Consider the following 65,356-nt stretch of genomic DNA (forward strand, 5'->3'; position numbering starts at 1 on the left):
CTGCCTTTGCACCTTCCTTATTAACTGTTGCAATTCCTGGATGTCTTCTGCTAATATTATGGTGTCGTCTGCATATCTTACGTTGTTAATGTTGCTTCCTCCTATCTTCACTCCTCCTTTTTCTGATTCTAATTCTTCTTTTCTTATAATGTTTTCATCATATAAGAGATCTCTTCATGAATGGTGATGGGTTATCATACATAGATATGTGAATATTTGAATTAATCTGCCTAGATTATTTATGAGAAGATCAGACAAATGCAGTGTGTAGTAAAGGATATAAAAAGCCCTAAATAATTTTTAGACAGGTTATTTAAAAGACTACCTTCCGCTTTACAGGCCTCCAAGTTCATCTGAGGAAATATTAAATTTATGGCACCATATCCAGTTAACCATTTAGCCTTTTTAATTTGATTTTCTTTCTTCATCTGCCATTAGACCCAAATATATTGAGCAACAACTATACAGTACTCTCAGACTTTTAAGAATATGTAAAATGAAGCTATCTGCTAATTTACTATGTATTTCACAATTAGATAACAAATTAAATGCTTTACCTGGATATATTCAAACTGTTATCTGCCTTTACTTGATTTTATTCACATATCTATATATGATAACCCAACACCGTTTATGAAGAGATCTCTTATGCAACCCATTTCCTCGCACAATGCATATTTTGAATTATAGGGCCCATTTGCACTACATAATTATAGTCCTATATTCCACTTTAAGTGCACTGGAGCTCTCTGACTAAGCATTCTAAATACCAGTACCTAAACTACAAAGTCCAGGATTCCGAGGGATGGAACTATGCCAGTAAAGTGCTATAATTGTGTTATTTGAAAAGGACCATAGAGTCAACATCTACCAATTAGTTAATATGAATTTTGTTTTTATTTCATTGTTTAATTATGCTTATTTGCAAACATAAGACTATTGATATCACCCTCTTGTGTGTGGGTAGTGCTGTTATTACTCATATAAATACTGGCCTTCATGAAATGGAACAGGTGAAATGGTGCATCCATTTTATGCCATTATTCAGCTTTTGTTATGCATAAATGATATTTACATGCAAGAAGTTTTTGTGAACTCATCCACGGAAAGCAAGATGGTGGGGGTAGATAGGTCTGCATTGGGTTGCACATCCAAATGTGTTTTTGATTACACCTCACAGTTTATGATCTGTCAGAGGATACACCCATTGAAGCCTTGCTCATGTATAGTTCTTCTTTGGTGAGGGCAGCTGAAATACTTTGATATGTTTGATTCTCTAATTTAAACTGGGGGAGGGGTCAATGAAATGGAAAGATACAAAGAACACCTGCCTGTCAAACCTCACTGAGCTTATAGAATAACATTACGTTGTTGTTCTGTGCCTTCAAGTCAACTCCAACTTATGGCAATGATGTCATAGAGTTTTTGTGGCAAACTTTATCCAGAGGAGCTTGGCCTTTGCCTTCCCTTCTTTGACTGAGAGAGTGTGGCTTGCCCCTGGGCACTCAATCAGTTTTTACGGGTAAACAGGGATTCAAACCCTGGTTTCTAGTTCTCCTGCAACACTCAAACCATTATCCCATGTTGGTTCACATCTGTGTTAGAGTTTATTTTAAGTACAATCTTTCAGTTTTAAAGACACAAATAAATCAAATTGTGTACTATTAATAAATAATGGCATAAATAGCATGGTTTTAAAAATGTATGAGCAAACTGGGTGTGGGAGACAGGATATCAAAGTTTAACATGGAACATTGGCTTTACTGTCTGGAGTTCATGGGTTCTGCAGTTCAAAAAGAGAGCCATCATACTGATTAAAATCAAAAATGTTCAGGAACACCTTTGGCAAACTTTGTCTGGAATGCTAGCATGGGTTTGTAACCGATCATTCTTTATAGGCACTAAATGGAAAAGATCATGTGACATTGTTACAAACTTGTTTTAAAAAATTACGACACAACAAAATTGCCACTGACTATAAACAAGGCGAATAATCATGCCAATCATCACTATCCAAAATAACAGCTTGGTATGCTTAATGTATACACCAGGCCTAAAGATAAGTTTCATTTGGTGGCATTGTCTTTATGGGAATTTGGGCCTGTGCTTGAAAAATCTCTTTTAAAAGCATTTAATTCTTGACTATGGTTTGCATTGTGGAAGTGGCCCCTGAGTCAACGACCCCATTTTCAGAAACACTGCTGACATTTACAGGGCCTTCAATTAACTAATCAAATCATTTCTTACCTCCTTTTTCCTCCCTTATTATATTGCAGTGAAAAAAATTATATACTTTACTGCTTCAGAGTTGGGCTTGTTCTTTTTTCAGCTTACTGCCTATAGAGAACAAAAACTTTTAGGTATGGGGTGAAGGTAATACTTGAATCTATAGTTTCTAGTTGTATATAATTACCTTCGGTGGAGCAAAATCATAATGAGAATAGCTTTATTGTCATATTTTTCACTAGTGGGTGTGAAGAATGATTTAACTTACAGGTACTGATTATGTAATTGTATTGATATAGGGCACACAGCCTACTCTCCCTTATGAATCATGTAGACTGACAAGAGGAGGTGTAGAACACCCCACATACTTTTGGCTTCACAAAAGGAGAGAGGTGCTCTCACAGGGAGCCATTAAAGTTCTCAATCACAGATATACATAAAATAAAAGAGGACATGGCAGTGCCATGTGGTGCCATTTAGAAACTAATTGGACAAAGCAAACCCCAGCACAATGCAGCTGCCTATCAGAGGTTGCCAGTGGTCTGAAAATAAAGTTGTAAACTTACCTAAATGGGGTTGATAGGTGATCCACAGGTTGACCACAGTGTGCCTGTTTATTCATACTTTGCTTATGGAACACCAAAATACATCCTTGTAAATAAGACTATGAAAATTAGTGGCCAGCAATTATTAACTGGCCTTGCTGAAGGATGATTGGGATGTATATCTATGCTAGCCACAGAAGAGATGGAGTCACAACCTCCTTCTCTCTAGTATAGAACTGCTGTCCAGTAAAATAAAAAATCCTTCTGTCGAACAAGAGAGAGGGATTACTCTTCAGACAGCCCACCTAGTGTCTATGCTGACCAGAGAAGAAATATGAAACAATCTGACATTTCTCTGCTGGCCTACTTGTTCATTTGGTCACTCGTGGTTACCCAACAAGTTTTTAAATACAAATCTGCCAAAATTTAAAAAAGGAAACTCCAGTTTTTATATAAGGGGGGGGGGGGGGATAGTTAAGATTGCATAAAATTGCCATGTCAGTTTTCTTCCGGCAGAAACAGCAGATTCCATGATCCTAGCAATTGTATACAAGCTTTTGTCCTAGATACTGTACTTTGCTGAGTTGCATTTTTCCTCCATTTATTTCTATGTTTCTATACCTGTTCCACAAAATGACTGCAAGTAGCTCTGCAAATCATACCCCAATGGTTATTAAATATGCTATGTCTTTCCTCATAACGATGAGTAAATCCCCATTATGTAACTAGGGAACTGTAGAATGTGGGTCACCTTATCATTTTAAATCTCTAAGGCACTAAAAAGATAAACATAGCAGTAAGACTTTACTCATCATTTAAACACAGAAAAAGGCTGTTGAGCTAAACAACTTGAAAAAAGAGCGACTGCATGCTTTTGCTCCTTTCCTTGACTTCAGAAAGGGCTAGAAACTTACTTTTTAAAGAAAACTGGGATGTCCACTTGCACATAATGTAAACATTACATCATTACCAATATAATGATATAATGCAATTTCTGTAATATAGACTCCAACCATACATAGAGAGCGAAATCCCAGAGGTCCAAGTAGGGTTCTGGAAAGGAAGAGGCACCACAGGGTTCAGGAAAGGAAGGGGAACCGCATTGCAAACATATGATGGCTAATGGAGCACACCAGAAAATTCCAAAAGGAAATCAATATGTGCTTTATAGACTATATAGCAAAGCCTTTAACTGCATAGATCATGAAAGGCTATGGAATGTGCTTAAAGACATGGGAGTGCCAACACATCTGATAATCCTGAGGAGGAATCTGTACTCAGAACAAGAAGCTAATGTTAGAACAGAACATGCCGAAACAAGATGGTTCCCAATTGGCAAAGGGGTCAGGCAAGGCTGCATCTTATCATCCTACCAGTTCAACTTATATGCAGAGCATATTGAAAGAAAAGCAGGAGTGAAAATAGGAGGAAGGAATATCAACAATCTCAGATATGCAGATGACACCATAATACTAGCAGAAAACTTCCTAGACCTAGAACAACTACTAAGAAAGATCAAGGAAGAAAGTGCAAAGGCAGGTCTACTGTTGAACATAAAGAAAACAAAAATAATGCCAACAGAAAATAACTGACAAATTCAACCTAGACAATGAAGAAATAGAAGTAGTAAAAGAATTCTCAATCCTGGGATCAAATATTGATAGGTATGGGGACTGCTGCCAGGAAATCAGATGAAGATTAAGAATGGGGTGAATGGCTATGAAAGAACTAGAAAGGATTTTAAAATGCAAAGATATACAACTCAGCACAAAAGTTAGAATCATACAAGCCATTTTATTCCCTGTTATCGTGTATGGATGTGAGAGATGGACAGTGAAGAAAGAATATAGGAAGAAAATCAATGCATTCGAGAGATGGTGCTGGAAAAGAGTGCTGAGGATCCTGTGGATGGCCAAAAAGATAAACAAATGGGTCTTAGAGCAGATGAAGCCAGAGATCTCCCTGGAAGCCAAAATGACAAGACTGAGGCTGTCATACTTCAGGCACATCATGAAAAAAACAATAATCTGTACATGTTTTGTTTATCCAGAATATTTCCTGTCAGCTCTCGGTATGATCAGAAACATCTTATGCCAGCTCCTTAGGTTGGTTTATTTTAACCCAGTATGAAACATGGCTCTAATATTGTTTGATTGGTCCAACAAAATTCATTTGATGTGAGCAAAAGGAATACTGAATAAAAGAAAATATGTTTCTATAAATATCCCCAAGCATCAGCTATGATTTAACCTCATGGTAAATGACAATTTATCATAGCTTAAAACAGTCTGTCTCTTCGATCTCCAGCCTCTACCCCAGACCTGTCAGGAACAAACAGTAGTTTTATGTGAAACAACTCCAGTTCAATAAAAATTAAAACACTGTTCATATACTATCGGCAGAACAATCCTACCCATACTCTTGCATCACAGGCTGCATCCACGCTGCAGAAATAATCTGGTTTGGCACTACTTTAACTGCCATGGCTCAAGGCTATGAAATTCTGGGAATTGTACTTTGTTGTGGCACCAGAGCTCTCTGACAGAGAAGGCTAAATGTCTCAAAAATTGCAGTACCCAGAATTACATAGCCTTGAGCCATGGCCATTAAAGTGATATCAAATTGAATTATTTCTACAGTGCTGATGCAGCCACAGTCTCAGATGGGTTAAAATGGAGCAGACGCCTTTCTGTGCCAAAAAAAACCTCCCTAAGGTGTTATACAGAACAAAACTATTTTAATAACAGAAACCAGATGAAAAACAATACAATAACACTAAAACAATAAATACACAACAGAAAAATTCAATTAGAAACCAATATTTTATTGTATTGCATGGTGTATGTTGCCTGTTTCTCTGATGAAAAGCAGCTTGTAAGACTGCAGTTGTGTGCACATTTATCTTTTTAAAAGGGTCACTGAACTCAATCAAATGTAATTATGATTATCTATGTATGGGTTGCCCTGTAAATTGCGCAGAAAAATAATGCATAAATAAAATATTATACAGTGGAACCTCGCCATACACGGGGGATCCGTTCCGGATCCCGCCGCGTATGGCGATTTCCGCCTATGATCGAGCCCCATTGTAAACAATGGGGCTCATGCACGGCGGTGCGGAGGTGCGCGGGGCGCAACGGGCGCGCGCGCCCATTCAACTGAATGGGACACGCCGCCCTTTCCGCCCCGCGCACGCCCAGCGGCTTGAGCGCGTACGCTCAAAGCCGCTTATAAAAAGTCCACGTATGCGGAGGCACCCCTGTATTAAGTTGCAACGCAATAAAATCAAGAGGAGAAAAGAATGAATTCAACAGTGTAATATTAGAAGAAACAGAAGGTAGATTGAAATGTAAGAAGAATGACAGTACAACAGCATTTCAGAATTAGCTATGGGACTTACTTGTAGGAGGAAATGCCAAATTCTCAAAAATGACATACACAATGTATGCACTTCTCACTCTCACAGTTGAATTATGGTTTGAAAAATCATTACCTCTGCTTAAATTAGAAGATTCCACCCAAAGAATACAGAACTGATATTTTTAAAAAAGCAAACCACTCATTTTAGTAATTCATAAATTTTTAGCAACTCCTCCATCTTCACAGATAACTACAAAAATCTTTGACCCCCCTCTAGTGGTGACAGTTTATAATCTGCAGCAATTTTATCAAAATACGGTACTGTACTAAGATTATGGTTCTACTAAGGAAAGTTTCATGCACAGCATATTCTTCTTACAGTATCATTACTGCATAAAAAGTTTGATGTATCCTACATGTACACAGTCACCTATAATTAAAGGTAATTTTATTCACATAGTAAATTTAATCATATGACTATCATACATTATGATAATTTGAATGCAGGGAAATTATGTGTAAAGATTTCCAGGCTAGGAATGATATTAAGGGACAGCCTGTGTGGTGTAATGGTTTAAGCACTGGTCTACAGCTTTGGAGACCAAGGTCTGACTCCCCACTCAACCATAGAAACCCACGGCATGATCTTGAGTGAGTTACACTTTCTCAGCTTCAAAGGACAGCAAAGCCAAGCTCCATCTGAACAAATCTTACTTAAGCCTGTTACAGACTGCCAAAATAAAGCTGCTTCGGGTCTCTTTGGAGGTATGCTATTTAAATGATGCATGCATCCGAAGAATCCGGAAGCTGCACCAAAGCTGCACTCCAGTGCTTAGGAATGGAGTGTGGCTTTGGCGCGACCTCCGGACTCTTAGGACCCATGCATCATTTAAATAGCATACCTCCAAAGAGACCCAAAGCAGCTTTATTTTGGCAGTCTGTAACAGGCCTTAATATTTTTATTCATTTCATTTCTGTGCTGCCTTTCTCCCAGAAAGAGACCCAAAGCAGCTCACAGATAAAAAAAATCTTGCCAAGAAAACCCTCTGATAAGGTTGCCTTAGGTTCACCATAATTCAGAAATGACTTGATGACACACAATAACAATACACACGTTCATATACAGATATAAAGATGTGCTTATAAGGTAATGTGGTTCCAACATTTTCTCCTCAGACTTTATAGCCTTATTTAAAAAATAGTTCATTTCTATTTGGACAAATTTGCCTCCTCCTTATAAGTCTCATTAATAGTGTATCTACATTGCACAGCTATACTAGTCATTGTATGTCATCCTTTACTCTATTTTATTGTATCCCTCTTCCTTCATTCCAACAATTTCATTGGTTTCTGATGTCTTTGCACAAATTTCTGCCAAATACATTTCAACTAGACTTTATTCCCAAAACTAGACTTTCCTGGTGAGTTGTAACATTAATCCAGGGAAAAGAAAATTGGAATTGAGAGGGAATGGTTCACAAATTTCAGTTATGGGTGTGAACATCCTCAAAGGCATGGAGGACTGAGTTGTTTCTCAGAAACAGTTGTTTCTTGGAATATGCAGGAATAAGAAGATTTATGTAGCCTCCCAACTCTCACTAGTTCTCCCTTGATTCAAGTCTTCCATGGCTTCTTTTAAATATAACAGGAAAAAACAAGTCAGAAAATAAACTGCCCTTCAACGTTTGGCTCTCTGTTTATGTTACTTGCAGGCTGGGAAATGTGAATGAATTCATTCTTCTCTTCTTCAATGGCTTATTAATGCCCTTAAAGATGATGTAACCACAGAGATTTCGTTTGATTAGGGATGTATTCTGGGCAGGTTGCTACTATTTAAATGTAAGTGTAGTGAACTTCAACAAGAAAGATCTTAAAGAAGTTTCAATGGCTCTGTGTCCTTTGAAGCTGATATTATAGCAGCCAGACAACTCTGCAACTAAAACTTAACAGATGATCATCATATTCTGGTTCATCCCAACCACAATGACTGCAGAAGGTAGATCAGAGGTTGCCAACCTTTGTGGAGTTGAGAGCAGAGCCTGGAAAAAACTGGGCAGAGCTAACATTCAAACAGGAGGTATATTGAGCTCTCTCTCTCTCTCTCTCTCTCTCTAATACACACACACACACAGGGGGGAGAGAGAGAGAGAGAGAGAGAGAGAGAGAGCACTACAGTTTTTCCATCATCTCAAAGAGCTCTGTCACCCTTGTGCAAATCTGCCAAACAGCCTCACTCCCTTTGAATTCTCCAGCCCGCACATATCTGCAACCAGCCTAACACCAGGCTCCTTTGTTCCAGAAAAATTCAAGTTCAACTAAACCTAAATATATCTCTGTTGCAAAGCTGGGCAACCTCTAGGTTGCATGCAGACCAGTCTCCTCTCCTTCCAATGTACATTTCTTCTACTTCTGTCTGAAAATAAGAACAACCATCCCAGAGTGAGAATTTAGTCAGGTCCCCATATAACTTTGGAGGCTGCACTACAGAATGTGGTGCCTAGAGGATTATTCCAAATCATCCAAGCTGCTGTATTCTTCAGTCAAGCTGCACAGGTACCCTTGCAGCTTTCTGACAGTCTGGTGTCCATACATTTGCTTTTCTATGCAGCAGTATTCTCTCTGGTGATGGTTGCAGAAGACCAAGAAAGTGCAGACATTGTGACATACAAAACAGAGAAGGAAGGGAAGGCTGAGTACCCAGCTTGCTGGGGGCAATTAGCTTACACTTTGTAAACTGCTTAGTACCTTGGTAAGTGGTATAGAAATGTACTTGCTAATGCTATTGCTGCAGGCAACCTATTAATGATGCAGCCCTTGGGACATAGGAACATCCAAATCTGATTGAATTGAGGAGCTTTTCCTTTCTTTCATAGCTGTCCTCTCTATTCTTAGTCTTCTTCTGAAATCTTGACTGCAGTCCCCATTCTGATCAATGTTTGACTCAAGGTATAGGAAGCACAATACACTTCATTAATAATAATTCATTAAATTATCTACAGAATTAAGAACAATTTAAAAGTTATCCATTAAAAAGACAATGACAATAAGCTGTCCAACACACTATTAAAAGCCCCTTTTAACAAAACAAAACAAAATCCCAAAAGAATAAAAAGCTCTTTACCTGCCAATGAAAGTATAACAGGATGGAGCCAGTCTAATCTCCCTAGAAAGAGATTTCCAGAGACGGGGAGCAGCCAGTAGGAATGCCTTCATCCAACACTGGACTACATTCTGCTCAAAGCAGTGCAACTCAAGTTACCATTTATAAAGGAAACAATGCTTATTATCCTCTCAAATCAAAGCTAGTTATTACACACTGGCCACAGATTAGCAGTCATAGCTGATATGGAGCTAAATTCATCAGAGAAGATCTGGTAGCCTTAGCTATCAGTTGTATATCAAAACTGGTTGACTGAAAGTTGAAGGGAGAGTGCTCTGAAATTTGCAACATGAAGTTCGTTTATCCATGTTATAGTTACCAAGGGGAAACAACTTGACTTGAATCTTATAATTGACCTGCTGAAATTAATTAATAGAATAACATGAAATTATTCTATTTTTAAACTAATGGGGTTTAATACCACTTTTATCTCAAAACGTACGTATTTTGACATGCATTAGATTGCATCAATGTTCATCCTTTTCATTTATAGGAAAACCTCACAATGAATTCTACTTATATTAAAATCCTATGCATGCTTAATCAGAAGGAAGTCTCCCCAAGTTCTTTATATATTACACTCTCATAGGTCTGTATAGACTTGCAGCCTCGAGTGGCTATGTTCAAAGCATAGGTGCAAAAAAAAAGTTGGGTTTTTAGCTGGAACCAAAAGCAGCCCAATTTGTTCACTCATTTCCCATTTAATTGGGTCCCTGACAAGTCTGAATACTCACATCCAGATGCATCAGAAAAGATGCACCATTAAAAATGTGAACCAGAAAAAAGAAAATGAAGAACAACTGAACCTACATGTGTTTTGAAGACCAAGGAATGCAGCAGAATGATGTTGCATTCATATAAACACATTATACTTGTGACCCACATTAGAAAAAAGTAACGCAAACCTACAAGCAACATCTGAGCTCTCCCTGGTGAAGCCACATGGTCACACAGCAGGGGGAATATCATTCCTAGGCACTGCAGCTCACGTAGCTGCTTATTATCTGAGCAGCCCTGTAACAAGAGACCTGAAATTGCTGTTTTGCGGAAAAAAAGTCCTGCTGCTAAGAAGGTGGCATGTTTGAATTTAAAAGGCACCCAGCACAGCCAGAGGTTATTTCAGGATCAAAACACTCACATAAGGATGTAAGAATGTAATAGAAGAGGTTTTTTTTCAAAGTTATGTTCTGTAGTAAACAACAGATTGATATGCCTAGGAAGTGGTAAGTTGGAAGTTAGGAACAGTCTAAAGTCAACAAGCATAAAGTCACACGATGAGCTGGCTGAACATTTATTTCTTCTATAAAATAGTACAGACCAGAAAGTAATTGTCTATTACTCCTGGTTGTAGTCTTCTCCTTGTCTACTTATTTAGGAGTCATCCTGTTGGATATGGATTGACATTATCATGCTACAAAAAACTTTTTTTGTGTTTTTTGGTAACAAGGACAAAATGAAATTACATTTCAAAAGTAATGGCTTTCTGGTGTAATGAGAAACATTTTCTAGTTATTTTTGAATTTATCCCTTAAGGGCATTTTAAAGACATATTGAGAGATGCTCTGAGTTGAATTTTTCAAGTTTAATACTATCCCCATATCAATCCTTAAGGTTTTGTGTTGTGGAAGGGACAGAAGTTAATATCAGTACATTAGTTGGAAGGCTTTGTAATATTTAAGGCAATTGTTTATTTTAAAAAATTAAAAACCAATTATTTTTTTAAAAAAATAATGTTCAAAACTCAGACTGGAACTTACTTAGAACTTTGTCTGAAGCAGAACTGCAAAGGTACCATTTCACCTGGATTTTGTGCTTGCTGTTTTAAAGAGAGGTTATGCATGAATTCCCATGTACTAAAGGTTATGTTAGGTTTTCATTCTGTTGACAATAAAAAAATAATGTGAAACTTACTTTGAATATAGGAAGTCTGTAAACATTTTCATGATATGAAGATGACTTCCAGCAACGCTAATAATAAAATCCTGTACAGCTGTTGCACTAGCAAGCTATAACCACAGTGGACTTTCTCACTGGTGGCTTCCATAACATTGAGGCAGTTAATCTGTTCTAGATTTTAGTATGAACTTTAAAGAAGATTTCCAAGGAGATGGACCTATCTTTGAGGACAGACAGACCTCAGGACGTAGATCCATCGCACTGTACCACTAACACTAGCATCAGCAATTGCCACGGGCATTATATCTGTGTTAACTAACCATGGTTCAGTTTTTAAACCACCGTTGGCAGTTGAATTCAAGCTGCTTTATGAGCATTAATTACGTTAGCCCTGAGACAAGAATAACTCCAGTTATTGTCCATGCTGGCTGGGGAATTCTTAAAGCTGCAGTCTACAAAAATAAGTTTTCCAAGCTCTGGCCATAGTTAATGATTAATAAGTAAAGAAAGATAGAATTTATATAAGGTGAGAGGAGAAGCAAGTACAGTTGGCCTTCTGTGATGATGGATTCTTTATCCATGGATTCAATCATCCGTGGCTTAAAAATATTCAACAGAATATAAATTCCCTAAAGCAAACCTTGATTTGCCAATTTATATAAGGGACACTGTTTTACTATGTCATTGTATTTAATGGGACTTGAACATCCACGGATTTTGGTATCCACAGGGATCTTGGAACCAAATCCCAACAGGGCCCACTGTAACAAGAAACTCCTCACTGACACAATATGTATGCTGGCTTAAACTCCTCAGGTATCAGGGTAAAAATCAGTGAACTGTCATTAAAATGATTAAATCCTTAAACAGTTCCTTTTCAAAACACCTCTGTTTAAAAGGGTCTTTGGACTGAGGATGCTTGTTTTGGAACTAAACCAGTATCTATACACACCTATGCATCCATCCTTAACGCTAACGCATCTTCCATGGTCAAACTATGTGCTATGGAATGGAACTATTGGGGACTTGAAGTATGGTTAGACTACAACTCCCATTATCCCTCACCATAGGCTCTGTAGGCATTGGCTGGTTGGAGTTGCAGTTGCTATAAGTTGCAGTGTGGGACAGGGGCTTAACTATTTCTTTGCTGTAGTGTTTTCCTGATTTTAAACATGTTCACAGCAATCCAGTATGAACTCCACTGGAAAGGAAAAGGTGTTGTACTTATATCAGGGTTTTTCAAACAGAGTTCCTCATAACCTTACAGTTTTTCAAGGATTGCTAGGACTTCCACAAGAGATCATGATTGTAAAACAACAACAACAACATTTGTTTTAAACTGTAGATATAATGATTTTTATGCAAGAGTTCCCTGAGACCTGAAAAGTCCTCCAGGGTAAAAATAAGGTTGAGAAAGACTAACCTATATTGTTAAAGTTATATATTCATATTATTCATGCTCATGCCACCCAGTAAGGCTAATAGCAATTTCAGAGCGACGGAGTAATGTTTAACCTCTTCTCCTATCTCCATTAATTGGATATAAATCATAGTACATGGAGATAGAGAGGGTGATAGGACTAAACAGGCAGGAACAAATATGAGAAGATCACTGGGTATTTTGTTATCTACAACTTAAATATCCTGCAGGAAAACTCCAAGGCCCATAAGAGAACAACTGATGAGATTCTAAACAGGTATGTTGGTAGTATCCAAGTTAAATTATTAGACAACAGACATTGAATGTCATGAGAGCATAAATATCTGGCAGAGTTCAGATCTGGATCATGCTCCTAGATCCTGAGTAGGCAAGATCATCTTCATTTTCTTCAGCCACTGAGGGAGAAATATTCTAGCCACAATAGGCAGGAGATGTCATTACAGGCTTCCTCTCCAAGTTCTAAATATGCCCCCCCCCCCAATTTCCTAAGTCATGTGCTGCTTTGATTATGTGCTTAAGTATTTATTACTACTCAGCAAGTAAAGGTAAAGGTTTTCCCTTGACAAGATTGTCAAATCATGTCCAACTGCAGGGGGTGGTGTTACTAAGCCAAAGAGCCAGTCTCTGTTACTAAGCTGAAGAGCCAGGATTGCCAAAGACTACTCTGTGATCATGTGGCCAGCATGACAGCACAGAATACTGTTACCTTCCCAACGAAGTGCTACTTATTTATCCACTTGAACTTTTACATGGTTTCAAACTGCTATCTTGGCAGAAGCTGGAACTAGTGATGGGAGCTCACTCCTTGTAGCACTTAGGCCTCAAACTGCTGACCTTCTGATTTTGCAATCATCAGAGTCAGTGTCTTAACCACTGAGCCACCATATCAGTAAGTACAGTGGTACCCCGGGATACGAATGCGCCGCCTTACGAAATTTCCGGGTTACGAAAAAAATCCATTTAAAAACATTGTTCCGGGTTACGAAGGTTATTTCGGGTTACGAAGAAAATTTTGGTGCTTTTCGGCGCGATTTCACACAGAATCGCGGCTTTCGCTATTAGCGCCTATGGGCTTTTCGGCTAGCGAAAGTTTCCGGGTTACGAAAGCGGCGGCGGAACGAATTAATTTCGTAACCCGGGGTACCACTGTACATATTACAAAATTTCATCCTACCATTAATATGTTAGACAATAAATTTTACCCTTAGAAACCACCATCCACATCTACATTATTACTAATAGGTTACTTGCAGTGACGGCTGGTGACTTTGATGTCAGTAGGGCAGTAAATCTGCTGTTTTAATAAGCTTTGCACTTTGAGTTATCCAAATGCTGAAGTCTGTTCCTAAAATGGCTCAGCACACTGGATAGCTCCCTTAAAGGGCAGACTAAGAACAATTCCACTGCGCCAACAACATCAAAACCACTAGACTCCACTGAGTATTTATCTTCCTACAATGATCCTCCCCAAACAAATGGGGGAATACATGATTCTTCACTGGAACATTCCCTGTCTTCAAAGAGAGAAAGGTCTGTGAAATGGGCTGCAGGTGTGGGGGGACCTCTTTGCTGACAGACAGGCACCTAGCAGGTGGAACGAGATAGCCACTACATGCCAAATTATATAAGTAGGCTGGAATAAGGACCTGGATACCTAGTGACCTCTATTCTGAGAGTGAGGCTCAGCCTTTAAATGTTTTTTTTAAAAAAACAGTAAAACAAAAACAAACACAAACAAGCTTCATTTATATACCACTTCATACTGCCTAAGCAGTGTCTAAGTGGTTTACAACTGTAAGCTAATTTGCCCCCCACAATCTGGGTACTTATTTTAGCAACCTGGGAAGGATGAAAGCCTGAGTCAAGCTTGAGCCCTTTTGCTGGTCTTGAACTCGCAACTTTGTGGTTTTGAGTGAGTGGCTGCAGTACAGGCATTTAACCACTGCGCCACCAGGGCTCACACACCTGTCATCAAATCCCACTTGTTTCTGGTTCACCATTAAAAATCCAGTGGCTTAAATTCAATATAAAGGCAAGAAACTGATGGAATATAAACCAGAAAAATCAGCCAAACAGGACAGAACCCCAAGCACCATTTTGAGGAAAATAAACACGAAGAACTGAAGGCATTTCCAGATGGAGTCCTCTAGGAAGGTCTTTCACTTATTTCTCCTGAACAATTTTTGCCCCCAAAAGGAAGAAGGTAGAAGTGATTTTAAAAAATAAGGTGAAAATACAATGGGGGAGGGGGTGTTTCATGTGTGGTCCCTGTAAAATTCAGTGCACAGAGCAGGGTGATAGTATAAGAAAAGCACTTTATGCAAATATGCGCCTTATGCCCACCTGGACATACACATAAGGTACTATCTAGCAGGTACCAGGACTAGAAAAGTAGTTCAAGTGGATTAATGAGATCTATTGAAGCTGCAATCCAATGAAGCTGTATGATAAAATTCTGCATTTCCCCCCATTCCCTACCAGGAATTTCTACTGTCCAATGGAAAGAGAACCTGAAACTGTCCCATGACTTAAGCACTCTTGTCCCCCAACTCCAAACTTGGGAAACTAAAACTGGAATAGCAATGAGGGCCCCAATGTAAACCCTAATTTTGTACATTTGGATTGTGTCCAGCTGAAAGACAAGAAGCAAAGAGCCTTTACAGAGCACACTGGAGTGGTTTAAAAGATGTTATTTAATTGCTCAGTAGGGGTGCTAACTCAGCAAAAGCACTAATTGCTCTATAAATTTGATAAGATGAAGATATCTAACCATTAGAGGAGCAAAGTTCTGGAAAGTAATAATCTCCCAAGAGCATCAGTAAATGAAAGAGTGAATAAAATGAGGTGTTTACATCTCTGGAAATTACTAGGTGATGAATCTGCATAGAACGTCTCAAATCAGTTTCTCAGATTACACACACACGGAATTCTCTGATAATTTTCTCCTCTGTTTTACAGACCTACAAGGAAAAAGTTAATGTTTATAAATGTTATGTTTATTAATGTTAATGTTTATTACTCTATTAAGTCTTTAAAATTCTAGGGAAAAATGCACACCAACATCACTTAGGCAGTATAGTCCTATATTTGCTTATTCCAAAATTCCACTAAGTTTGATGAAGCTTACTACCATGTAAATCTGCATAGTATGGCCCAAGCCTTAAGAGGTCAAGGATGTTAAGTAGATGCCAGCCACAGCTGCTGGTGAAACATCAGGAATAAACTCTTCTAGAACATGGCCTCATAGCCCGAAAAAACCACAAAAAACAATGTTAAGTAGGATAATCTATTTTGAAGGAGTAAATATTTTAATTCATGCTATATAAAACCTGAATATAATAGCGATTAAAAGCAGGAGTCAGTAGGGCAGCAGTAAGATTGGTCATGATCACAATCACTCAGAACCATGTTCTGTTAAAATGTTTTACTGAAAATAATGAAACCCATGGAACTTAATCTGGTTGACTTCCAAGTGAACATGTTTTATATGGCCCCAGTTAAGATGAAAGATTGCAGTTCTCTGCCCACATCCCTGGGAATAAAACTTGCTAAAAGCAAGGAGATTTAAAAAAAACAAACATAAGAAGCTTTGGACCAAAAATGAAGAAATGAAGAAATGTTACAACCGGTACTCAGGACAAGAGACTACTGTTAAGACAGAACACAGAGAAATGGAAGAGTTTTCATTTGGCATTGGGGTCAGGCAAGGCTGGATTTTATCATCCTATCTGTTTAACCTGTATGCTAAACATTTCATATATAAAGAAGGATTGGATTCAAAGGAAGGAGGCATGAAAATTGAAGGAAAGAATATCAACAATTTAAGATTTGCAGATGACACCATACTACTAGCAGAAAATAGCAAAGGCTTGGAACAATTACTGAACAAAGTCAAGGAAAAATGTGCAACGGTTACAGTTGAACATTAAACAAACAGATGATTTACACAATTTTAAAGTAGATGTTTAAGACACTGAAATAGTGCAAGATTTTCCATACTTTGGCTCAGTCATTAAATCAGAGGAAGACTAGGACTTGGAAAGGCAACTATGAAGAAACTAAACAAGATCCTGAAGTATAAAAATATATCATTTAATACTAAATTTAGGATTGCCCATGCCATCATATTTCCCAATTCTACATATAGGCCTGTTACAGACTGCCAAAATAAAGCTGCTTCAGGTCTCTTTGGAGGTATGCTGTTTAAATGATGCATGGGTCCTAAGAGTCCGGAGGTCGCGCCAAAGCCACACTCCAGTCCTAAGCACCGGAGTGCAGCTTTTGGTGCAGCTTCCGGACTCTTAGGATGCATGCATCCTTTAAACAGCATACCTCCAAAGAGACCCAAAGCAGCTTTATTTTGGCAGTCTGTAACAGGCCATAGTTGTGAAAGTTGGACTGTGAAGAAAGGAGATAGAGAAGGTTAAGAGAGGATATGATAGCCCTATTTAAATATTTGCAGAGATGTCATATTGAGGAGGGAGCAAGCTTGTTTTCTGCTGCTCCAGAGATGGATGCAAACTGCAGGAAAAGAGATTGCACCTCAACATTAGGAGGAACCTTCTGACAGTAAGGGCTGTTTGACAGTGGAACACACTCTCTCGGTGTGTAGTGGAGTCTCCTTCCTTAAACAGAGGCTTAATGCCATCTGTCGGGGATGCTTTGATTGAGAGTTCCTGCATGGCAGGGGGTTGGAGTTCTACAGATACCATGGACTGCTAAAAAGACAAATCAATGAGTCCTAGATCAAACGAAGCCTGAACTCTCCTTAGAAGCAAAGATTACAAAACTGAGACTGTCATACTTTGTTCATACCACGACAAGACATGACTCACTAAAAAAAAGGTAATATTGCCTTTGAAAGGTAGAAGACCATAGGAAAAGATGAAAACCACATTTCAGATGGATAGACTCAACCAAGGGAGCCCCAGCTCTAAGCCGACAAGACCTGAGCAGGCCTGGAGAGTTGAAAGTTTCTCATTCATAGTGTTGAAGTCAACTTGACAGCAGTTAACAACAGGATCTATCCCTTCTGTGAGCTGAGACAGAAAGCAATCGGTAGAGTCCCATTGTTTTGCTGGAAATGAGACTTCAACTGCCTTTGGGTCTTTTAGCTAATAAACACTATTAAAATCTCATTGAGATGTAAAGTAACTCTCTCCTGTGTAAAAACTGTTTGTTTGTTTTTGAGGGGGGCAGGAAGCCTACTCTGTTTGCAGAGATCAGTGTGGAGCCTTGCCTTGTCCTTCCAAGTAGAATTAAAGGTGCTGGAGCAAGTTTGTCCCGCTTCAACAACCTGTGTGACTCCAATATGCAAAGAGGGGCTTTCCTTGTAGGGATTCTCTTTGAATTATAGCACCCCAGAGCTCCCTCTAAATTTCTCTAAGGTTGAAAACACACTGCAGGAATAATCCAGTTTGAGACCACTTTAATTGCCCTGGCTCAAGGCTAAGGAATTGTTGGAGCAGTAGTTTTGTGAGACATTCAGCCTTCTCTGTCAGGGAGCTCTGGTCTCTGGTGGCACGATAGACTACAGTTCCCAGCATTCCCTAGCACTGAGCCAAGGCAGTTAAAGCAGTCTCAAACTGGATTATTTCTGCAGTGTGTTGGGCATGGTTGAGAGGAGGAGAGGCACAGCAATAGCGCAGATTTGATGACTGTGCGAGATCAGAGGTGGCCAATTGTTGGAAGCATGGGAATTTGTCTATCGAAGGTTGGTGGGAAAGATTACGGAACGTGTGGTTAATGGAAAAACTTTCTAACACAATGAGACTTTGTAATGGTCATTCAAAGCACGACACGTTTTATGAGGACTGGATGCTTTTCACTATATAAGCAATAATAATAATAATAATAATAATAATAATAATAATAATAATAATAATAATTGATTGTGTACATGACGGTTCACTCCAACTTCCGGACTTCCACAACAACTTCTGGAAGGACACTTTACAACTTTACACATTCGATCGTGAAACCCTACAGACCAATGATCATTGGGCAACATCACATCCTGTGGCTATTGTTTTATCTGTTCTTGTATCTTCTCTTTTCCTTTTATCACTTTCTTAATTGCACTGTATTATTTGACTGTTTTATAAAGATGTGAAAATTAATAAAATTATTTTTTAAAAAAGTGGAGCTAAAGCCTGGAAAATGTTGGAAGTGATCCCTCTGTGTGTGTGTGTGTGTGTGTGTGTGTGTGTGTGTGTTTACAGATGTGTGCGAATGAGAGACATGGAAGAAGAGTCCCAGCACTCTTTTCAACTGAAAGTACCTGGATACTTTCAGTTGAAAAGAGTGCTGGGACTCTTCTTCCATGTCTCTCGTTTCACACAGTAGTAAATATATGAAATAGAAAGCTGCGGTGTCTCCATCATCATCATCGGCTTACGGATTATAAACTCAAACAAAAACCCACCAAACAGTGATACCTTTATCGGCCAACCGAAACGGACAATATACTTGTTGCAAGCTTTTGGAGCTCCACGGACTTCTTCATCAGGCAAGATGGTACAAACCGAACAGGAGGAAAGAACTGGAGATGTTAGTCAGATGCCTGCATTTTGTTGTTTCTGTGCTAAGTTAAGATGGAAAGGAGAGGGTCAATTTTAGATTGTGAACCTCTTTAGAGCCTGCAGAGTTCACTATGAAGCAGCACAGAAATGTAAATACTATTGCTAATGCTCTCATAATTATTATTATTTATTGTGTTTATACCCGGCTTTTCAGAAATACTCTCAGAGCAACTGGAGCCGGTGCCACTTCCCAATGGACCACCTCCCAAACCAACCCTACAGAATCCACAGTCATGTTTGGGTTTTGGTTTGGTTTTTTGTACTTTTGTTTTTAAATAAAAAATTTATTAATACATTCTAAAACAAAACACGACAACAAACAATACACCAAATCAACAATAAATACAGGCAATAACCCAGGTAAGGCCCTGAAAGTTAAAAGGTGTGTTCAGGGATCCTGAAAGACATCTTTCCATAAAAATTTAGCTAAAATCGTGGGGTGTCTAGAGACTAAATCTTGCTGGACGTGTTCAATAAATGGATGCCAAACCTTATGAGAGGTCAATCCAGAGTGTAAGCCTCTCGCTCTCTTGCTGTTATCTGCCACCTTCTCCATTAACCACAAGTCCCACACCATCCTGCAATATTCAACGTCCCAGTTTTCCAGTTCTTGGCTATTATCTCAAGCCTGGCAACAACCAGAAGCAATGTAAAGTCGAAGGTTTTCATGGGTGGCATCCATAGTTTTGTATGGGTTTTTTCGGGCTATGTGGCCATGTTTTAGCAGAGTTTCCTTGTGACGTTTCGCCAGCATCTGTGGCTGGCATCTTCAGAGAAGCAAACTAATAAGTTCTTTATGCTTCGGGGCTTTATCTCCATTCATAAAAATGGAGAACAGGAGCAGGAGTGGGGATAATTGTATACTTTGTTTAGCGATCTTGGAGACCGGTTGTGAAATTTGCATCCAATACTCATGCGCTAAGAAGGGACGATCCAGCCACACGGGTACAAAGGTTCCCTTACCTTCACAACCCCTTTGTACTAATGATCTCCTAGAATTGTAATTTCGTGGAACTCGATGCAGACAATCGTAACATGAAACAGACTGTCAGCATTAAAATTATGTCTTGAAACGATAATGATCAAAATGCATTCAAATGTAATAACAATAATAAGATTTTATTTATATCCTGCCTTTCCAGAAGGATCGATAGAATATATAAATACATAAGTAACTGAAAATAGTAACTGAAGTAACTGAGAATACATAATACATAAGTAACTGAAAATTACATATCCCCTTATCTCTTAGCTTAAAACTAAAATAACAACACTATAAGTAATAATAATAATAATAATAACAATAATAATGTGGTTGAAGGGAACAATTGGTAAGATGTCTGATTTTTAAAAATGATAGCCTTTTGGCTGAAGAGTGGGGTGTAAATACTCTAAATAAATAAATAAAATAAGTAATAATAATAATACATTTGGGGAAAATAATATTATTTTATTTTATTAAAAACATAATAATTTAAGAAGAAGGAGGAAAAACTGGGGCATTTCCTTCCTCTCCCATGTCTCTCGTTTCAACACTGTTAGTAAATAAATGAAATAGAGCCAGCAGTGACATAAAGCGGTTTGAAACCGGATTATTTCCGCAGTGCGGACGCAGCCTCAGCGCGCTACAAAGAGAGAGCTGTCTCAGAACAGCAGCAACTGCGCCTAGTCTCTAGTCCTTGTCTGTCTGTCTGTGTCTTTTATATGAAGACACTCTGCAGCCAATGGCTGAGCCCTGACCCGAAGGGGGCGGGGCTTCCTTCCTAGCGTCCTTTGTGACGCAAGCGGATGTTGGGGTTTGAATGCTCCGGCGGTTATTCGGGAGCATTGTGGCAAAGGCTCCAGGACTCGGAGGTGAGTGGAAGGCTCTGCGCTGGAGGGAAGAGAGGGACGGAGGGTCGCTTTTCCTCACCTTTTCCAAACGCGGGAGGCTGCATGGTTCTCTGTCTGTCTGTCTGAGCTGGTTTGGTTTGCAAATATGTGTTGCTGCTGCTGCTGCTGCTGCTGCATGCTTTTACGGTTTTTTGTCCCCAACCCTTTCCTTCCTAGGCAAGATTTGTTCAGAGGGAGTGTTTGCCATGGACACCCCCTGAGGCTGAGAGAGTATCACTTGCTCAAGGTTGCCTTGTTGTTGTGTTGTTGTTGTTGTTTGCCTTCAAGTCCTTTCCCTCTTCTGGCCTCCCTATCATGTGGTTGTTGTTGTTGTTGGCAACGCTTGTTCAGAGGGGGTGTATGCCATGGCCATCCTATGAGGCTGAGAGAGTGTGACTTGCTCAGAGTTACCTTGTTGTTGTTGTTGTTGTTGTGTGCCTTCAAGTCCTTTCTTTCTTCTGGCCTCCCTCTCCAGGGGTTTGTTTGTTTGTTTTGCAAGATTTGTTCAGAGGGGAGTTTTTGCTATGGACACCCCCTGAGGCTGAGAGAGTGTGACTTGCCCAAGGTTGCCTTGTTGTTGTGTTGTTGTGGTGGTGGTGGTGTGCCTTCAAGTCCTTTCCCTCTTCTGGCCTCCCTATCCTGGTGTTGTGGGCATCAATTGTTCAGAGGGGGTGTATGCCATGGCCATCCTCTGAGGCTGAGAGAGTGTGACTGGCCCAAGCTCATCCCAGTGGGTTTCCATGCCCTAGTTGGGATTCAAACCCTGGTCTCCAGAATCAAGGCCCAACGCTCAAACCACTACTGTTTTCTCTTTGGTTTTTGTTAATGCAAAGGGTTCTTGCAGCACCTTGGAGACTTAGGTCCAAAACACACTGCAGAAATAACCCAGTCTGAGACCGCTTTAACTGCCCTGGCTCAGTGCTGGGGAATCCTGGAACTGCTACAGTTCCCAGGATTCCATAGCATTGGCAGTTAAAATGATGTCAAACCGGACTATTTCTGCACTGTGGATGCAGCCTTAAGAGAGAGATTTTGTGGCAAGGAGAAAGCAGATGAATTAGAGTAGCTAGGGATGAATCTACATTGCAGAAATAATGCAGTTTCAACCCTACTTTAACTGCCATAGCTCCATCCTACAGTACCCTGGGATTTGTAGTTTCACTAGGTCTTTAGCTTTCTCTGCCAAAGAGGACTGGTGCCTCACAAATCTAGAAATCCCAGGGATTGTGTAGGATGAAACCGTGGCAGTTAAAGTGGGGCCGAACTGCATTATTTTCACAGTGTAGATGCACCCTAGTGAATCTTTACTGAAAGGTCTTTACTTAAAAGAGACAGTTTCTTCAGGTTTTGTTGTGCACCCTTTTTCTTGTTGGCGGCCCATCCATCTTCTAAAGCAATTGCTTGAAATCTCCAGGGAGAAAAATTTCCACTTCATTATTGTTAGGAGAGGACTACATTTTCTGTTTCTAACTGTCATCACTGCTGGTGATGGTGATGGTGGTGCTGGAGGTTTATGTTATGTTGTCAGCAGGTATTGCCAAAGAAATTAGCAGACTAAAGAAAACACAGCCATTCCACGTGAGTTGAAGGCCAGAAAAGACCCGTTGGCCAAATGTCTGCCGTAACACCGAGTACCTTTGGATTATGTTCTACAAAGAATTGCTCTTGAAATGCGAGCGTGGTAATTATCACAGGAAAAACTGGTTAGCAGGATGCTGGTCATACTTTTGATTTTAGAGAAAAGGGTGGGATTGCAGGGAGAGTATTTTATTTGCCCTGGCAAGTATCTCTCCTTTATGGTTCTGCTAGCATTGGAAGCCAGATGGAGTTATTATGGAATTTAGTACAGTATTTCAAAATACAGGAAAATCAGCCTGTTAGGTATTGGTTTCCTCTCAGAAATCATGAGGTGCTCTGAAACCTCCATGACTACTAATAGAGCCAAATGTCTCTTAGATCTTTAACTCCCTCTATTCAGTTTTCAGGTTTGTAACGTGTAAATTTCATGACTTCCAACATCAGGTTAGCTTTATTCCCTTATTCCTTTTTCTCCAAAGTATGCCCGCTCTTTTTGTTACGGTAGTAAATATTTAATAATAAAGATTTTACCTGATCATGGATTTTGGCCTTTTTATTATGAACTAGCATTAGCATGGCTTTCTGAATTTCAAAGGAAATAGCTGGAGAATTCTCTGGAACATCGGGTGCTGTTTTTGCAGAAGGGCATGCCTTTCTGTTTTCCTATGCTTTACCTTAGGTAAATGTAGAAGTGTGTGTGTGTGTGTGTGTGTGTGTGTGTGTGTAAAAAGAATAGACAGCATATAAAAAGAGATTTTAGTGTGGAGAAAGATAGAGAGAACTCAGTTTTGGGGATCTATAAGCTAACAACCTTTTGAATTGCTGTACATATCCAATGGAAGCACTAGGTTTTAGGTGCCTGTCAGAGTTTTTAAGACATTATTATTATTATTATTATTATTATTATTATTATTAACCTTTATTTATGAAGCGCTGTAAATTTACACATTGGTCTATCTATATTCAATGTGTGTATTTGCAAATAATCTACGGTAACAAAAGGCAATACGTTTTTCAACCGACCTTCCAAAGGAAAGCATACTTCTTCATAAATACTGTCATCTTCAGTTATCTTACCACACTAGAGAAATGAGGATGTGTCACAGTAATCTTGACACAAGGCAAGGCAGAGTATTGCTTACAGTTGTGGGGAGTTATTTCCCTTAAGTCATTCTCATGAGCTCCTATGAGCATTTGGTTAGGTAGTGTAGGATCAAATGTATATACAGTGAGCCCTTGGTATCTACTGGCATTTGTTTTAAGGACTCTCCCCCCCCCCCCCCTTTATGGATACCAAAATCAAATCCCATTAAATGCAATGGCATGGTGATATATATAAACTGGTAAAACCAAGGTTTGGGGTTTTTTTGTTTTGTTTTGTTTTGTTTTTTTGCAATTTAATATATTTTTGCAACATTTTCAATCAGTGGATGTTTGAATCTGTGGATAATGAATCTGTGGATACAGAGGACCAACTCCTTATAGTACGACCCCCTGTATCTGCTGGACCAGTTCCCACTGTTTCACTTTCCCACATCTGGAGAAAAAATACATTCTCTCTAGGCATTTTTAGGTCATTCAGTTCAATTCTGTGCTGTGCTTCTGGTGGAAGCTGACCATAGAATCATTCTGGAGTACCAAGAAATGTCTGGAGAGGTGTTCTCTGTAGGAATCACTAGGTCCCCCAGCACGACTCTATGGCCAACTTTCTCAAAGCCATTCAGTAGGGTTCACTGTTCTCAGTGGTTTCACGTTTGCATGGAAAGTCTGAGGATATGTCCACTGTGAATGCAGAGGTTGTACTATACGTTGTAATAGGCCATATGACAGTGTACTACAGTAAATGATATAAGTTGAAATATGCATTAGCAGCACAACACAAACACACCATATGATAGAAGTACAATTGAGTACTCTGACAGTAGCTCTATGAAATGTTTATCCATTGCCGCTCAGCATATAAATCCCTTTCAAATCCTGGTAGTTATAGGATTTGAATTTTCTGTACTGTCTGTCCTGCCTGTGATTGCTGGCTTATTACAGGAGTGGGAAAATTGCAGCCCATAAAACACATGCAGATTCCAAATCCCCCTGGCAGTCTCCCAAAGCCACCCTTTGCAGCTGAAGCCTTTGAAGGTTGGCCACAACTGGATAAAAAGGCAAACTAGAAGTAACATGACATCATTTTCATTGTGGCACATTAGGAAGTGAAAACTGGCCCCCATCCTGGCTTACTTCAACAAGATATAAACTCGGAACCAGGGTTTATAGTGCGGGAGTAAAAATGATACATCTGGAACGACGTGATTTGAAAAGGATTTATATGCACTAAAAGTTTCAGTGCACACTAACACCTGAAGAAGACTTTATGGGAAATGGTTTATTTCCAGAATTCCTGTTGTGTTTCTGTTGCACTACTATTTTGGAATATGTTTGTATTAGAATTATAGAGTTGGAAGGGCCATCCAGTCCATCCCCCTGCCATGCAGGAATACGCAGTCAGAGCACTCCTGACAGATGGCCATCCAGCTTCTCTTTTCAAAACCTCCAAAGAAGGAGACTCCACAGTTTTTTGTGGGTTTTTCGGGCTATGTGGCCCTGTTGTTGAAGAGTTTCTTCCTGATGTTTCGCCAACATCTTTGTCTGGCATCTTCAGACTCCACCACACTCCTACGCATTGTGTTTCACTGTCAAACAGCTCTTACTGTGAGAAAATGCTTCCCAATGTTCTTTCTGTTGTGTTATATATAGTGTATCAACTCTTACACTGTTTAATCTATTATATTGTGTGTCAAACATTCCATACTTACAACGTCAAATGGTCCCTTACAGTATATGCATTTTATACTATTGTGTGTGGTGGTGAGTGCTTTGCCACTGTCGCTAGTGTTATCTTTTCTTATTTTGTTTCATCATAGCCACTGTAGGAAACAGAATGCTTGACAAGAGTTGTTTTTTATCTGATCTACCAGAACTCTTAGGTTTAATTTGCCTCTCACAAAGGCATTTTCTGCTAGAAACAGAGAGGCAGCAGCGCTGTCCAGGAGGGAAGTTGTTCTTGGAATATCCTTCTTTGCTACTCATGCCATTGTTTGTGTGAAGGTAGTAAATGGCATATATCCACTGTTCCAACTGTTTTATCTCTCTTATTTCTTCCAGTTAATGAAATTATGCTTTTGGCTGTTCATTGCCTAAAACATATACAGTCAGCCCTTCGTATCCATGGCTTCTGCATCCATGGATTTTCAAGACTTCTGCTTGAACTCCTCCCCCCCCCCAAGTTAATATAAAAAGCAAACCTTGCTTTTGCCATTTTACTACTCATTATATATAATGGGACTTGAGCATCTACGGTTTTGGGTTGCACTGGGGGGGGGGGAGGAGTTCTGCAACCAAACCCCAGGAGGTAGCAAGGACCCTGTGTATGATGAACATTTACTTTTTAGCTGCTCATATACTTCATTCATAGCTGGAAGCAGGTATTGAGGTCCTACTGGCACTGACATTAGCTTTCAGCACCAACTTAAAACATGGCTTTTTGCTAAAGCCTTTAGGGGTCTCATGCTTTTACTGTTTTGTATTTACAAGTGGCTTTTACTGTTTTAACAGTTCAGCTTGATTTAACTGTAAGCCAGCCCTAATGTCTTTGACTATAGAGTGGAATATAAATACTTGGCAGTATAGTAGATTGCTTTGAATGCTAGACTAGGATACTGGGAGACCAGGGTTTGAATCACCGCTCAGCCACAGAAATCCACTGGGTGACCTTCAGCAAATCACACTTTCAGAGGAAGGCAAGGGCAGAGTTTGAACAAATTATGGTAAGAAAACCTTGTGATATGTTCACCTTAGACTGAATCTCCATAAGTTGGAAATGACTTGAAGGCACAGGATAGCAACGTACTTTAATAAATAAAGATTGTGTTAATAGAGCCAAGGATATTTTCAGACGTTTTAAATTGAACAACTTTTATGTCTCTACGTGAGTTCTCAAATGAGTGAATGACCTAATTTAGTCAGCTTAAGCCAGTATTCATATACTACATACATGTGTGCATGTTGAACTCCATAAGATGAACTTCACCATTATTATAAACTGTATCACAATTGTAGGTTCAAATATGCCCCTTTTCCTGGCAAGGCTTAAGTTACTATTTTGTGTCTCCTCTGTGTGTTGCCAAAGCCATGAGTCCAAAGCAAACATGCTAAGGGGGGGGGGGGGGACCATTGCACTCAGTGAGACTGCTTAAACATGTTTATTTTGAATTATTGGGCTAAAATACTTTCAAGATGCTTCCTAAATTCAGGAAGTTTATATCTTTTTCAGACTTGCTGAGCATAATATGCTTGGTTTTATTGTTATCACTGGGAGCTGCCGTTCATCTCAGTGAGCATTTCGACTGAAAACAGAATATGATTTGCTAAGCAAATAGCCCAGTGGTTTTCTTTCAAGTGGTGGCATTAGGCTGTCACAAACCACAATGTGAACCTAGGACCTTTTCATATTTAAATTCAAAGCACATAGTGAGAACTGAAATGGCATCTGTGAAAGCCTCTGAAATGCAGGCTGTCTTTGTTGCTGTTTAATGGAAGAGAAAACATGTATCTGAAATTTTGCCACCTTCTACTGTTTTGTATGTTTGGAACATCTTATTTAAATCAGACTACTTTGAACGCTCTTTTGTTTATAGAAGTGATGTCTTTAAAGTCAGACTTATGTATTGAGAGAGTGTATTTTGCCTCTCATTTCCTGTATATCTTTTCCAGAAGTATTTTAGTAAAATATATGTTGCACAGCTTTCTTTTCACTGATTTCAATAGCAACTATAAATTTCAGGTCTTATATTGTTTTGCCTGAAGCTATGACAGCATCTCATTTAAGGTCTTATAAAAGAGAGAGTACTATCTGGTAAAAACTTAGCTTGTTTTATTTGACTAATTAATAAGATTTTTTAAAAAGAAAAAAACTTGATTTCTTTCCAAGATGCGGAGGACTCCATTTTACAAAAAAAAAAAAAAATCCTAGAAGTACTTGTTTTTCAAACATTGTATATGCACATGTATAAGTCTAGAAATTTTAGTGAAAAAGTGTCCCCAAAAACCTGGGTCGACATATCCACAGGTCAATGTGAGTATTATACTTTAACACTTATCCAGAATGGAATCATCCCCTTCTCTGAGTGAAGTGGTGAAAGGTGAGAACTTAGTCCATTTTGGGAGAACACGGTCCTAAAAGAAGCACTGACCTTTTCTACTCTCTCCGCTGCAGCATTGCTTCTGGTCTTCTTGAGTGCCTGACTGGGAAAATGGCAGCAGAGGAAGCTTTTTGGCGCATACCTTCAAAGAAATACCAAGAGGAATTGGACTTTGAAAGATTTGAATAATACATTTTTGGATGTTTGTCAGCTTCTCTCAATTAAAATTGGGCACAATACTTATCCCATTAAAGTTAAAGGCTCTATTCACTGATAACATAGTTTTCATTTGCTTTGCTTTGCCTTTTCATCCTTTTTTGACATGTGTGTTTTCTTAGCGCAGCCCTTACCTGGTTGGCTTCCTCACACATTGCACAACTGCCATTTACTGTAGTTCCCTGCTTCTCATCCATCCATCTTTTAAGGTCCCTGTGAGAATTCTGCAAGTTCTTTGATATCATTTCCCTTTGCTTCATCCTTTACAGCCTGTGTTACGTGTCCTTACATTTTACCTTTGACTTCTCCACAGAGTATATAAAAATCCATAATTTTATCCCAAGATCTGGGTCAATTTATAGTTAAGTATATACTTTAATCAAGTTATTTTGTATTTTATTCTAAAATAAATGTGCAAATTCACATTTTTAACTTACCAATACTGTTGCTCAGGTCATTCTTGGGGGGGGGGGGGGGGCGGGGGCGTATAGCTCATATAATTTGGTCTCTACGGATTGGCAGTTACCTAGAGTGGTGGTAGGATCTCTTTCTCTAGACCAGTAGTCCCTACCCTGTGATCCGTGGACCTCTGGGGGACTGTGTTGCCCAACAGAGTGTTCCATGAAGGCTTGAAGAAATGTTATGAGCTTTCTCCCCTCTCCTGTCACGTTCTGTGTGATGTACCCCTCCTCTCAGAAAACTCACTCCTTTTAAATTTCCTCCCATTCCTGTCCACTTTGGTGAGAACAGTTTTTGTGCAACTCTTTCCCCATAAGACCCACACCTAGGTTTCCACTTACTGTTGGAGGGTTCTAGACTGATACAAGGTTGGAGGGCAGGTGAGACTCCATGGGGTTTCCTTTATACCTATCATCTCAGATCCAGCAGTCGCTACAGCATTAAAATGCGGTGTTCTAGTAGGTGTGGGTACTTAGAAGTGAATTGTGGTGATTTGCCCTCCCACGGTGCTGGTGTCCTTGCAAGAGGAGGTAACATAGGCCTCATACAGACAGGCCAAAATAAAGCTGCTTCGGGTCACTTTGGAAGTATGCTGTTTAAATGATGTTTGCGTCCTGAAAGTCTGGAAGTCACACCAAAGCCACGCTCCAGTCCTAAGGATTTAAACAGCATACCTCCAAAGTGACCGAAGCAGCTTTATTTTGACCTCTCTGTATGGGCCAAATATATGAATTTTTATTGGAAGAAATATAGAGACCACACACATGCAGATAACTCATCCAGACTACTGACATACAGAGCTAGCCAAATGGAGGGCCGAAATGCAATAGCAGACTTAAAGAATCGGAAATCAAAAAAGTAGAAGTGGCATGGTCCACGAAGCTTTTGCCCTTTTTGATAGCAGTAGATGATACAGTCTAAAACTGCTTCCTATATCTTGCAATAATTGTTGGAAGGTATAGTGAAAATTGATAGTTTATATATTAAGCTCAGCAGCAGCATGTGATGCAACAGTATATTCATTGGAGCTTCTGGTAATTAAACAGGATACATTGGTAAGATAAAATATGACTTACTTTATTGTTACAGGTGATTCATCTAGCTTCTAGGAAAGTAAACAGTCAGAAAAACTATACTGTGGTAAAGGGGTCTCTATAGTAATAAGAAAACCTTCCTCAGAGGAACAGCCTCATAGCTACGTCTGTCTTGGACCAAGGTAGGAAGAAGAGAGAGTGTTTAGTAGAGAGTGGGGGGAGATGGGAAGTGACCTCTTTACATTCGCACTGACCAAATGACCATAGAGATGTAAACAATACAGACAATAAGGAAGTCACCCTTCCTTGCCTTCTTAATTCCATAGAAACAAGCATAGATACAAGCATTGATGCAATACTCCAACAATAATAACATGATTGATTCTGGACATAAATAAAAGTGATCCTCAGATTTTTCTCGGTGAGACATTTAATAATGCGAAAAGGATCCTCTTTATAGGAGAGCTCTGTTTATGCAAAGTTTTTTCTAGGGGTGCTTGCTTGGCACCCGTGTTCAATGACATCCAAACACCAACCTTTTTTCATGCCTTGGTTTACAGTAATTTGTATCTGCTGTTTGTCTTGACTAGTGCATATGTTTGATTGTAAGCATTTTATTATAAATTGTGAATCTATTTGGAAATAAGTGCATAAAAAGGATAAAAACAACTCACTTTCTTTTTCTTACTGTGACCAAGGGGCTATATGCATGGACCAAAAGGTCTGTTTTGCCCCTGGCCTGGTGACGACAGAGGATAACAATCCCAGGCTGGAAACAGCTAGACCAAATGCCATTTCTGTGGATCTAGCCCAGCCAGCCCTTAAGCCAGGTTTAAATAACTGGCTATTTGTTTCTCACAAACCCCACTGTGACAACCAGTAGTTTAGATAGCAGCACTCCCTCTTACCTGCCACTACTGCTCTCTTTGCAGGCCTAAGTTGTAGCCTGTGATGTCATGGGGAAGTACCTAGGCGCATATGTAAAGCCGGGTGCACCATTTCCTCCTTTCCTCCTATTCTGTAAAGGTAGGTCTTAGCATGCCAGGAGAAGGCCAACAAGAAGGGAGCCATTCTGGCCTTCCTGGGAAGGGAGTCTAGGGGCAACCATAGAAAAGGCCCTCTTTCGCGTCCCCACTACCCGTGCTTGTGATGGTAGTAGGATGGAGAGAAGGACCTCTCCAGAGGATCTCAGAGCCCAGGCTGGTTCATACTGGGAGATATGGTCTTCCAAATAAGGTGGACCTGAGCCATATAGGGCTTTATAGGTCATAACCAGCAATTTGAATTGTGCCCAGAAACAAACTGTCAGCCAATGTTTTAAATTACTTTGATGGTGAAAGGCTGATGAGTGCTGTCAAACATGATGGAGGACACTGGAACAGTCATATTTAATCCCTCTTTTGGCCAAATTAGCTTTAGGTTTTGATTGTTTTGAAATTATTTGAACTTATAACTATTGTTGCAGCATATGTTGTTTCTGGATCACTCAGTGACAAACCAGATCATGTTGCTGCACATTCTGTCAGTCACCTGGAACTAACATTGTCAGTCTACAGTTGGATGTTTAAAGAGAAAGTTACTTGTTTTGTGGCAAATATCAATTTATAAAGACATTTCTATGGTTACAAAGTTACTAAATTGAAATTTGCAAGACTGTCAGCCCTTCAAAGTTTTCCAGACTAAATACAAATTGCCCAATAATCACTTAGCTCAGCTGAAGTCATTTCTGAGATCTCTGTGTTCATAATGTGTAAGCATCTGCTTACAGAATGCTCTGGATCTAATGTGCTTCTCCAGAGTAGGAATCTTGCTTAAGGCTCAGCCAGATTCCGTGTATGTTTTAGGATCTAGGTTCTCAAACTGTGGGGCATGGTCCCCCACAAGGAAGTGTAACATTTTCTCAAGGGGGGTGCCATCTTCAGGTGCTCCAGAGACGGGAAGTGCTTGGAACACTTTTTCAGCATCCTCTTTGAGTCAGACTGCATGACAGGTGGTCAGAGAGGAGGAGAAGGAAGTGAGTATCAGGGTGTAGTGGGGAGGCTGGGGCTTCTGTGTGTATGGCAATGGGTTGGGAATGGGTTGGAGCAGAGATCACCCCACCACCACCATTCCTCCTGACGAATGAACTTGGGGGGAACAGTGATCCTGACAACTATGGTAGGAAGGTAAAAAAATAGTTAGCTTAAAATTTAGTTTCCCCCAGCAAGTTCAATGGGGAAATCTCAGAGCTTGAGGAAGGTTGAAGGAAAGCCTCCTTCATAGGAAATGCAGAATTGTGTTGGGGCAGTGGGAGAAAAGGGGTAGAAAATAGAGGTGGCTTAAAACCCAGTTTTCCCAACAAAATCAAGAGGCTGCTTCCACACTGCAGAAATAATCCAGATTTATCACCACTTTAACTGCCATGACAGTGCTGTGGAATTTTGAGAATTGTAGTTTTGTGGGATATTTAACCACCCCCATTGCAACAACAAGAGAACTCTGGTGCCACAGCAAACTACAGTTCCCAGGATGCCATAGCATTGTGCCATGGCAGTTAAAGTGGCATTGACCTGGATTATGTCTGTAGTGTACAGTACATGTAGTCTGAGAAATCTGGATTTTAAGGGGGAAACTGGATTTTAAGACACCTCTATTTTTAACCCCTTTTCCTTATGAAGAATTGGTGGCCGGCATTTGCCAACACCCAACTGCAGCCTGCCTCTCTGTCCCACGCCCCCAGTATGCTTGTCTCCTCTCCTCTAAGTATCTCCATTGGTACTCCCATTGAAAATAGTGAGATTTGCTATTACCTGTGGCTTCACGTTTACATGGTACTTCCAGGAACGTATCTCATGCAGATCATAGAATCGTAGAGTTGGAAGAGACCACTAGGGCCATCCAGTCCAACCCCCTGCCATGCAGGAAATCCAAATCAAAGCATCCCTGACAGATGGCCATCCAGCCTCTGTTTAAAGACCTCCAAGGAAGGAGACTCTATCACCTTCCGAGGAAGTGCATTCCACTGCCGAACAGCCCTTACTGTCAGGAAGTTCCTCCTAATGTTCAGGTGGAATCTCTTTTTCCTGTAGCTTGCATCCATTGTTCCGGGTCCTGTTCTCTGGAGCAGCAGAATACAAGCTTGCTCCCTCCTCAATATGACATCCTTTCAAATATTTAAACACGGCTATCATATCACCTCTTAACCTTCTTTTCTCCAGGCTAAACATCCCCAGCTCCCTAAGTCGTTCCTCATAGGGCATGGTCTCCAGACCCTTCACCATTTTTGTCGCCCTCCTTTGGACACGCTCCAGTTTCTCAATGTCCTTTTTGAATTGTGGCGCCCAGAACTGGACACAATATTCTAGGTGGGGCCTGACCAAAGCAGAATACAGTGGCACTATTACTTCTCTTGATCTAGACACTATACTTCTATTGATGCAGCCTAAAATAGCATTGGCCTTTTTAGCTGCCGCATCACACTGTTCACTCATGTTCAACTTGTGGTCTACTTGGACTCCTAGATCCCTTTCGCACGTAGTTTCATTCAGCCAGGTGTCACCCATCCTATATCTGTGCATTTTATTTTTCCGCCCTAAGTGCAATACCTTACATTTCTCTGTGTTGAATTTCATTTTGTTAGCTTTGGCCCAGCTTTCTAGTCTATTCAGGTCATTTTGAATCTTGATCCTGTCCTCTGGGGTATAAGCTATTCCCCCTAATTTGGTGTCATCTGCAAATTTGATAAGTATGCTCCCAATTCTGTCATCCAGGTCATTGATAAAGATGTTGAATAGCACTGGGCCCAGGACAGAGCCCTGTGGGACCCCACTGGTCACTTCTCTCCAGGATGAAAAGGAGCCATTGTTGAGCACCCTTTGGGTTCGGCCGGTCAACCAATTACAGATCCATTTAACAGTTCCTTTGTCTAGCCCACATTTTACAAGCTTGTTTGCAAGAATGTCATGGGAAACCTTGTCAAAGGCCTTACTGAAATCAAGATATACTATATCCACAGCATTCCCTTCATCTACCAAGCTGGTAATTTTGTCAAAGAAAGAGATTAGATTTGTCTGGCATGACTTGTTTCTCTGAAACCCATGTTGACTTTTTGTGATTATGGCATTGCCTTCTAGATGTTCACAGACTCTCTGTTTAATGATCTGCTCCAGAATCTTTCCTAGAACTGATGTCAGACTAACTGGACGATAATTGTTGGGATCCTCTTTTTTCCCCTTTTTGAAGATGGGGACAACGTTTGCCCTCCTCCAGTCTGCTGGGATCTCTCCTGTTCTCCAGGAGTTTTCAAATATGATTGCCAATGGCTCCGATATTACTTTTGCCAGTTCTTTTAATACCCTTGGATGGAGTTCATCTGGTCCCGGAGACTTAAATTCATTTAGATTAACAAGGTGTTCCTCTACTATCTCTTTACTTATTCTGTGCTGAAATTCCCCTATTCTGTCCTCTGCTCCATTATCCTCAGGTTGAGCACCCTTTGCCTTTTCTGAGAAGACTGAGGCAAAGAAGGTGTTGAGTAATTCTGCCTTTTCTCTATCTCCTGTTAGCATTTTGCTATCTTCTCCACGCAGTGGCCCTACTGTTTCCTTCTTCTTCCTCTTGCTGCGGACATATCCAAAAAAGCCCTTTTTATTGTTCTTAACCTCTCTAGCAAGCCTGAGTTCATTCTGCGCTTTAGCTTTTCTGACTTTACCCCTACACATGCCTGCTATTTCTTTGAATTCCTTTTTCGTGATTTCCCCCTTTTTCCATTTCTTATACATGTTCCGTTTCAAACTTAGCTCGGTTGAAAGTTCCTTAGTCATCCATCCTGGTTTCTTGAGACACCTCCCGTTTTTCTTTCTCACTGGAACTGTTTGAAATTGTGCCTTCAGTATCTCCCTTTTGAGAAAGTCCCATCCGTCCTGAACTCCTTTATCTTTTAGTATTTCTGACCATGGAATCGCCCTCAGTACTTCACTAAGTTTACTGAAATCCGCTCTCCTAAAGTCTAGGATGCGTGTCTGACTCTGCCTGGCTTCTCCTCTCCATTGTATAACAAACTCCAGGAGAACATGGTCGCTTCCACCTAAGGATCCCACCACTTGCACCCCAATAACCAAGTCATCCTTGTTGGTTAGGATCAGATCTAAAATAGCTGACCCCCTTGTTGCCTCTTCCACCTTTTGGACCATGAAATTGTCTTCCAGGCAAGTGAGGAATTTGCTAGACCTTGAGGATTTTGCTGAGTTTGACTTCCAGCAAATATCAGGATAGTTGAAGTCGCCCATCACTACTACATCTCTCTTTTCTGACTGTGTGGTCATCTGTTCTAGAAAGATATCATCCAATTCCTCAGTCTGACTTGGGGGTCTGTAGTAGACTCCCACCGTAACACCCTTGTTGTTTCCCTCCCCTTTGATTCTTATCCAGATGCTCTCCACCTGGCTTCCATGATTGATGTTCAGGATCTCCTCACTGGTGTAAATATCTCTGACATATAGTGCTATTCCTCCTCCTTTCCTGTTTGGCCTATTTCTCTTAATAAGGTTATACCCCTCTATTTCCACATTCCAATCATGAGACTCATCCCACCAGGTTTCAGTGATGCCTATTATATCATATTTGCTTTGTTGTACTAGGAGTTCGAGTTCATCTTGCTTATTTCCCATGCTCTGTGCATTAGTGTAGAGACATCACAGACCATGGTTCCCTTTTACTTGCTGCCTGTGCAAGTTTTTTTGCCTCCCACTGCTGGGTCCTTGCACTGTTTGCCTTGTTTCCTCTGTGTCAGTTTGACTATTTTCGCCATCCCTTTCGCCTTCCTTAATATTGTCTCCCTTCCCCTCGGAACTCAGTTTAAAGCTCTCCTGATCAAGTTCTTGAGACTGTTGGCAAAAACATTTCTTCCAACTGGCGTGAGATGCAACCCGTCTGTTGCAAGAAGTCCCTCCTCATGGAACCGCAGCCCATGATCGAAGAATCCAAATAATTCTCGGCGGCACCATCTGCGAAGCCAGTTGTTCACATCTGCTATTTTCCTCTCCCTTCCTGGACCATGCCCTTCAACTGGCAGAAGAGACGAGATGACAACCTGTACATCCATTCCTTTCAGCTTCCTACCAAGCGCCTCGTAATCCCTTTTGATGTTCTGAATGCTGTGTCTTGCAGTATCATTAGTTCCCACGTGGACCAAAAGGAAGGGGTATTGGTCAGTAGGCTTGACCAGTCTTGTCAGCCTCTCTGTCACATCACGGATCTTTGCACCTGGAAGACAACACACCTCTCGAGACATCTTGTCAGGCCTACAAATCACTGCTTCTGTACTCCTCAGCAAGATACAAATATAGTGGAGGCGTGCCACCTGTATTCTAAAATTTTAGTATGTACTCTGTAATGAAGAAGAGATGCTATCTAAATGAGGGAACATTAGAAGCCAAATATCTTTAAATGAGAAACATAACAGGAAAATTTAAACTTCACATTTGAACTGTTAATTTTTTTTTTTTTTTTTTTTTTTTTTTTTTTTTTTTTTTTTTTTTGCTGCTGTATGCCTTCAGGTTGCCTGAGACTTAATGGCAATATTAGAATTGGGTTTTCTTGGTAAGAGTTATTCAGAGGGGGATTGGCATTGCCTTTCTCTAGCTGGGAAGGTATGACTTGCCCAAGGTCACCCAGTGGCTTTCCATGACTGAGCATGGATATGAATCTGGTTTTGTGTGAAAATATGGGTTCAGAGCACACTGTATTACTTTTTCACTCTGAAGACCAATGGTGGTCCAGAGGCAAGGTGTTGAACAGTAATTTTGAGCTGAAATATGAGGTATTCCACTTTTTGCTTGCGCAAAATAATCCAATAACGGAGTTTTACTCTAACACAAATTTTCTTTTGAAAGTGATATATCTTCTAGATATATTTGAAAAAAATAAAGGTTGTGAACAAATCTGTTCAGAAAAAATGAAGCAACCATACTTCACTGGAATGATAAAGTTCAGATATTTTTTTCTAAAAAAACAACCTACAGCTTTGGAGAAATGGTTTGAAAAGTAACATTTTGGAAATGGATTTTACTCTTGTCAACATGCTTAAAGAAACAGACTTTCAAGTACTTCCCTCACAGCTGGAAAGTTATTTGCCTGTTATTTCTAGTCATGTTCAGAGAACATTTTAAAAGGTATTTTTATGAAAACTTTGAAGTACTGGACTGGATAAAAAATCAATTTGAAAATTCACTACAGCCAATATCATTAAACATGACTGATCAAGAACATTTTACTGATCTACAGACTGATTCTTTTTTTAAAAAAAAAATAAAATTTAAAGAGAGCTCCTTGTTGGAGTTTTGGCTTAGTGTTCAACAATATCCAGCATTAAGTAAAAAGACTATAAAAGTGCTTGTAGTGTTTGCAACTACCTGTACTTGTGATACTAGATTGTCAGCTTTGGTAGCTATTAATGGTAAATACTGTGGAAGACTTCACATCACCAAAGAACTAAGAGTAGCTCTTTCTAATATTACTGCTTATTTTGGTAAACTTTGTGCTTAGAAAGAAGCACATGCATCGCCTCAAGTAGAAACATTGTGTTGTGTTTGGTATTGAATTTATTAAAATAAAAATCTTCTAATTTGAACAATGTTATTTTCCTATAAAATTTTAAAGTATGACCATATATAAATGTGTGAATGAAAATATGCAAACTAAAAACAAAATATTTCTATTCATATACTATATTGAGAAAGGGTGATGATATGCACATCTAGATGGAGAGGCTGGAGAGAATGTCTGAGAACCACTGTTTTAGGGTACTTAGAACTGGTGGATAATCATGAGTGTCTTTTCTGTGAGGGAGTGCTAAAAATTTCTCAGCCCAACCAAGAAGGAAATTACTTAGAACCATGAAATATACCTGCTATTCCACCTATTCGGCGATTCTGTTTATGCCCTGACTGGTATCTGGAATACCGGTCTCTCGAGGGCTATACACAGTATCGCTCCCAAGCGCCCTCTCAGACCCGCTTCCAAACGTAAGCCCTGGTATACGGAAGATCTCCGGGCAAGGAAGCGGGAGCTGCGACGGCTAGAGTACCGTTGGCGGAAACACCTTCGCTTAGACGACAAGACTCTCCTAGCCCAACGGTTAGAGGACTATGGAGAGGCGATACGAGCAGCAAAGAATTCGTTCTATGGTGCTCGCATCGGGTCCGCGGAGTCGCGGCCAGCAGAGTTGTTCAGGGTAGTCAAAGAGCTAACTCAGCTCCCTCCTGCCCTGAACCAGATCCTTGAACCTTCTAAGGCCTGCTGTGACCAATTTAACAATTTCTTCGCGGATAAAACTTCTCAGATACGCGAAGGTCTTAACGCTGACATTCAGGCAGAACCTAGGGTAGAGGCATCCAGAGCCTCCGTGGACTTTGTTAAACTGGATTGGTTTGAGTTGGTAAGTACCGATGATGTGGACAAGATCCTCGGAAGTGTTCGGAAAACGACCTGCTCTCTCGATCCCTGTCCCTCGTGGCTAGCGGCCCAGGGGGGACCGGCTGTGACTTTATTGTTACGCCGGATTATTAATACATCCTTGAGGGAAGGGCAATTTCCATCTGATCTTAAATTGGCCATTGTAAAACCTTTATTAAAAAAGCCCTCCCTCGACCCCCTGGTACATAATAATTATCGGCCAGTTTCACTACTGCCATTCTTGGGGAAGGTGATCGAGAGGGCGGTTGCAATCCAGCTTCAGGCGGTCTTGGATGAAATGGATTATCTGGATCCATTTCAAACTGGCTTTCGGGCGGGTTACGGGGTTGAGACGGCCACGGTCGCCTTGGACGATGATCTCCGTCTGGGCATCGACAGGGGAAGCGTGTCCCTGTTGGTGCTCTTGGACATCTCAGCGGCTTTCGATACCATAGACCATGGTATCCTTCTGGGGCGCCTGGCAGAGGTGGGAATCGGGGGCACTGCGCTCCAGTGCTTCCGGTCCTACCTCTCCGGGAGGTCCCAGATGGTGCAGCTGGGAGACGTGTGCTCCGATGAGAGGGCTCTTAAAACTGGGGTCCCTCAAGGAGCCATTCTGTCTCCCATGCTATTTAACATTTACATGAAACCGCTGGGAGAGATCATCCGGAGACATGGGGCGCGGGGTTATCAGTACGCTGATGACACCCAAATAATCTTCTCTATGTCTCCGACTGATGCAGTGACTGAGGATGGCGTCTCTCCTCTCGTGGCCTGTCTGGAGTCAGTAATGGGCTGGATGAGGGAAAACCGACTCAAGCTGAATCCAGAGAAAACGGAGGTACTCGTGATAGGTTCCCCTGGTCCAGGAATGGCGGTGGTTCCACCTGTCCTGAACGGGGTCACGCTCCCTGTGAAGGACTCCGTGCGCAGTCTGGGGGTGCTTCTTGACTCGTCCCTTCGCCTGACTACTCAGGTGAATGCGACGGTCAAGAGCACCTGTCATCAGCTTCGGCTTATTCGCCAGCTGCACCCATACCTGGCCCAGAGGGACCTTGAAACTGTGGTACATGCTCTGGTAACCTCGAGACTGGACTTCTGCAATGTACTCTACATGGGGCAACCCTTATACCAAACCCGGAAGCTACAAATGGTGCAGAACATGGCAGCCAGGCTGGTCACTGGTACTTCCAGGGCCAGCCATATAACACCGGTGCTAAAAGATCTCAATTGGCTGCCCATTCGCTTCCGGGCGCAATATAAGGCGTTGGTGATGACCTATAAAGCCCTAAATGGCTTGGGCCCAGGATACCTGAAGGACCGCCTCTCCCCATACATTCCGCCCCGCACCCTCAGAACATCTGGGCAGCAACTACTTAGGGTTCCCGGGGCGAGGTTTGTCTCCACTACTAGGAGGACATTTTCCATCGCCGCCCCGGCCCTTTGGAACACGCTGCCCATAGAGCTCCGCTCAGCTACCTCCCTGGCCCAATTCAGACGGGACCTAAAGACCTTCCTGTTTGGGATTGCATTCCCTGATTAAAGTCCCTTAGGCCTCCTTCCTCTGCACTGGCAAAGGGACTGGCTAACCCGGGGCTTTTTTTGTCTTTGTTTTTGATGAAATTGTTGTATGGTTTTATTGTTTCTTCTACTGTTTTTAACCTGTTGTAAACCGCCCTGATCTGTTGGAAGGGTGGTATATAAATAAAAATTTTTATTATTTTTTATTTTATTTTATTTATTCACCTCAAGAATTTCGATGCACTTGGCACATTATTTCTCCAGTTTCTTTAACCCCCCCCCCAAAAAAAAATGCTGATATCTGGTCACCAAAATACTGCTCTGTTGTTGCTATCACCTCTGAATCGTTAGAAAATATCTTCATTTTCAAATACTTTTTAAGTTTTGGAAATAGGACATAGTCATATGGTGTAATATCTAGTGAGTACAGTGGATGATCCACTCAGACCTCCAGTTCTTCAAAATATCCATCATCTTGCCAACCTTGTGAGCAGGTCATTGTCCTGCAAAAGAATATCTTTCCCCTGCTTCCCTTGCTGTTTCTCCTTCAATGCCTCCTTGAATCAAAACAGCAAGTTAGAGTTAACTGTTTGGTCCTTCTGATGATAGTAATCAAAATACTTTCCTTATCCCAAAAAACTGGCCACGACCTTACCTGCTGATCTTTGAGTCTTGGATTCTTTTGCTCATGGAAAACCCAAGTGCCACCGCTGAAGGGACTGTTTGAGCTCTGGATCATATAACCATGTTTCATTAACAGTGACAAGTTGATCCACAAAATTATCACTAGCTTGCTCAAAATGCTGCAAAATCAATTTAAAGGTACCCTTTCAATTTTGTTTCTAGTCAGCATTCAAACATTTCAGCACCCACTTGGCTGACACCTACTACATAGCCAATGGTTCATGAATTATAAACCCAATGCATTGCCGGGATATCTCTAGTATCTCAGCAATTGTTTTAGCTGAGATTCATTATTATTATTATTATTATTATTATTATGCATTATTTATATAGCACTGTAGATTTACACTGCACTGTACATATAAATAAAATCGATAAAAATGAAACCTGCCAATGGTGTACATTCTACAAAATACATATATAACAACAGATAGTAATTCAAGATAGAATTAGATAAAATAAAGAGGCAACAGATTGAGAACATCTGAGATCAAATAAATAAAATATCAGATAACAATCAAATACAGTCACACAATGCTTGGGAACACTTCCCTGAACAATATAGTTTTCAACTCAGTTTTGAAACTGGTTAAAGAAGTGATGACCCTTGCTTGTGGGGGAAGGCGGTTCCAGGAGTGAGGGGCAGCAAGTGAAAAGGGACGAATTTGGGACAAGGCAGTGGAGAGCCTGGGCTGAGACAGCAGACCTTGACTGCCAAAATGGAGGGTACAAGTGGGAATGTAGGGAGAAAGAAATTCAGGTAAATAAGGAGGGGCCAGAAGCTTATACTGAATACAGAAGGGGAAGGGGAGCCAGTTAAGGGATGATAATAGAGGAGAAACATGGTCAGAGTAGCGAGCGGATGTAATGATGTGTGCCGCTGAATGCTGGACTGAAATTAAACGATGGAGGTGAGAGAGAGGAAGCCTTGCCAGAAGGAGTTAACAATAATTAGTTGCAAGACAACCAGAACGTGGACCAAAGTCTTGGCGGTGGAGGACAAGAGAAATGAATGGATTTTAGCAATATTGTAAAGAAAGGATCTACAAGCCCTGGCTGTGGCCTGGATCTGGGGATTCACCACTCTGCCAAAATCCAGTCATGAACACACTCAACAATTTCAGTAGCTGGCACTGTTGAAGGCCTCCCAGACTTTCTTCTTCATTCTCAAAATCTCCATGCTGAAATTTGGCACACCATTTCTTCACAGTTGAATATGATGGGCACTTGTCACTCAGTGTTTGCTTCATACACTTATGGATTTCAGTTGGAATTTTCTTCTGCAGGAATAAACTTCATGATGGCCCAGAATTCAGCACTTGAGAATTCCACACTTTGTTAACATGGTTCAATCAGTGATCTGAAACAATTCAGAAATTAGAGCTACAATCTTTCAAATTGGCAGTTTACAATACAAAAGAATGCTCTTTCAAGGTGCAGTAGCAAAATTAAGCTCAGCTTTTGGGAAATAGATCAGGCCAAAAACTTTTCAGCACCTCCTCGCAGCTGATCATATCAAACTTTTATTTGTTTTTTAAAGACTTACTGTTGGACTTATTACATTTGAGTCAAAAATTTTAAGCAAAGTAATTTGAATTTAATGCTAGGCATGTTTTCTGAATTTATCTGTGTTCTGGATTATATTCTGGTTCCATCATACAATAGGATATATGTGAGGTGCTAAGCGATTCATTTTATCATTTTGGAAATCTCTGACTTCCACTTAAGATTCATGTCTGGGTGATAAAGAGTTTGAACTGGAACCATACAGGAGTGAGACAGTAGCTTATATTAACTTATTGGCATATGAAAACTGTATTGCTCTAGACAGCAACAGTCTTTGTGATCTAATGATTCTGATGTAACAGCCTTTGTGACGTACTTTTATCTAACTGCTTTGCCTGTTCAGTTGGCACAATAAAGTTAGCTCCCTTCTCATCCCCTCCCCTACCCCTCCTTCCCTTTCTCTCTTTCTTTCTTTCTTTTTTTTTTGTTTTCTTCTCTTGTCTGTTATCATCTTACTTACCTGGATGAAGGCTGGAAGCAGAACTCTTACCTACTAATTCACAGAGACAAAATTGCTAACAGCAAGGACTATTTTCTTCTGGATAATTTTGTACCATCAAAAAGATAATGTATTTACTTTTATGAATTTTACTTTTATTCTAAAACTTTTCGTTATGTCTATCAGTATATTAAGGGTTTTAAGAGAAATGGAAAAAACTTTTAGGAACTACTAATGGAAAAACAAAACCTGTGGCCGGATGTAGGGAGGAATTACAATGAAGGGAGGAAATATAGATACTCAATAAATAAATACGGTATTTTTCTGTCCTGGTTTTTCTCATCTTCACTCTGAATGAGCAGTAAGTAGTTTACTGAACTAAAAATACTAAAACTTGTTTCCCCCTCCTTTATTGCACAGTTGGAAGGAAAACACTAGGATGAGCGATAACATTACTATCTGCCTTCAGAACCTGAGTGAGTAGTTTTTGCAACATGTTTAATATTTTAGCTAAAATTAATATGCATTTTTAAAATTCCTTATTTAATGGTTATGCATTTTGCCTATTCAGATTGATGCAACAATGAGTGGATTTTTTCTGATGCCTGCAAACTGTGATTCCCCAATGCTGTACCTAATATTGTTGTTGGTGCTAATACTATCCTGCCTATTTGTATGTTTTGGGATATATAATCAATTCCTGAAATAGTTACTGCAGTAGATATTAACAGTTGGGTTGGCACAACAGTTACCTTAGCTTCTTCCAGGGATGTGAGGACAAATTACTCCTACTTTAATGTATTGGTATTGTAAGATCTTTTGGAGAATAATGCAGTCAAGTAAATTACATATAGGTTTTCAGTGGTGACTAAGTAAAAATGTTAAGTAATAGTTTATGGTTACCCAATAAACATTGCCATGCATTGTGGAGTCACCCATCATCTTTTCTGACCCTTGGCTAAAAACATACATTCATTCATTAGACTAAACAACCTGTCTGTTTCCCATCATGCAATGGTATTTCAATCATAAGATATTTCATCTTCTTTATGTTACTTTCTCTGTATGTGTTACCTTTCCTCAGCCAAACCTGATCTTATTTACATTCACCACTAAGTACAGTTTGCTTTGTTTCAAGTACTTGAAGAAAAGTAACTGAAATCAAAAGAATATTTCAGGAATTTAGGGGGGGGAGATATGCTGTAATTCATTCATTATATGCATTGCTTAAATCTTCACTTTAGGCTTTCTATAAATTCCCCTCATCATGTGACCAAATTGCTTTTCATATGCTGCAGAGGGAAGACATGTCATCTTGTCTTAAACAATTTTAACAAATGACAAGTTCATACCAATGTGTTCTCCACCAATGCACCTGCATCCTGTTTTCAAACAAGAATGTCCGTCTTTATGCAGAAATGTAGCCAGTATTATTATTATATCACACCCTTCTCCCAAGGCTGGTAGCAACTTACTTCTTTGCTCCTGGCAGGTACTGCTGTTATGATGGTTGAAATAGCTGCATCTCATTGTACAGTGTGCCTTCCCCATACATGGGCTTGCCATCTGCGGACTCAAGCTCATGCAGACGGCAAGCCCTGGGCATTAAAATGGCGCACATGCCCCGGAGCGTGCGGCTATAGCAAACAACGGGATTTGAGGTCCTCCCATATGTGGGAGGGGAGGTCCAGAATAGTTCCTCCATGTATACAAAGGGTCTACTGTACAACTCAGATAATAATCTATAATAGGGGTTTAAAAAGTCAAGATGATTTGGAATTGACCCCGAGCCTGGTCAAAACTGCCCACTTTTAATCTGTAGCTTGTACATAATGTGTCTGCATGTAAAACATTGTGTAGGCCTGGTTGCTCTAATAAACATCTAACAAAAATGATATTTCATAGTAATTAAATGTCATAGTAGTGGAATTGGTATTAAATTGTTTTTTACTTTTAGCCTGTGAATTCTGTCAACGGACTGATGACTGTCCTGATAAATATGGAGAAAAAAGGACTTACGAGGACTATAATCTCACTGTGCATTATTACTGTGTGGTAAGTACTTTATTAAATCTGTAGAATTATGGGTTACTATAACACAACTAGCTAAGTACAGGAAAGCTCTATATCAATAAAACTGTCACCTATCTCCCATTGTATGCTCTTAGAATAATATATGCTGGACCTTTTCCCTAAACCCAAATAATTTGGGGAAAAATGTATTCATGTAAAGCTTGCCTTTCAAATTCCAAATCTGCGAAAGGTTCTTTCACTTTGAATTCCTAAGGAAGCATTATTAATTCAAAGTGCTTCTTTTCACCCTTGCATTGGCTCACTCCCCAGGTATTCACAAAGATATTGATACCATCAGTAGTACGTCTCAGACAGACAGGAATTCATCCTTTCTTATACAGTAATAGGATATTTTTCTGTAGGCCAAGATAAGATGCAAGGCAGAAAGAAATCATGAGGGGAACCATTCCTTATCTACAATCTCATGAGTTCTTTCTGAATTACAAGGAGCACCATTTGAAATTTACAAAGCATTGAACACATTTAAGAGCAGACATAGGAACTTGAGGAGCAAGTTTGTTTCTATGGCCAGAAAGGAGAGAAAAAATGTATTAATGTTGAAATCTGCAAATGTTACACTTGGGTGACACTGGCTTGAGAGCAGTGCATGCAAAAGGCATCTATGAGTCTTGGTGGACCACAGGCGGATTATGAATCAGCAGTAGCATGTGGCAGGTTAAAAAGCCAATGTGATTCTAGGCTGCATCAATAGGAGTATAGTGGAAGGTAATAGTGTCACTTTATTCTGCTTTGTTTTGAATTCACCTTGAATACTTTGTCCTGTTCCATCAGAAAGCAAAGGCATCATGGTCTCAGCCACCCCTGAAAAACATTTTGGATTTTGTAGCATTTAAGATTTCTGGTTTTCAGATAAGGAATACTCAGCCTATAATATGAAACCAAAGCTAGGTATTACTGAATAAGCAGAACCAAGCTTGGTTTTGCCTGTTCCCCTCTTTCTCTAGCAACCCATGAGGATGGACTAAAGTACCCACTTCCATGTTAAGCTAATTAGAACATAATCAGTGCATTACACTTGATAGATTTCTGGTATATTCATTAATTTAAGCCAGGTAAAATGAAACAATGGTATATGATTCTGGCTTGTTAACAAAAGAGGCTTGCTTATGTTTTTTTTAACCTTTGCATCCAAGAGTACTGTAGCCTGAGGCACTATGTTAATAAAGGGCACAATCTGATCCTTCAGAGCACCCCTGTCAATAGCTATTGAAAACAAAAGAGATACTCAGAAAAAAAATGCAAGTGTGGAGACTAAATGGAAGTGAGCAGATCCCTACTTGTGTAAGGAGAAAAGCAAGAAAGATGCAATCTCATTAGGGAAAACCTGGAAGCAGAAGGCCTTCTGAGACCTGTTCCGCTCAAACCAGAACATTGATAGGAGCGTGATGGAGAGCCTGCAAAGCCATTGGGTGAGGGAGCACCCGGTGTGTCATGGCCAAGGCATGCTCTATCCACCCAGCCCAAAGAGGTCAGTGAGCCCCAGTTGAATTCAGTGGGAATTGGTTCAGCGTGTACAGAAACAGACTGCAAGTGTCATGTAATCATAGGGAAAAGTATCATGATGAGTGTGAACCATCAGTTCATCAAAAAGTTTCTGTTCGGCTTTAGTGCAGCCAGACCTCTTCAGTTATTCAATACTGTAATACATTTTCTGTTGTGAACAGTTGATACAAATATATTCTTGTGTCAATTGTCAATATGCCTTTCTTTTCATCATAGTTAATGTCTAGTGGGATTTGGCAAAGAGGTGAAGATGAAGAAGGGTTTTATGGGTTTTTACCTGAAGACATCCAGAAAGAAATTAATCGAGCTGGAAGACTGGTAAGAATATATCTTGAATGTTGCATCTATTCCAGTAGTTTGTTTGATGAGAGGGGTGTGGCCCTAGATATATACAGTGGGCCCTTGCCTTAAGCAGGGGATCCATTTCCAACACACACACACGGCAAAAAGCGTGTATGCTTGAGCCGCATTGGATATAATGGGGCTCGTGCTTGTGTAGCAGTCATGCGCACGCACCATTCTCTCATTTGCTGCGCAGCTTCAGCATAAGCTGAAAGCCGCCTATAGCAAGCCCATGTATGGTGCAGGCTCACTGTAATACACTAAGTAATATTACAACTGAATTTCAGTTTGCTAATGCTTTCCTTAAAAGTTTGCAGTGTTTCATCATCAAGGTAGGTATTGATAACATGGCTTTGAATTAAGACATTTCTGTCTAGTTTAGCAGTAACGTTTATCTCATACTTTGTCTGGTAGTATGAAAAACTCCAGGACATCAAAAACACAGTTGCAGTAAACTAAGTGTTTTGCGTTTTTGCTTTGTTTTGTTATTTGAAGGGAAAAGAGCTAAAGCCACACCTTCTCTGATCCCACAAGTGTACACTTCCACCATCGATAATAGAAATACTAAACATGTATGGTGGGTGTCATGAGAAAGAACCTTGGGTACTTCAAGTGTGAATCTTAATGTTGCTATTCAGTTACAAAAATTGTTGTAAATTAAAATAATGGGAAATTAGGAGCAGGATGCACCCTCTGGACATCTGCTGGCAAAGAGTGGAATCCAGTGAGTGAGGGAATCCTCCTACAGGAATGTTGCAGATCCCTTTTCATCTTCAAAGGGCTGAGACACCCTTGAGATGTTTTGGGGGCAGCTTCAAGATCTCTCTAGAAAAGAAAATGGAAAGGATATTCTACTGTACTGGCACTGTGGTTGGATTGAGGCCTAACATTTTGTATAATCAAAGTAGCTAGGGTTCTTGATGCAAAGCACTAAAGAAGATAGGCAGTTATGAATAAATAATTTGTGCAAACCGTGAGATTATTGTATTATTTCACAGTTGACCAAATAAGAAAAGAGACACAAATGTTTGAATTGCAATAATGCAAAATTTCTTACTTTGACAGTAAATAATGGCAACATCACCAGGTTCTATTTTTTTCCCACTTACCTATTTTATTTTGATAACAAAGGAGAAGGTCCGATTGTGTTTTTATCAATTCTCTTACAATGGCAGTCACGTGTGCATTTCCCTCAATGTAAACTTGGATGTAAAATAACTGTTTTCATCTGTATCTTGTTTCTACGCTTTGAAATGATTAGAAAGCTTAATATTTGCATTAAAATGAGCTATTCTCAGGATGGCAGATGGAGCAATCCACCGTGTATGGGTTTCCCAGCATGCCAACCTGACCAGGCAGTCTTAAATCAGAAACAAGAAAGATTGGTAGGGTGCTGGGCTGCTTCAGGCTAATGTATTCTTTCTTTTTAGAAATGTAGTATTTGTAAGAAAAAGGGTGCTTCAATTGGTTGTGTGTCATCCAAATGCAAACGAAGCTACCACTTTCCTTGTGGGGTAGAGAGAGGATGCATTTTCCAGTTCAAGGACACTTTCCCGTAAGTTTTTAAACTCTTTTCATTAGAATTACATGAATTAGTTTGATTTCCAGGGAAACAGCTGTGTTAGTTTGTTCCAGTAAAAGGGACACCAAATCTTATGGCACCTTTTAAGAAGTTTTGTTTGTCTTATGTTTTCCATGGACTGCAGCCACTTCAACTGGTTTCATAAATTTCCTGTGTTTTTCTTGTTAAGCTTTGTTGATTAGAACTAACTGGTCTTCAAGGTTTGATCTCTTCATTTGTGTTCTGTATAACTGACATATCTACTACAAGTTTTGGGGATGGAACAGTTTTTTAAAATTAAAAAACCTAGGGGGGTGTTTGGTTTTGGTTTAAACCAGAGGGTTTTATGTTTTTTGTTCTTTGCATTAATGTGTAGAACTACAACAAGATAGGACTAATTCCAAAAATTAAGTAGCAAATGAAGTTCAGATGTTATGGCCCCTTACTTAAATAATAATTGTTTAAAGTGCTTGTTAAAGCAAGTTGTTTTGGTTGAACTTAAAATAAATTGAAGAATTTGTTTCTGAATGGCATTTCTTGCACCATAAAATAAAGTGATTAAAAAGAAATAGCTGTTGCTGTTTCCTACCTAGCCAGCAAGACATGTTCTCTCCTTATTCAAAGCACCTTGCAGTTAATCAGGGAATAATTAAAAATGAAAAATAATTTAATTAATTATGTTTTTTGTGTTAAAATATTATTTTAATTCAATGAGTTTGTTTAATGAAATAGATTTAATGAATTGCAAGTCTGTGTCACTCAACTTTTTATTGATGCAATTATATTTACATGAGTCTGCATTTTAGAGAGGGATCCTGTACAAGCTGAAAAGCAGGATATTAAATAAATAAATGTGATTATAAGCAATTCTGATTCTCTATACTCAAGGTCATATTGTTGGAAACACCGGCCTACTCAAAAACGTCGTCCATATAACTCTAAAGGATCATCACAATGTACAATATGTTTGGAACTGGTTGAACATGCACCATCCTACAACATTCTAACAACTCCATGCTGTAAAAATGCTTGGTTTCATAGAAACTGTCTTCAGGTACGTTTGGAATGATATGATAATATTCTTGTTTAAAAAAAATTCTAGAAATGATGGCATAGACTGTAGTTTAATTGCATTCTAGTCTAAATGTTGCAGGCTTCTGCAACATTCAGAGTGCCAGCAAGCCATGTTCTCTTCCTGAATAGTCTGTTAGGTACTTCCTTCCCCAGAGTCAGTCAGCGTTCCTGTGCAATTGCTCAATTGTCATTGGGCTGATTTCGTTTGTTGAAGTTTGCCTTCAGAGTTTTTCCTAATGATTTCTTGTACTTCTGCAAATGTTGGGAGTTTTCTGCATCTACTAATACTTATTTTTGACATGAATGGTATTATTTTGACTACCTAAAGATTAACACATGGAGAACAAGCATACTATTAGTATGTTAATGTCAAAAGCATTTAAGAATACTGAAGATATTAACAAGTTGTTGTAGAAAATCCAACCTTCCATCTGATAATATGCAAAGTTCAGAAGCAACACATCATACAGTACAGTAAGCTAACTTTTCACCAGCTGGTTTAGAACACTCAAAGAGGGTGCTCAGCAAATCTGTGGAAATATAACAAACTTGGTCATCATACGATACTTGAAAACAAGGGTTTCCAAGCCCTATTCCAATAAGCTGTTCACCACTTGCAACAAGTACTGGGCAACAGGGCAAAGATGGAGTAACAGAGGCAAAACAGGTCTTTTTTCTCTGTCTTTTTTCTCAGAGGCAAAATTGGTAATTTTCTGCTTTGCAACCTATGTTGCAACTGTTGTCCAGCCTGTCCCATTGCATGTGGACCTTCTGTACACCAAGGAACATTATTGGCATAACACAAGACTGCACTCTTGCAAAGGATTCATCAGACCATGTTGTCCTTTCTTGAAAGAAAACTAAAGGAGAGGGAATATGTTGTTTGCGTGGATTCAGTTCTAGTAAACATTTGCAAAAATGAAGGGATAGAGCTAACGGCTTCCCAGCTTTCAAGGCTTGATAACTAAAGTAGATAACAATGCTTTTTTAGCTACCATAATATTATTGTGTGGTTCTGGCATAAATAAGTTACTGTTCGCTCTTCTTTCTCTTTTTGGATCCAGTGTCAAGCTCTGAGTGCAGGAGTGTTTTTCTTTAGATGCCCAGTATGTAATAATAAAGAGAAATTTCAGCATGAAATGCTGAGAATGGGCATCCATATTCCAGAAAAGTAAGTACTTCCTAAATTTTTATTTGTATATTCATTATACCTGGTGGTTTTATGGGTGTTCTGCTCCAGTTACATATGGCTATTTTAACAAGAAAGGCTAAATTACGGAACTAGAAATATTCCAATGAACATTATTTGACTCTTTCCAGAGATGCCTCCTGGGAACTGGAAGAGAATGCATACCAAGAACTTCTTCAATGCTATCAACACTGTGATGTGAAAAGATGCCTCTGCCAACATGGAAGAGATTACAGTGAGCCAGATAGGTATAAATAAATGCAGTTCTTGGAAACGGCAATGTTGAATATATTTGTAGCTGGTACTGTCTCTATACTCAATACTTTAAAAGTAAACTGCAGCAGATACTGTGATGGTCATACTTGGGGTAATTTATGATGGCCACATCTGGAGTTATTTTAAGTGGGAAGGAGGAAAATTAACTTCATTTTCCTAGTAGGCCTTTTTTTTCTTGTTTGTAACAAGACACTGATAGCATATTGAGCATTTTCTACCAAAACACTAGAGCATTCATTTTAAGTAAACAATGTTCTGGTATAAATTATTTTGATACAGTTACAGACACAAATTTGTCTGTCCATACACTGAAATTAGAGTGTCCTGGCCTGTATCCTCCTATATTTTGTAATTAAGGTAAGAGAAGACCTCTTCCTTCATGAGTCCCTACCCTGCCCCAAATCCCCATGATTTGCCGTCTGTCAAATGGAAAATCTATGGAGTTTTTTTTTAAAGGCTTTTGGGACAAACGTAGGTTTGAGTTAGTAATAGTCTGGATTACAGGGTTCTGTCACTAGAAGGAACCCTTAGCAGAATGGAACCTTCGGGTCCAAGCCAATGTTTTTGTTGCAGTAGAGTCCCTCCCCCCCCCCCCCATCCACATGGTAGTTATTTGCTTTTGTTTCTCTTTTAGAGCATGTGGGTAGTGTTACGTTTGATAATTAACACAAGCCACTTTTGGATAGTCTTTGTGATAGAAAGGCAGATTTAAAAATATAAAATGTTGATACTGTAATATTCCACCCCCTACTTTCCATTGTATTGCACAACAAATTTGGTGAACTGGATGATTCTTGTTTTAATTTGGGCTATAAACTAATGTGAAGTGGAGGGTGTATATTAAAATAGCTTTATTGAGCTGAAGTTAATTCATGGTTATAATTTCAAACACATTTATTTGTTTTTTCTTTTAGCAAATGGGAGATAAAACGCTGTCAGTACTGTGGTTCCAGAGGAATTCATTTGGCATGTTCCTCGCTAACGAGTTGGGAACAAAATTGGGAATGCATTGAATGTCGAACCATCCTTGCCAAATCAGATGGTATGAAATAGCTGCTAATAATACTTGAACTAACTGAAACTTGTAAAGGAACTTCAAGAGTGATTCTGTGAATTTCATTATACAGGAAACTGCCAGAACAGGAGAAAGCGTTCTTTGAGTATGCCAGAAAAAACAGATACTGGAGATGGTTTGCGAGAAGATCCATCACCCAAATGCCCAAGACAGTCTCCTGGATCTCATCTTAGCTTCCTCATCAGGCATGTTTGATTTTTTCTCTCTCTCTCTTTCTCATGTGATGACTACATAGAAGCAATACTGGATGTATTCATATTAAAATAAACTCAGGTTAACATGCTGTAATGAGCCGCTGCACACTTAGGGGTCATTCCCACTATGGTTTAAACCACCATGGTCCCCACTTGGGAATCGATTTGGAACCGATTCATAACGGGGAGGCCATGGTTTTCGCAGCGAAGCCAGGGAAGCTGGGAAGCAGGCCGCAGAAAGCCAAAGAGAAGCCCAGGTCAGGTACAGAGAGACAAGGGAGGCCAGTGACAGGGGAGATGGCCAGGGCCCTTGCAGCTCCCCCCGCCCCCCAAGCCTGACCCAGCTCAAGTAGCGGGAACCACACTTGCTGCTGGAACAGAATCCATGATTCGGTTCAGCAGTGATTTAAAAGGTAAGTGGGAATGGGCCCTCAGAGTTCTTGTACTGCTTTTTCTCCTTTCTTATGCATTGAAGAGGAGTTCAGAAGTTTTTGCTTTCTTAGCCAGTAGAGAAGGAGCCATCCATGTTAGGGTTTACTCCTGTCACCGTCCAGATGAGGCAAAGGATCATGTGTCTTAAAAAACTATTTCCTGTTGGATTCCCAGCTCTTCCTTAGCTCTTTCGCTTTACTTCACCCAGGAACAGTTTTCAACTCTGCTCGTCTGTTCTTCTCTTGGCTACTTTCATTGAGGTGCGTCTATAACTTTTAGAAGTGGAAACCAAAACTGTTCTTCATTTTTCTTTCCTTCAGAACCCCAAAGATGATATGCTCCAATGCCTTTACTCAGTGTTCACAACTGGATCTTTCCTGTACTGATAACAGGCTGATATCCCCATCCCCATTGATCAGTCCTTCAGTGAGAAGTCTGTCACTAAGAAAATCGTAAGTAGATGAACAGTGTAATTGTCTCTATGTTTTATGAAAAATGATGACTTTAAGGTGTAAGTTACATTCATGTTAGTAGCCTTACGGTTTTTTACTTGGATCAGGTGCTCAGCACATCATATTTCAAACTGATTTCCTCTTCTTCACTGTTTCAAAAGTATGTTATGCAGTACTGCCTGTGGTGTGGCTGAGGAAGAGAAAACCAAACATAAAATTAAGTTTAAGTTCTCCACTTCTTTATTCATTGTTTCAGGGTTAGAGATAGTAGGTTTAGGTTTCTGCAAACAGAAAAGTAGCTTCTAGTCAAAGATGGGATCATGGTAGCAAGAAAGACTATATCAGGGGAAGAGAGGAGTGTTTTTTGCCAGTTCTGCTTCCCACTTCCCAAAGGGTTCAGGAAAAGAGATTCCACCTCAACATTAGGAGGAACTTCCTGACGGTAAGGGCTGTTCGACAGTGGAACAAACTCCCCCGGAATGTAGTGGAGTCTCCTTCCTTGGAGGTCTTCAAGCAGAGGCTGGATGGCCATCTGTCCGGGATGCTTTGATTGTGATTTCCTGCATGGCAGGGGGTTGGACTGGATGGCCCGTGCAGTCTCTTCCAACTCTACAGTTCTGTGATTCTAATTCTCTGGAATAGATTTTCAGGGTAAACAAGCAGTTTTAAGGAGAACTAGTGAAAGTTTCATGTCCATCTATCCTCCTCCTCTATCCTGAATCTTCTGCTGATAGGGACATCTGTGAGTAGAACTCTAGACACGTTCCACAAGCAGAAGAAAACTGTATATGAATGTCTCAGTGCAGTGCAGAGTATTAAATACATCTGAAAAGTATGACAAAGCAATCAACTACTTTCCAGCAAGATTTTTATTTGAACTTAATCTAAAATGTCATTGTGATGCAGATGAATACTTGTACTTCATGACCTGAAAATTAGTGAATTGCTATGAGTTCTTCATAAGTGTTCTCACATTCCAGAATATTCAGATTATCAAGCAATTTAAAGTTTCTGTGAACTGATCAACATATTCCTAACAGACATTTATTTGAAAATTTAAGGCTCCACAAATTGTATGACAGATGATTACACAGCTTTAGAATTATTGTTGCACATACAGTACCTAATAAATGCTTTAGTAATCAAAAATCCTGTTTTTATATTGTGTAGGCAACTCAGAGTGCAGAAAACAGAAGTCTCAAATATTCTGAGGGAATTAAAATCACAAATTAATACCAAACCAGCAAGATTAAATATCAATAGACAAGACATCTGGGATAGTGCCTTAAAGGGATTTCGAAAGCGCAGCTTCAGTCCTGCCAATAATATTGAAGTAAAGTACATAAACAGCAAGACAGAGATGGACAGCTGCCATTCATCAAAAGAAGATTTTTTCCTATTATTGATGCTTCACCTTCAGAATTCATCGCTCTTTGAAGGCAGCTTTTCAAAGAATTTGTCTTTTGATTCTCAAGGTAAATCTGTTCTGTAAATATGTGAAATATGGTTTGGAGGGGTCAGCACTCATTTCTTTCTCCGTTCTCTAATGAGTTCAGGGTACATGTGAAGTTTCATTTTTATTTCTAGAACATGTTTATCAGTTGCTAACCTGGGTGGATTGGCATGGAAAGGGCCAGAGAACTTAAATATTCAAGCAGAAGCTTAACTCTATGCATCCTATAAATGCTGCTATATAATGTGATGACCAGCAGTTTAGATGGCTTTAGAAAGCAGACAAATTCATGATGAGTCTGTCAGTGGTTATATACTCTGCTAGATAAGCTGAGCCTCCATATTTACTGATGGTATACTTATGGGTATCAGATGATAGGAGTAAATGGAGGAAGGGTTTTTTGTTTGTTTGTTTGTTTTTTGCTTTTATGCTCTATATGTTGGTTTCCATAGCCAACAACCAAAATATTGGAGTAGATGGACCTTTGATTGGATCAGTGTGAGTTAATCTCAGCATTGTTTCGTAAATATAATATAGTTATTTTACATTATTTGCATTTTCAGCTCTTAAAGATAATTTATATTATGAAGCTGGAAGAATGATTGCAGTTTCTCTGGTTCATGGAGGCCCATCTCCAGGCTTCTTCTCCAAAACATTGTTTAATTGCCTTGTTTATGACACAGAGAATGTGAAACCAACTGTAGAAGATGTTGCAGATGTGGATGTTTTGCTAACGGTAGAGAAGGTAAGCTGCTAACAGTAGAGAAAGTATTGGAAGGCATGACAGAAATTACCTATATACAGTGCCTTGCAGAAGGATTGACCTCCCTTTTGACTTTCCACATTTTGTTGTTTTAAAGCCTAGAAATGAAATTTATTTAACTGTCAGTTATTTGATGTACACAAACTATTCAAAATTGTAACAGTATAAAATATTGTTACTATATCACAAAAGTTAAGTAAACAAAAACAATCTGGCACTTGTTGGTTGCATAAATATTCACCCTACTGCTAACTTCTAGAGTCTTCTTCGACAACTATCAGCTGGGTTTTTCCATTTTCTAAATTGTGAAGAAGGTGGGCAATGGATAGATGAGTCTTTCTAAATGAAATATAAAGCTACCAAATTGCCTCAAACTTGTCATATTTTGTCTGTATGTTATTTTTTTTAAGTCAAAAGGTAAATTTTCTAGCAAAGCGAGATTCTAAATTCATCGCATTTCTGATAGATGTTCGGCATATTAAGCTGATTAATGTTGGTTTTTTTGTTCTGTAGATAAAATCTGCAACAACTTTAAGCAGTTTAGAATCAGCAGTAAGTGATTGTTCTGAATATCTTGCCACTATTGGATGTTTGAAACCTGTAACAGCTCTATGCGATAAAGATTCATTGGTGGATGAAATACTGAATTACCATGTCATCAAGAGAACTCTCTTACCTTTTAAAAGGTCTGTTTGCTGAAGAATATCATGCCATACCTTTTCCCATTTATAATGTAGATATTTCACTACTTCACTGTTAAATTATATAACTGATGTTCTGTTTCTATAGTTTTAAAACATGTATTATATTCCTTAGATTATGCAGTCTTTCTAGTGGTGGTTTTCACTCGACAGTGTTCTCCTCCGAATGAATCCATATTGGAAATATGCATTTTAATTATAGTGTTAACTAAAATACATCATATACACCTAACTATTGAAATATTTGGGGGGGGGGATTGTTAGGTGAGCCTAAATTACATACCTCCTTATCCACTGATTATTTTTCTACAGATTTAAACATCCACAACATGAAAATATTTTTAAAAGTATAAATTCTAAACAGCAAAACATTGTTTTTGCCATTTTATATCATGGACACCATTTTACTGTACCATTGTATTTAATGGGACTTGAGCAGCCACTGATTTTTTTTATCCACAGGGGTCCTGGAACCAAGCCCCAGTGGATAATAAGGACTCGCTGTATGGTTACAGTAAATCTGGCTGTTTAACATCATAGAAGAGGAAACCAGAGGGAGGGAACTGAGCAACTTCCATAGAAATTCAGTACATCTGAAAAATTATAGTTAGGAAGAACAGGGGTCAGTACCACTTTAGGTAGCTCCTGCAGTTCATACAGAAGTGTGTCTGTAAAATCAGTTTTAATTATTCCAACAAATATAAAGCAGGCCAGTACCTCCTTGTTTTTAGAAATTTAAAGCATTATTAATAACAGAAAAATGTCTGGGGAAAAGATTTTTTATTTCTTTTCTTTTTTAAAAAAAAAAAAAGCCTCACAATACGTTTTGTTTTTGTTTCTATGCATCATCTCCCCTCACCTAGCTTTGAACAAGGTTTGAAAACACTTGGTGTTCTGGAAAAAATGCAGATGAGTCCTGATGCATTCTACAGCATACTGTGTCAGAAGCCTGAAGAACTTTCAGCAAAACTTCTTGGTGATCTCTTCACAGTTCACTGTTTACAAGGAGCAGACAAAGCCAGATGTCTTGATTTCTGGATGGGTTACTTGCAGGAAACTGAAGGCAAGTATGGGGAGGCATTCACATAGGAATCTATGAACTAGAGGTCTGGAATGTTTAAAAATGGAAATGCTTAAATTGATATTATAGAAATGTCAAAATAAGCTTATTTTATCCCCTACATAATGCAGAATGTCTTGTTTAAGCTTTCTTGTAAGAGCTAATCAAATTCCTTTGTATTTCTTGGTTTAGGTGGTGAGTCAGCTGTAACACTGGAGGACATCTTAGTGTTTGCAACTGGCATTCGGAATATTCCACCCATTGGCTTTGATCCTGAACCTTCAGTTAAATTTCTGCACATAAAGTACCCCATTGGAAAGAGGCACTGTAACTGCTTAGAGCTTCCATTAACAAAATCTTATGACCAGTTCAAAAGAACTCTTGATTTCTCCATCAGAACTACATTAGTCACTACAATGGACTCCAAAACTAAATGATAAAACACACAAGAAACTAGCTAGCTTCTGCTGGATAACACACGTTCATCTTTACAAGTTCACAGCATGATCATGGGAATGGCTTGATTTCAGTCTTTACATTTTGAACTTTGTTTCACAATGGTGACCAAACAAAGCTTTTACAACAGTTTTGCATTACTGTATTTTTTGTAGCACATGGCCATAATCTCCATCTTAGCCCCGATCATGTAATATATCCCCACAAGTTACTAGTTATGCAGTTGCATACTGTTTAGTGCGTTCACATTATAAGTAATTGATTATAAACTAGAATTTCTGGCAAAGAGATTACAGAATTCGAATTTCCAAATTATTATGTCCAGTAAGACTTGTTTTTCTGAAGTGTTGACTTGTTAGTGTTTTGCACTGATGAGAGCAAGTAGTATTTCACATACTAAAATAATTTCAAGTATTCTAGCTATTACTAGAAACATGAAAAAGGCAGCTAAGCTCATTACCTCATTTTAACTTCTGTCAAATATATTTTGAAGGCCCTAGCTACTCTCATTATGTTTCCATTCAAAATTCATTCCAAACCCTTTTCTCTGGAAATATCAACTGAATTGTGTTTAAAAGTAAAATAGTTTAAAAAATTCAAATACCAAGTTCAGTAATTTCATTAGTTAGTCAGTACTTTATTTGAAATTTTGATTTGGCTTGATTTGTGAAATTCTCCTACTGTTTCAGTTACATTGTAAATATACCATTGTTGTTGTTGCGTGCCTTCAAGCTGTTTCCGAGACTAATGGTGACCCTAAGGCAACCCTATCATGGAGTTTTCTTGGCAAGATATTTTTCAGAGGAGGTTTGTCATTGCCTTCCCCTGAGGCTGAAAGCATGTGATTTGCCCTGGTCACCCAGTTGGTTTTATGGCCAAATACAGAGTTGAACCCTGATTTTTAGAGCCATAGGGGCTGAGCAGATGGCCCTTTGGAGCAACAGTATGCTGCAGCCCCAATCCGGCAGTTTGCCAGCTCAAAAATAAGCAGCAAAATGCCGCTCCTTTTCAAGCTGGCAAAAAGCTGCCCTTGCTGCCGCCATGGCACTTTTGCTCCATTTCTTCGGTGCAGCATAACCATGCTGCCCGCCAGCTGGGCAGACGGCGGCTCATAGTGCCAGTCTCTTCAGCCCCATAGTCCAACACTCAAACCACTACGACACGCTAACTCTCTAGATATACCATATTAAATCTTAATTTTAAGGCAGTGGAATAATCTTCCAGTTTACCTTGCTTTCAAGTATCAAATATAATTTATAAAATGCATGGCAATGAGTTGGATCCAGAAGGAAAAAAGCTGTTAGTGGGACCTGCTTGTAGATAAATGCACATTTGAGATTAGGGAGGAAAACAACAACAACCACAAGAGATGTGTCCACTCAAAATGACAGCAGTGGCGAGATACTTAGTTGCAATATGTCCAGATGAAATCAAAGTTTATCAGATGAAAGTAATCAGACATATTACAGCAGGCATATTACAAGTATTATTTACTTCTTCAATGGTTTCAGTAGCCTGCTCTTCTAGAATGACTTACATAGTTTCAATAAAACAAGATAGTTCCTGCCCTGAGTTTTACAGTCGAAAGACATAGCACAAAAGGAAAAAATGGAATGTGTAAAGAAAGTGAAGCACAATTCAAGCACAGGCGAGTTTTGATATGTGTTGTCGAATTTACTACATTTCAAATTCTCTCCAGAAATAAATAAATAAAGTATCTAGGTAGACAAGAGGAGCAATGCACAAGACACAGAGGACCTTCCCCTCGAGTCAGCTGGGCAGGCAGGAACAAAAAACTGTTAAAAATGCAAGTGTTTCTTGTGAACTGGTCTTCTGTCTATATGTACCAAAATCTCAGGTTCAGCACAAATAAACGAGTGCATCTTAGTGTTGCAAGACGGAAGGGTTTCCTTTGCCTGCTTAGAAGGGGGAGCATGTGTGTAAGAAAGACACATGAATCTTGGGGAGTTTTCATTCAAGGGTTTGCTTGCTTAGGTTAGGAGTGAGCAACTGGAGTCTTATCAGGCAGGACTATGTTTCTCTAACCTAGAAAAGGTAAGCTCTGTTTTTTTTAATGTTTTAAATCTTAAGAAAAGTATTTGTACATTGAGTAAAATAGCTAATTTTGTGGCTATTAAAGTTCCATTGGAATGCATCCCTCACAGTCTCCAATGATTTCCTATGGAACTGGTTCACCCTATTTATGTCAATTTCCATTTGCATAGCAAATCCAGGAATCCAACCCCAACATAAATCTAGACACCTTTGTACTAATTCTTAACACTAAAGAGTAGTTGCTACAGTTTCCAGCTAGAATGGAATTAGTTCAGGGAGAGAAGGAGCCCAATGAAGTTATGCCTTTAACAAAGGTGATTGTAATTTGCTTGTGAAAATCTTACATCCAGAATTGTATTTACATGAAGTGTGGCATTGTGACACACACCCAAAATGTATATTTTTAAATGCTAATGGCAAACTCTGCCCCTGAAGCATCTGTAGGGGCCAATTTGTCATGCTTTATGTAAACCTGCTCCATCCTACTGTTTTAGGCCAGAGAAGTTTCTTTTGAAATTGGAAACAACCAGCCAGTCTCTTACTATTTTGAAAGGAGCCCATTTAAAGCAGATCCATAGAGTTTTGAAATTACATTAAAAAGGCAAAAAAACACTTCCCCGGTTGTGGGTGTGATTTGCCATTTGAGGTACAATGTTTTCCTGAATAATTGGAAAGGTATATAGTCCTCTAAGGTCCTTGGACCCACAGAGGTGTTGCCACTGCTAAAGTATAGTATGCTGCTGCCTAAAAAGTAGAAGCCAAAAGTCTTAAGTATTCAGAACTTGCATGGTTCTTGGATCCTGGCCAGGTTTTTCAAGTGTGAAACCCATGCCTCGGTTAATTCTTCACTGGATCTAAAGTGCTGTAAGCTATTATAGCCCAGTTCTGCTAAACTCTGGGAGGCCTGATGCTATTTGTTTACAATAGCAACAAAAAAGAGTTTTGCATAACAGTTTAGTAAGACGATGGGGGCACCTGAGCTTGTGGTTGCTTTTTCAAAGTTTCTTGTTCACAAATATATGCATAAGGTATCCAATAATAGGATCAGAACATATGCAGTTAGTTGGACGGGACCATTAGGATTTTCTTTTACAATCCTATTTAATCAGATGTCTGTCTTAAGATGTATGTGCACAGGTTCTGAGTATCATAAGTTCTTCTGACTGGTTACTTGAATCTTTACTGGACTGTAGTACTGCATCTACTGGTTATATTAGAGAAAATGAAAGCTGCAAATTAATCTGAATGTGATGCTTATGGCCTTGTGGTTTGGGTCCCATCTCCCCTGCAACCCTCTCTGGAGTCAAAAACTTGTTCCACAGTGTTTTCTACCCCTTTGGAGCAGGTTTAGGGCATGTTGGGAAAACAGGAGGAATAGAGGATCATTTTCCTCCCACTTGTACTGTACTTTTCCCACAAGTGCAATGACAGCATGTACATGGCAACAGTATTCTTTATGGCAGCTCAGGTACTTAAGGGAACTTGACCATAATTCATTCAAAAGTTGACAGAAGGCAAAGAAAACTAGGAAAACTGAAATGTCTCCTATGGGTGGGAGAATTAAACTTTTAACATATAACAGTTGTTTGGAGTTTTTCATGTACAGTCACAAGTTTGTAAATACTATGTTTTATATGTTGAAACTGTTATTTCCTGGAGCCTGTTGTAGCTATTGCTTTATTGTAGCATGTATGGGAGAACTGTCATGTGTATGTATACATAAAGTGCAATAAATCAAGAACTTATTTAGTTAACAGTATTAATTTAGTATTAAATATATGCTTTCAAATGCAGTTGAATGTATTTCTTTATAGGATGTTCAAAGTACATTTAAGTGTAGTGAACAGTAGCATCGTTTCCTTTGGGGGCACTTAATAACAGGAGAGCCATCTAAGAATGTTAGTACTGTAAGTAGAATGTCACAGTTGGGTCACTAACTTTCCCCCTAGATTTCTTATTAAATCAAGATATTCTCAGGATGGCACAGGGGAGCAGTTCACTACAATTGGGTTTATCCCCACCTTCCAACCCAACTAGGCAGTTGCTACCATTAGGACTCCCCCTCACTTGTCCATTAGCATTTGTTCCCCCAATCTAATGTGGTTTGCCCTTTCTCCAGTAAGGGGTAGGAAGTAGAATTAATAAGGGAAGATTAGGAGTAGAAGATAGGGGGGAAAGAGACAGATGAATTCAGATGGGGGGGGGGAGATGAAAAACAAGGTAGAGTTGGTATTCACTGATAGCTTATTGGGGTATGAGATAAAATGAAAAATATTGTCACCCAGATGACTGCCATCCAAGGTGTTTCAGAATGAGTTTGGGGAGGAACTGAAGAAAAAGTATCAGTCCTCCAGTGAGAGTGAAAAGAGCAAACAATGCGGGTGTATCTGAGATGTGCAGACAAAGCAGAACAGAAGCAAAGCTTGCCAGCAAAGGAAACCATAAAGTACAAAAGCATAAACAAAATAAAAAGAACAGAATGTTAACACCGCATCAAATACTCTGCTTAAACTGGAGAAACATGCTACAGTGGTGATAAAGAGAATTTAGGATCAGAGAATGAGCATTCAGTTTGTGAAAGGGAAAGATCAGCTAACAGGGGGTTAATACTGAGAATGAACAATCCCCAGAAGCAGAGGGAATCAGAAGAAAGTTCTGCCAGTCTGTCTGAGGCTGAGGATTTCAAAGGCCTCTTGAGAAAAATGTTAGCGATGCTGTGTTTACAAAACCAACAAAAAGCAAATCAAAGCACAAAATGCCATTGAAGAATCCAATAGAGGAAGTAAAGTTGCCAGTGTACTAAAGAAACCAATTTCAGGAATATAGAAATTCCAGTGCTGGAGATCTTTCATAGATACAGAATGGAAGATGTCTCTGACTACTAAGAGAGTTTTAGATTACATTCAGGAGTATTATATGAGGAAAGCATACTATGCATTTATTAGTCTTGCTGCTTGTGCATGCTCCTGTTTTAGCATTGATTTCAGGCTCAATTGCTCCCAGTGAGAGTGGCACATCTTTAAAAAATCTACAAGAAAAGACAGTTAATAAGAAAGGCTCCTGAGGCAGCTGCATTAGCTATTAGATCCTAAGTAGCTGCCTCAGTGTTTGCAAGAGTTGCAGTTCCTTGGTCGTAGGATAGTTTGGAGATGGATGTAGTAGCGTCACTAGGCAAGTCCGGGGGGTACGGAGCACACCAGGTGACAACCTAAGATGGGGTGACACCACTGCTGCTCAAACACTTATATTTTGGCAGAAACATTGTGGCATTTGCCTGTATCTCTTTAAATGCTTTAAGAGATGGTGGGAGTGAGGTGAAGCTCAGTGAGAGAAGAAAGGAGGGACCCAGAACTTTTTAAATTTAAAATTTCAAAATTTTAATTTAAAAAAAATAAAAATTGAATTTTGTTTAAAAATATATTCATTTTAATTTTTCTTTAAAAACATTACATTTTATTATGTACATGTAAATACGTTTAGGTATGTGTATTACATTGCAATTTGAAGGTCTAATTTTAATTTTGCTAGTTCTTTATGTTACAACTATTAACACGACGTTCAGTGGTATATGGCGATTATGATTTACGAGTAACATTAGTGCAAAAAAGCATTACTAAGGATTCTGTATGCTGTGAAATGGGAGGAAGAAGTCAGTGGGAGGGGTGACACCATGAGTTCTCGCATCAGGTGTCACCAACCCTAGTTACGCCACTGGATGGTGATGTGTCTACATTAATTCTGCAGTGCCCATTAGTCAAGCTGTACAAGGTGATGCAACATGTGGCAGATGCAGGACACAATTCACCAGTCTTTTCTTCAAGGCCAGTTGTATCCACAACAGTAGATGGAGGTTCACTTTGGCTGAAACATTGGGAGACCGATCAAAGGCCAACCGAACAGCCCATTCACATGGCCTTTTCAGAATACTCTTTTTATGAGGAAAGAGATTATAGAGGCAAAGGGGCTCAGTAAGTATTAATATCATGTCACTGGTGATGATGATCTTGGTTTCCACTCCTCTTACACATGTCAATCAAGCATCCTCAACATCTAACAGAAAGAGAAGATCTCATATCTCAGAGTCCTGCTCTTCATTCAAATCCTATATGGCTGAAACTGACCACATAGGTATTGAGTATCAGTATTTGAGAGAGCAAGGGTATTGAGTAGATTCAGTGGTGAATATTGGCTTGGCATGAAGAAGATAGTCCGTACAAAGGATATATGGAATGAACTGGAAATAAAGAAGTGGTGCAGAAACAAAATTATTTTGGTGGCTCAAGTTCAGATAAGAGGCATACTGGCTTACCTTCAGGATGGGATAGCTAAAGCTCTGTGTTTGACTATCTTTAAAAGGCAGGTGGCAACACTATCATCAATTCTTGCTCCAGGCATTCTTCAGCCATCCTCACACTTTAAAGTTTTACTACAACTCTTCAAGTGCCTCCCACAGTACACAGGTTCCAGTCATGAGATTTAAACGGGGTACTGCATGTCTCAACAAAACCACCCTTTGAGCCATTCTGAGAAGCATTTCTAAGAGTATTATAATTAAAGGTTGTGTTCTTGGTAGCAATTACATCTGCTAGAAGGATATTGGTATTAACCTCTTTATCTATCAGTTCAGATTTGAATGAGACATAATATCACAGATGCTAGACCCAGCTTTGATTCTTGAAAGTCGGTTTAAAAAAGAGTTTGAAAGAACAATACATTTACCTGCCCTCTGGTACCCAGCACATTTTAGATCAGCAATTCCCAAACTCTTTTCCTCCAGGTTTTTGGATTTCAGCTCCCAGAAGCCTCAGCCATTTTGGCCAATGGTCTTGGATTCTGGGAGGTGAAGTCCAAAAAACCTGGAAAGCCAGAGTTTGGGAATCACTGTTTTAAATAATAATTAATAAATAAAAACTTTATTTATATACCGCCCTTCGAAACATCAGGGCGGTTAACAACAATAACAACATACATCCAATATAGATTAAAAACAATGCAATTAAAACAATAAAAGAACTTGTGCCAAATCACAAACTACTAACAGAGGGGGGGGGGGAGGGGGCTCTCAGATGTTAAGTGAGGTGCAAAAATTTATGCAAGGACAAAACTGATTTGGCACATGACAGCTTTGATTCCTTTCATCCAAAAACACTGGGAAACAGAGCTTCAAAGTCTATGTTGTCAAGATGGATGATGGCTTACATTTTCCTGTGTTACTATTCATACTGGCCTATGGTGACAAGATTTTGAAAGGCGAGTCTTGTTGGAAGAAATATGCAAGGTTGCCAGTTTCTTCTGTGAATTTCACTGGTACTCTCCTTAGGGTCATCATGTGGTGGACAACAACTCTGGAAACCAGGGTTCAATTGCCAGCTTGGCCATGGAAACCTACTGGGTGACCTTGGGCCAAGTCATAGTCTCTCAGCCTCAGGGGAAGGCCATGGCAAACCTCCTCTGAACAAACCTTGCCAAGAAAACCCCAGGATAAGGTTAGCCATGAAACTACTTCAAAGCACACAACAACAACCAGCATCCACAGAAGCAGAGTCAGCTGGGGAAGAAACAGAGAGAAATGTAAGGTACTGCACTTAGGGCGGAAAAATGAAATGCATAGATATAGAATGGGGAACACCTGGCTTAAGGAGACTGTGTGAAAGGGAACTAGGCAACCTAGTAGACCACAAACTGAATATGAGTCAACAGTATGTAGAGGTAGCCGTGTTGGCCATATAACATCCAAACAATGACAACTTTATTGGACCAACCAAAATTAAATGTTGCAAGATTTTGAAGTCACACTAGCTTCTTTATCAGGCAAACAGGAGAAAGAAAGTGAAGATGTTAGTCATAGGCCTGCATTTTCTGTTTCTGGTCTTAGTTCAGATGGTACAGAGGGCTATCTACAGGCTGGCACCTTCCCCCTTGGCCATGCCGTCACTGGCAGATTTTCAAATTCAAGAAATTTAATGTCTATTTGCAATTCAAAGAAGATGTTTCCTTGGAATCCAGCATGTCTCCTTCCTTTGTGAAGTCACAGACTCCTATGTAGGTAGAGAACACTGAATTTCTCAAGAAAACTTTAGGTGGTGTAGAGGCAAAGCATGCCAATCTTAGGGAAAATATTTCCCAATATTAGGGGGGAAATTGCTTTACCTTTTTTGGAGGCAGAAGCCTCAGATGGCAAGGTCCCAGTACACTGGCTGTTTCCATAGGATTCCCCTGTGACAGCTAAAATGCAACAGTATGATGCAGCAGCTAAAAAGGCCAATGCGATTTTAGCCTGCATCAATAGAAGTATAGTGTCTAGATCAAGGGAAGTAATAGTGCCACTGTATTCTGCTTTGGTCAGGCCCCATCTAGAATACTGTGTCCAGTTCTGGGCCCCACAGTTCAAAAAGGATGTTGAGAAACTGGAGCGTGTCCAAAGGAGAGCGACTAAAATGGTGAAGGGTCTGGAAACCATGTCCTATGAG

At 39.6% G+C, this 65,356-nt stretch overlaps 1 protein-coding gene across 1 annotated transcript; it reads left to right on the plus strand.

Moving 5' to 3' along the window:
• Positions 1–21,052: 21,052 nt before the first annotated feature.
• On the plus strand, positions 21,053–60,618 carry G2E3 (G2/M-phase specific E3 ubiquitin protein ligase). Its single transcript, XM_089522052.1, has 16 exons — positions 21,053–21,063; positions 42,627–42,682; positions 44,164–44,261; positions 46,020–46,121; positions 47,576–47,700; positions 48,595–48,760; positions 49,845–49,951; positions 50,101–50,217; positions 51,160–51,287; positions 51,373–51,505; positions 52,267–52,398; positions 53,569–53,873; positions 54,415–54,596; positions 55,128–55,300; positions 56,179–56,378; positions 56,568–60,618. The coding sequence occupies exons 2-16, from the start codon at positions 42,646–42,648 to the stop codon at positions 56,810–56,812; spliced, it is 2,250 nt and encodes a 749-aa protein (XP_089378178.1). The 5' UTR covers positions 21,053–21,063; positions 42,627–42,645; the 3' UTR covers positions 56,813–60,618.
• Positions 60,619–65,356: the final 4,738 nt, after the last annotated feature.

The sequence above is a fragment of the Sceloporus occidentalis genome, unplaced genomic scaffold (genome assembly GCF_023333645.1).
Source record: "Sceloporus occidentalis isolate IW3139 unplaced genomic scaffold, rSceOcc1.0.p SCAF_4, whole genome shotgun sequence".
NCBI classification, from domain to species: domain Eukaryota; kingdom Metazoa; phylum Chordata; class Lepidosauria; order Squamata; family Phrynosomatidae; genus Sceloporus; species Sceloporus occidentalis.

Excerpts from the sequence above, each read along its gene's own strand:
- G2E3 (XM_089522052.1), top strand. The coding sequence starts at position 42,646 with ATGAGCGATAACATTACTATCTGCCTTCAGAACCTGA. Across the intron at positions 42,683-44,163 it reads TATCTGCCTTCAGAACCTGA|CCTGTGAATTCTGTCAACGG; the intron begins GTGAGTAGTTTT and ends TTTTACTTTTAG. Across the intron at positions 56,379-56,567 it reads TTACTTGCAGGAAACTGAAG|GTGGTGAGTCAGCTGTAACA; the intron begins GCAAGTATGGGG and ends TTCTTGGTTTAG.